Source organism: Vicia villosa, linkage group LG4 (assembly GCF_029867415.1).
Source record: "Vicia villosa cultivar HV-30 ecotype Madison, WI linkage group LG4, Vvil1.0, whole genome shotgun sequence".
Classification (NCBI taxonomy): Eukaryota; Viridiplantae; Streptophyta; class Magnoliopsida; order Fabales; family Fabaceae; genus Vicia; species Vicia villosa.
In genome coordinates this window covers 98,350,808-98,422,896 of record NC_081183.1, presented here as the reverse complement: position 1 = coordinate 98,422,896, position 72,089 = coordinate 98,350,808, and the positions used below count along the sequence as shown (strand labels likewise).

Sequence of the window (72,089 nt, the reverse complement as noted above, 5' to 3'; positions counted from 1 at the left end):
ATCTCCAGAAACGCGATTCGTCTGAAAAAGTCAACTGTACAAGATCACCATTGACTTTTGGGGAATTTTGGTCAACCATGACTTTTGAAGTTTTGAATCATCAATATATGATATATGAAGTCATTTGATCAAGAAAAATCAAGAAAATCAATCAAGAATCAAAAAGTCAAAGTTTGACTTTCATACTTAGAAAATTTTTCTAAGTGTTTTTCATGGTTTTTTCCAAACTTTGAAAGGGAATTTCTCAAAATTTCACCTACAAACTGAAAAAAACTTCCAACATGAAAGTTGTAGATTTTGATCCAATAAACAACTTTGACACATATAAATTTTTTCCATAAGATCAACCATTTAAGAGATATGGTGCTTCAAAGTTGGTACTTTTTGAAAGTTTCACTTAAAACTTCATTTTTCTCAAAGTTCATGGATCTTTTTCACCCACTTCCTTAAGGATCTTGAAGAAACTTCCAACTAGGGTTTTGAAGTATGTAATATGAGCTTTCCAAAATGTCCAAGAGCATGAAAAAATATGGAGTGTAGCTATGGTTTTGAATTTTGCCATTAGTGAACTTTTCACTTGAAATTTCAAGTCATTTTGCCAAAGTTTTGAACCAAATTGTCAAATGATCCAAATAATGATGCATAGATGCAATGATTGAAGATATTTTCTGATTTAAAGATCAGAATGGAAGAGGATAGGAAGCTTGGAATTTAACCATGGTTTAGTCACTTTTAACCATTTGCATTTAATGTAAAAGATTCCATTTTATCTCTTAAGCCAAATCATCATTCTTGATCAACTTGCAAAAGCTTGGAGTTCAGAATCCTTGGCCTATAAATAGAGGTCCAAACTCCATTCAAAAACACACCAAAACCTCACAATTATAGGTTTTCTCTCTTCTTTCTTGAATTGCAAGTTTCATAGTTTTCAAAGAGGTAGAAAACTCAACCTCCAAACCCTTTGAGTTATGGCCAAAGTGATGGTTCTAACATCTCATAAACATCAAATATGATGTGTTTGATCCACTCACACACCCCAAATCACCCTAAATCTCAGAATCACTCTTCAACCACCATATTTGCATAAAATGAGCCTTAACATATCAATTCTCATACCAGGCCATATCTGTCCAATCTAACCATCCAAACACACTCCATATACTTCATATGAACTGTTCCAACCATTATCCATGATCTGAAACACCTCCATCATCAGATTCGATTCTCACTCCAAGCAACTGCAGTTCAGGTTCCATGGCCTTGCTCAAGTGAATTCAAACTGTTCCAAGCATTCAAACATGTTCCATAGGGTCCATTGATGCTGTCCAGATCAAGAAACAACATCTGTAACACCTCCAGGCACGATTTCAATTTCCAGTTTGGCCGTTTTTGAGGTAAGTGCTCATGAACTTCAAACTCTATCATACATGCATCATAAATGAAATATGAGCATACCATCTTGTTTCTGCACCTATGAGGATCATTAACCCTCAATCAATTGCATCATATCATGATCATACACGATTTCACATTGAATTTCAGTTTTAGGGTTCTTCGTGTTCATCACAAAATTGACCCCTTTAGAGTAAAAATAAATGAATTATAAGACCACCATCATGTTCCTCGTGAAAAACCGAGTGAGATGGACCCTTTGATTGATCAAAACAACACAGTTTTGAAGAATTTTGAAAATCAGTTAGGGTTGTGTTCTTGGCGCGTTTTTTTGGTTCAGAAAATTCAAATTGTTGTTTTAAAATATATTGAACTGGAAGCGTATGTTTAACAAGCCACAAGCGTGGCTCAGTTGGTCCAGGTTTTGGCATGTGAGAGAGAGGGCGTGGGTTCAAGCCCTATTGGAGACAAAACCATTTTTTTTGCAACCTATTTTCTTTCATTTTTTAACAAACTTTAACCACTCATTTAACCAATCAAAATTCATTATTTTCACTTCATTTTTTTTTACACTCTTTATTTAATATACATATTTTGACAATGTTAAAAAAAATCATCAAAAAATATTTATTTGATACATTTTTAATTGGTTTTAAAATGACTTGTTTTTAAGTAATTTTAATACTTTTAAATATTGTTTTTTCATTTGATTTTCAAATTTAATCACTTGTAAATATTTTTTGAAGCAAACCCTAATCATCTAAGTGTTAATTGAAGACAATCTTCTTGTTTATCTTGATTAAATTGATTTCTTCCAAAATTCAAATTGTTTAAAAACGCGCGATCACGATTCTTTTCAAAAACGGTAAACCATTTCTTTTTGATTTTCAAAGGAAACTATTGATTAAATCTTTTTAATTGATCAATTGATTTTCAAAACGATGTGAGGCCTCTCGAATATTAGAGAGTATAAGTCCCTTTCGTCTTTCTTTGTACAGTTTTTGTTTTAACAGAAAACTTTTTCCAAATAAACTTCCAAACAGTTTTTTTACAAACAAATCTCTCAACTCTTTTTTTTAAACCATCCACCATGTTTTATGAAAATAAAACATGGGCCTCTCGAATATTAGAGAGTATAAGTCCCTTTCCTTTTCTTTATACAGTTTTTCTTTGTACAGAAAACTCTTTCAAAACAAATCTTCAAACCGTTTTTTTTAAAACAACGTGTCTGTAAATAAACAGTCAACCATGTTTTGTAAATAAAACACGGGCCTCCACGTAGGTATAAGTCCCAAGCCCCTTTTGTACATACCCATTCCAGTACATGAAATTAGGTATTTCATTGTACGCCTTTTGTACATATCTCGATCAGTTTGATTTTTAACTTTAATAACAAACCAAAAACGAAGGTTTCTTTAAATCTTCCCAAAAATATACCATGGGCCTCCATGTAGGTATAAGTCCCGAGCCCCTTTGTGAATACCTGTTTACATAGCTTTGAATAAACTCAAATGGACCTCTCCCCGAGTGTGAGTCCCGAGCCCTGTGTATACAAATGGATCATGCCTACAGGTATATTTCCTTCATAAACTCCATTATATACACGCACTTTGGTAATTGTTCATGTTTGTTCATATTTGTTCATACTTGTTCATGTTTGTTCATATGTGTGATATGTGTGCTTGTTCAACTTAGTACAACACTAGGTTCCCCATAGCCTCCTATTGGGCTTCGTGCAAAGAATCTCCACTAGTTTAGGTTAGGACATAGAGTATGGTTTCCCGGTGAAATCGCTCTAAGAGCTCAAACCAACTATACCACGCCTCCCCTTGGGCTTTGTACAAACGAGTGTCCCTCCCATAGCCTCCTCTTGGGCTTACAATGCAAGGACCCTGGATTGTCCCTCCCATAGCCTCCTCTTGGGCTTACAATGCAAGGACCCTCGGATAGCCTCCTCTTGGGCTTCGTACAAGGACCCACGGGCTTCTTATAAGCATCCCCAATATCCAAAACAAATACCCTAGGAGATTAGACATTTTTCATCTCTATGCTAGGAGTATCTCTTATATATCATCACAAACAATCAATCAATCAATCAATCAAACTTCTTTGCCACAAGGCTGGCTAATCAATCAAACTGTTTTACCACCGTACTGGATGATTAATCAAAGTTTTTGTCACAAGGCTGACTTCATTGAAACTTTTGCCACAAGGCTGGCTGATTAATCAAAGTTTTTGTCACAAGGCTGACTTCATTGAAACTTTTGCCACAAGGCTGGTTAAACAAACAAAAACATCTTTATCATTCTAAGCACCCTAAGTGGCATGGCCCCGGGCTTATAATGAAAAGATTTTTAAACAAAAACAAACAGATGTATGTGATGATATAGATTAGATACATCTAGCATTTAGACGACATTTGTCTATTTTCCTTTGCTTCCACTAGCATAAGTGGGAACTACGATTGCTCTGACTTTCTCAACATCCCTTTGAGAATACGTAGGCACAAGGTCGATCCTTGGCGAGCAAAACAAAACAAAAAAACCATTCAAACCTTAGCACCCGTAGACCCCGAGCTACAGATGCTCTGATTCCCTCTAGGGGATATGTATGCAGAGGATCGCGATGATCTTTGCGAGCATAATCAAACAAACACCTTAGGTCCCACCTCTTTTTCACAAGAACCTCCACCACAACAAGAATGGAATAAACATAACAAAGAAACCTATAGAGTACTATAGATACGTTGGGTGCTAATACCTTCCCTTCGTATAACCAACCCTCTTACCCAAAGATCTCTCCCCCCACTTTTAGGTTATTGCAGCTTTTTTCCTTTTCCTCTTTTGGAAACAATAAAAAGTTTGGTCGGTACAAAAGAAAAATCATTTTTTTGAGCACTCGAGCCCAAAGAAGGCATCAGGTGTCTCATCCACAAAAAAGAGGAACACAAAAACGATTTTTCGCCCGCGACAGAAAAATGGCGACTTCACTGGGGACCATCTTTTTATTGTTTCCAAAGAAAGGGTTATTTCTATTTGTTATGTTTTTCTTACATGTGTGGTTCCTTGGTTCCGTTACTGGTATGATTCTGTTACAAGTGATACATTATGGACAAATCCTAACCCGGATTAAGTACACATAAGAATTAGGTGGAGGGTATAGTCATGTATGGCATACAAGGAGTTCAGTCCTTAAAAAGTCAGCATGAGAATCCTTCCGCTCAGTGGAGGTTCCTTGTTTGTAGTATATGTTTAGCAAGTTCAGTTGCGAAGACATTATTGCTTTCATTGAACTGTAGAAGCTGAGTTGGCTGTAGAACCCCAACCCATCCTGGCCTTATTAGGACGTGGTGCAGAAACGATCCAGGTGAAGACTTGGATAGTTGTCATGCGGAGAACCACACTCAGACGAGTTTTTCTTGAGAATATTTCTAGCTCACAAGTTCAGTTGTGCAAGCCGGTAATATCCGAAAGAAGAATGTAGACTCTGACGTATCAGTAGAACATGTTTTGCAGGTGATAAACCCTAGTACTATCCCATGTTTGGTTCTCTGACCTCATGCTCGTGACGCTGGACCTTTGAACCTATGTGTACTATGTTTGAATTACCATGTTTGTAGTACCATGTTTGCGTTACCATGTTTGAACTACCATGTTTGCTTTACCATGTTTGAATATGTGGCATCCACGCATCCATGCATTCATACATTCATTAAAAAACCCATCTTTTTCCATAAAAAACATGATTTTTCCAAAAATTTAGAGAGTTTTCTTTGCAAACATTATAGGATTAAGTTATGGAGTGGGTAAAAAGGCATACCAAAAAGTATGATTTCAAAATGCCTAATGTGGAAAGGCTGAAAGAGTTAGCATCTTCTGTACAAAATCCTTCTGATTTTAGGAAAAGCCATGGAAAGCTTTTGCCTATCTTGAACACTCACGTTGATGAAGGACTTCTCAAAACTCTGGTTCAGTTTTATGATCCCGTCTACCGGTGTTTTACCTTTCCAGACTATCAGTTGGTACCAACCTTGGAAGAATACGCCGATCTTTTGGGTATTCCTGTGTCTGACAAAATACCTTTCAATGGTTTGGAAGCCATTCCTAAATCACCAGTCATTGCAGCAAGTATCCACTTGAAGAAATCTGAAATAGAAAGTAATTGGACTACCAAAGGAAATTTTCCGGGTTTGACTTCGCAGTTTCTAATAAAGAAAGCCTTTGATTTCATTGACACTGGTAGCATGATAGCTTTTGAAGCTGTATTAGCCTTGCTCATTTATGGGTTGGTTCTGTTTCCCAACGTCAACGACTTTGTTGATATCAACGCCATAAAGATCTTTCTGATTGGAAATCCTGTTCCGACTTTGCTTGGTGACACGTATTTCTCTATCCATCATAGGAATCGCCAAGGTGGTGGAATCATTGTATGTTGTGCACCTCTTTTGTACAAATGGATTGTTTCACACTTACCTAAGTCCCCTATTTTCACGGAAAACCGAGAAGGCTTACGTTGGCCTCGAAGACTTATGTCTCTTACTAATAATGATATTCATTGGTATACCTTGGCTCGCTGTGGTACAGAAACCTTTGATAGTTGTGGGGAGTTCGCCAACGTACCTCTCATTGGCACACAAGGAGGAATTAACTACAATCCGGTCCTAGCCCGACGACAACTCGGGTATGCAAATTCAGTTAAACCAATTGGTCTCGCAGTGGAATGCTACTTTTACCGAGAAGGGGAGGATCCTCAAAGGTTGAAGACAAGAATGGTGAGAGCTTGGTACGACGTCCGAAGAAAAGAAAAAGGTGGGGAAAGAAATTGCATTGCTACAAACGCCTATACCTGCTGGGTAAAGAAAAGAGCAAAGGAGTTTCAAATGCCTTATGATTATGAAAAACCCATGTTCCCTGTGGTGTCTCAACTACCCAACATTCCCATTGACACTACGGAAGAATACCAAGAGATTTTAGCCAAGATGAGGTTAGAAAAAGATGCTTGGGAAGAAAAGTTTCGTAAAACTGATGAGGAAAATAGAAAGTTGAAGAAAAGAGTGAAAGATCACGAAGAAACTCTCTATTATCAAGATGGATGGCTCATGAGCAAAGATGAGAAGATTCGTCGGAAAGATGCCGCAATCAGAAGATACATCAAAGAAAGCAAGAAGAATCTTGAAGCCTCGACAAGCAACGCTCCGACTCCTGATGATTGGAAGAATGTTGTCGACAAACTGAGAGCTGAAAAGGCCGAGTTGAAAGCTTACTATGGGAAAGAAATCATGAAGCTCAAGCTGCACAATGCATTTGGTTCTTCATCTGATGAAGATGTTTAGGATTTGTTTAGCTTTTTTATTTATCATTTGCTTTTGTAAGGAGCTACGCTCCAATGTTGTAACATTTCCCATTATTGCAAAAAAAAAATAATATAATGAATGAATAAAAGATTTGTTTATGTTCCAATGTTTGCAAGGAAATAATCTTAAAAAATGTTTGGAAAAATCATAAATTTCTTTTTGCATACATCATTCTGCATATCGAGTCTGTTGTATAGAGTCTCATCTTTTGGATCTTTCTCCATTAGATCGTCAAGCTGTCGCGTCTCAAAGTTTCTCGACCGCGCTCGCAATCAGATCACAGATACAATACTCGTTCGAACAGAAGAAGAGTAATGGAACACTCTGAACAAGAGAATATTGAGCTCCGTGGTACAGTGACCACCCTTCAGGAAAAGTTGGAAAGTCTCACTACTCTGGTTGACTCTTTAATGGCCGCACAGAATCAGCCGCCACCACCCAACAGTCAAGCAGCGGTAACATCTGAAGTCACTACTCCAGTTTCTACAGTTGCGTTCGGCATTCCCTCTTTCTCCATGCCAGAAGGTTGGGGCACGCCTTTCAGCTTTGGTACAGGTTTCCGCCATAATTTCTCTGGGGTTCAAACAGCTACAACTGAAGCGCCTGCTGCACAAGGTTCACAGTTCACTCCAAATCAGGGGGTAACTTTTTCTCAAGTCACTATGGCACTTTCTCAACCCACTATGACAGTTCCGACTCCTACGGTTCATACTGTTCCTTATGATGGCAATGAGATTTATCATGATCAAGGTGATAGCACAAATCAGCGTAATCTTGTAGGAGATCTTCAAGAGCAGTTTAACAAGATTCAACTGGAAGTTAAAGCTATCCGTGGCAAAGATTTGTTTGGAAAGAATGCCCAGGAGCTATGTTTGGTTCCCAGTGTACAAATACCAGCCAAGTTCAAGGTCCCAGACTTTGAGAAATACAAAGGTAGTTCTTGTCCACAAAGTCATCTTGTGATGTATGCCAGGAAGATGTCTACTTATGCAGATAATCATCAGTTGCTTATCCATTACTTTCAAGACAGTTTGACTGGTGCCGCACTGAAGTGGTACACAGGCTTGGATAGCACTAATATTCGGACTTTCAATGACCTAGGTGAGGCCTTTGTCCGACAATACAAGTATAACTCGGATATGGCTCCAGACAGAGATCAGCTCCGGTCCATGGCTCAGAAAGATCATGAAGCTTTCAAAGAGTATGCCCAACGATGGAGAGAAACTGCTGCTCAGATTAATCCACCGTTAAAAGAAAAAGAAATGACAAAGATCTTTTTAAATACTCTCAGTCCGTTTTATTATGAACGCATGATCGCTAGTGCTCCAAGTGATTTCACCGAAATGGTAAACATGGGGATGCGTCTAGAAGAAGGAGTCCGAACCGGACGTCTGACTAAAGAAAGTGGATCTCCGAGTGGAACCAAAAAGTTCGGAAGTGGTTTCCCAAAGAAGAAAGAACAAAGTGTTGACATGGTATCCCAAGGGAAGCCAAGAGGAAATATCAATCGTCGACAACAGATTGCTGCTATTGCGCCAGTCGTTAATTCAGCACCGAATCCGGGATTTACCCCACAGTTTCAGCAACAACAGCCTCGACAACAGGCTCAACAACTTAACAACAATCAGAATCGTGTGCAAAGAGCTCCACAGTTTGATCCGATTCCAATGACCTATACAGAATTGTACCCTGCTTTGATTGAAAAAGGTCTCGTTCAAACTAGAGCACCACCACCAGTACCTGAGAGACTCCCATGGTGGTACAAAGCTGAGGTCTCATGCCCTTATCATCAAGGAGCACCTGGCCATGATCTTGAGCATTGCATAGCTTTGAAATATGAAGTTCAGAGGTTGGTTAGATCTAATCTTCTCTCTTTCAGAAATTTGAATCCAAATGTGCAAGCAAATCCGCTGCCCAATCATGGAGGGCACGTTGTAAACATGGTGTATGGATGTCCTGGTCCATACCGGGTCTATAATATCAATTACTCAAGAGCCAATTTGGTACAAATGCACGCCACTCTTTGTCGGGGGCAGAATTTTCGCCAGCATCAATACGGTTCCTGTAGAATATGTTGTGTAGATCCTCACGGATGTTCAATTGTGAGAAGAGATCTCCAAGTTCTGTTGGATAATGGTACTCTTCAGATCTACCGAAATAGGGATGAAAATGAAGTTAACATGATAGTGTAGCGCTAAAAATTACTCGAGGTGTCTACACACTCTAAAAAGAACAGAGTCGCCACCGATCTTTATTTAATCCAATAGGAAAGGGAAAATGTCGAATAAAACCCATGAATAAAAACAAATGAATAAGACGGTCATCGCAACCAAATTAGGGTTCGGGAGTCGGTTAAGCAAGGGGAAGGTATTAGCACCCCTCACCTCCATCGTACTCGATGGGACCCATTTAGTTAGTTTTATGAATGAGTGTTTGCGTGATGTTTGTGTTCTTTAATTTATTAATCAAGAAAAGAAAAGGGGTTTTTATTTTTTATTATTGTGAAGAAAAAGAAATGATTTTTTATTATTATGAAGAAAAAGAAAAGATTTTTTTATTATTATGCTCGCCAAGACGTTTGTATCTTGTGCCTACGTATTCCCTAGTGCAATGGGAAAGTCAGAGCAATCGTAGTTCGGATAAAAAACTACGAGTTTGTTGGTTAATTTTATGAAGGATGTTTAGTGTTTGGTTCAAAGGATCAAAGGTATTCAAGAGGTGTGCACCCCTTGTCACTTAATCCCTTTGATTTAATTAAGAAAGATTTTTATTTAAAGGATCAAAGGTATTCAAGAGGTGTGCACCCCTTGTCACTTAATCACTTTGATTTAATTAAGAAAGATTTTTTTGATCGTTTGATTTCAAAGGATCAAAGGTATTCAAGAGGTGTGCACCCCTTGTCACTTAATCACTTTGATTTAATTAAGAAACTTTTAATATTTGATTCAAAGGATCAAAGGTATTCAAGAGGTGTGCACCCCTTGTCACTTAATCACTTTGATTTAATTAAGAAAGATTTTATTAATATTTTATTCAAAGGATAAAAGGCATTCAAGAGGTGTGCACCCCTTGTCACTTAATCACTTTGATTTGATTAAGAGAGATTTTTAATATTGATTCAAAGGATCAAAGGTATTCAAGAGGTGTGCACCCCTTGTCACTTAATCACTTTGATTTAATTAAGAAAGATTTGTTAATCGTTTGATTCAAAGGATCAAAGGTATTCAAGAGGTGTGCACCCCTTGTCACTTAATCACTTTGATTTAATTAAGAAAGATATTTTTAAGTTTGATTCAAAGGATCAAAGGTATTCAAGAGGTGTGCACTTCTTGTCACTCGATCACTTCGATTTGATTAAGGAAAAAACTTCTTATTTTATGCTTTAATCCAAAAGAATCGAGGTATTCAAGAGGTGTACACTTCTTGTCACTCGATCTTTCGGTATGGTTTACAGAATTTTTGTAAAAAAGAAACTCGACGTTGGATCGAGAAATTATTTGTAACGACTTGGCGTTGGACCAAGGTTTATTGACTTTGAATTGAATGAATATAGAATTTTTGGTATTTTTAATAAGATAAGAAATAAAATTGAATCTAAAAAAACGTGTTTTTGGTAATTTTATATCAACTATCAATTAGAAATTAAAAGCAAACATTAATAAGAAAATAAAAACAATTAAGAGAAACTAATAATAAAAAGGGAGGAACAAAATGGGCTTAAACAAGTCAAAATGGAGGTGTAAACAAATATTGGGCGCTGGCCCATGATGTAGACCCGAGAAATTGGTTCAAGAAAATCCAAGACAAGGGGGGTGTGTTATTGTAACAGGGGTGTAGCAAAAGTAAATCGGATTGGGCTATGTAAGACCCGACCCATGTTAACAAAACTAAACTAGTAACCCTAAACAAATGAAAAAAGGTGCGGCCTACCTCTCCGTTAATCTCTCTGCTATTACACTGAACATCTCTTTCTCTCAGTGTAAATGACAACAACAGAGATCTTCTCCATCTTGCATCTCTCGCTCTCGCACAAACAACAAAGACATCTCTTCACCTCTCTCGCGATTCTCGGTTTCACACTCAAGAGTAACACTTACGCAGAGAACAAAAGCATATTATTAAGAACAAGCACACATCAAACATTCAAAATGTAAACAGAGATTCAAATCATTTTGCAACTACATCTAGATACACAGTTCACAAAGTTAAAAAAAAGTACCAACTCTGATTGTTCTCAGAGGTGAAGATCCACGGTGAGCTCGATTCCTCTCTTGAGCTTCTGTGTGTTTAATTGTTGCTGTTGTTCGATGATGAATGATATGAAGATGATGAAGGTTCGATGATGGACTTGATGACGAACGTGAACGGAGTTTGTTGTTTGATGCTGAGTTCGTGATGTTGAATCGAAAACGAAATGGGTGAGACCTTTCTGAGTTTTGTTTATCGTTCTTTAATCTCTCTTCTTCTTCTACATTCTGAAGGGTTATGAGTTTAGGAAAATGATGATGATTTTGTTTTGGGTTTCAATGAATTCATGTCTGGCTGTGTTTGACAAATGATTTTGGTGATTGATGAACTATGGTTTTCAGTTTTGTTCTTGCGGCTGTGTATTATGATTGAGAAATGATGAACAAAATCTTTTGGTTAGCTTTTGCGGCTAGGGTTTTTTATGTGGCTCTGCCGTCGGGTTTCTTGCAGCCTCCTCTTCTTTTATTCTCTCTGCTCTGTTATATAGTGCATAGGTTTGGAGCAATTCTAGGGTTGGATAGAATTCAAATTTGGTCTGGAATTATATGTGGGAAGTTTGCAGTGAACTTTTATGTAACAGTTTTGGTTTTTTCCAATTCCTTGCAAGCTTTCACTTTTCTGTTATTTGTCATCTTTTGAAGTTCATGCTCTTGCCCTTGTGTGAAAAATGCTGATTTACTGCAGTAACTTCTGTTTTGTCTTCTACTGTGAACCGAAATTTTTGTGATTTGTAGTAGAAAATGAACTTTGGCCTATGATTGATCTTTGAATGATGTATGAGGCTTTGTTATTGCTTATGAGCATGATTGAAAAGCAAATCTCCTTTGAAACGATTCTGATTCCTTACACAACCCTAATGATGAACTTGTAAACTCTTCTTGAAAATGTCTTATATGTTCACATACTTTGAATCACGCATTCTAAACATCTCTTTCTCTTGTTTCATGTGCAGCGGCATTGGGCATTGATGGTAGAGCAAGAAGAAATTTGAATGAAGTTTGAGCGAAGTTTGAAGATTGGAGACATTTAAAAGAAGAGGATTGAAGACAAAAAGAGAATTTAACTTTGTGTAACTTTTTATGTAAAGAACTTTGTAAACTTTGAAACTTGTAATGAATTTTTGCAAATGAATCTCTATCTTGAATATTGCACACAAATAAAACTTGAATTGTGATGTACAAATTTTAATTGAATGTAATACAAATATGGCCTTGAAATAAGATTTGAATGAAATCTTGTGTAAGAACAAAGATTAATCACCGAGAAGTATAACCTGTAAATAATAATGACAATCTTGCCTTCTCAAAGAAGTCTAAATTTTCAATTCAATTTCTTTTTAAACCAAACTTGCATAGTGAGCAAATAATTAATAACAATGCCTTGATCATAATACACACCCCCAAACATTATCTTTGTACCATGACCCAAACTTGTAACTCAATTAATCAAAATACATCATGATTAAGAATTCCAAATTCTTGCATATGACGCTCAATGAAGAAGAAATGAACCGAGAAACTAAGAGGCACAGTAAAACCCATCAATGATTCTTTAAACCAAAGACTTCTTCTATGGACAGTTCTCATCATATAAATCACCGTCTTTGAAAGAACGACTATGGCATGAATTGAAATTAGAATTTAAGAACAATTTAAGTCAAGAGACCTGACCTATAATAATTCAATAACTTCTATTAACTTTTAAGCATAATTAGCTTTTGATCCTTGAAGATAACTTGTAGACAAACATCATTTATGATAGTGTGCAAAAAGAAACGTCACAAAGTGTTCAACGTTGAAGGAGATCTTTGAAATCTGACTCGAGAATCGGTGAAACGTTCAAAACAAAAGGTGAACCCTTGCTATGCAAATGATGCGGATGGAACGCGAGATTTTAGGTCAAAAATTGGGGTGCGACAGATGCCCCTATTTAAGTTTCCTCTGTCGAAGACATGAAGAGACTTAAATACAAAGTACACAATTTTTGTCCTAAGATCGCCGCAACGATGCTTATGACATGAATGCAATGGAAACCTTTTTTAATGCAACATGACGCGAAAGGGACTTTGAACACCACAGGAGACATAGTGTCTCAAGAGACAAACTAATGTTGGAGAAACAAAGGAATCACCGACTTTTACTGAAGGTGAACTACCAACTTTTACTGAAGGTAGAGAAACAAAAGAATCACCGACGTTTACTGAAGGTGAACTACCAACTTTTACTGAAGGTAGAGAAACAAAGGATACACCGACGTTTACTGAAGGTGAACTACCGACTTTTACTGAAGGTAGGGAAACAAAAGAATCACCGACATTTACTGAAGGTGAACTACCGACTTTTACTGAAGGTAGAGAAATGAAAGAATCACCGACGTTTACTGAAGGTGAACTACCGACTTTTACTGAAGGTAGAGAAATGAAAGAATCACCGACGTTTACTGAAGGTGAACTACCGACTTTTACTGAAGGTAGAGAAATGAAAGAATCACCGACGTTTACTGAAGGTGAACTACCGACTTTTACTGAAGGTAGGGAAACAAAAGAATCACCGACGTTTACTGAAGGTGAACTACCGACTTTTACTGAAGGTAGGGAAACAAAAGAATCACCGACGTTTACTGAAGGTACATGAATCTTCATCTGGACATCAACTTTTTACTTGAAGATGCAGGAATCTGGTCATCTGGATACCAACTTTTACTGAAGGTATAGGAATCTTCATCTGGACATCGACCTTTTACTTGAAGATGCAGGAATCTTGTCATCTGGATACCAACTTTTACTGAAGGTACAAGAATCTTCATCTGGACATCAACTTTTTACTTGAAGATGCAGGAATCTTGTCATCTGGATACCAACTTTTACTGAAGGTACAGGAATCTTCATCTGGACATCGACTTTTTACTTGAAGATGCAGGAATCTTGTCATATGGATACCAACTTTTACTGAAGGTACAGGAATCTTCATCTGGACATCGACTTTTTACTTGAAGATGCAGGGATCTTGTCATCTGGATACCAACTTTCACTGAAGGTACAGGAATCTTCATCTGGACATCGACTTTTTACTTGAAGATGCAGGAATCTGGTCATCTGGATACCAACTTTTACTGAAGGTATAGGAATCTTCATCTGGACATCGACCTTTTACTTGAAGATGCAGGAATCTTGTCATCTGGATACCAACTTTTACTGAAGGTACAAGAATCTTCATCTGGACATCAACTTTTTACTTGAAGATGCAGGAATCTTGTCATCTGGATACCAACTTTTACTGAAGGTACAGGAATCTTCATCTGGACATCGACTTTTTACTTGAAGATGCAGGAATCTTGTCATATGGATACCAACTTTTACTGAAGGTACAGGAATCTTCATCTGGACATCGACTTTTTACTTGAAGATGCAGGGATCTTGTCATCTGGATACCAACTTTCACTGAAGGTACAGGAATCTTCATCTGGACATCGACTTTTTACTTGAAGATGCAGGAATCTTGTCATCTGAATACCAACTTTCACTGAAGGTACAGGAATCTTCATCTGGACATCGACTTTTTACTTGAAGATGCAGGAATCTTGTCATCTGAATACCAACTTTCACAGAAGGTACAGGAATCTTCATCTGGACATCGACTTTTTACTTGAAGATGCAGGAATCTTGTCATCTGGATACCAACTTTCACAGAAGGTACAGGAATCTTCATCTGGACATCGACTTTTTACTTGAAGATGCAGGAATCTGGTCATCTGGATACCAACTTTTACTGAAGGTACAGGAATCTTCATCTGGACATCGACTTTTTACTTGAAGATGCAGGAATCTTGTCATCTGAATACCAACTTTCACAGAAGGTACAGGAATCTTCATCTGGACATCGACTTTTTACTTGAAGATGCAGGAATCTTGTCATCTGGATACCAACTTTCACAGAAGGTACAGGAATCTTCATCTGGACATCGACTTTTTACTTGAAGATGCAGGAATCTGGTCATCTGGATACCAACTTTTACTGAAGGTACAGGAATCTTCATCTGGACATCGACTTTTTACTTGAAGATGCAGGAATCTTGTCATATGGATACCAACTTTTACTGAAGGTACAGGAATCTTCATCTGGACATCGACTTTTTACTTGAAGATGCAGGGATCTTGTCATCTGGATACCAACTTTCACTGAAGGTACAGGAATCTTCATCTGGACATCGACTTTTTACTTGAAGATGCAGGGATCTCTTCATCAAAGGTGTAAAATAAATACACTCTTGATCCAAATTTCATGAGAGGTCTAAATGATCAGAGACAAAAATCAATCCAAGAATGAGTTGGAGAGAAACGGTCAACAAGGACTCTTCCTCACGAGGAATAAGATCATGTAAGGATTTATCCTATCCGAAATGGAAAGGAAAGCTAAAGCAAACACTCCCACGAGGGATAAACTCAGTGGGGAATTCAGAAAGGATACACACTTTTCTGCTTAGGGCTGACACTCTATTGGAGAGAGAGAATACACTACTTGGTGATAAACACAACCAAAATAGATTTAGGATTATTAGGAGATGCAAATGTGCATGAATGATATAAGTATGAATGTATGAATGCCATGCATATGCTGACAAAACAGATAAACTGGGGATCTTCAACGCATCATAGTGTAACGGGATACTCGACTAATCTCGAATAGATGGAGACTTCTACTGGAGATGAAATAAACTTATGCTGGAGATGAGAGAAATCCGATGGGAATTACATCCATTGGGGAAATAAACCTTAGAGGGATACCACACTTGTCGGAGAAACTTGCTAGCAGCAGAACCACGCCTACTGGGGTAACCCAAAGCGAAATCTATTGGGAAAATCAATGATCAACTGGAAAAAACCCCAAAACTCTCAAGGTTTCAAACACTCTCAATATTGCAACAAATAAACCGGCCGGAGGAGAATCACCATCAATCAAACAAATCATGATTTACAAATCATTGAAGAATCTTATGCACTGTTGTAAATGAGGATATGAGATTTTATGCCCCTATGCCTGGCACTCGGAAGGAGATTGCCCCTAAATGATGAACCCTTTAAGTAACTGGCTACACTATTTCAGTAATGTAACATGCCCCAGTGTGAGCCTTTGAGAGACCTTGTCTCGAGGTAACTGCCCCAGATCAACTGGATCTTGAAATAAATTGCCCCAAGATGACCATGCTTGGTAAGAATGTGCCCATGGTTGAATCACTTGCCGATAATTAATTTCACACAAATTCAACTCCTTTAGTGCTAAGTGTTGACTTGCAAATAAAACAGTTAATTCAAAAATGGTAATTTTAATGCAACGCATATGGAAATTTTGAAAACAAATCATTTATTGGATGATAAAAGTATAACAAAAGGTGAATCCTTATGAGGAAAATTTTTTTGAAATTCAATTTGTGAAAGATAATGTGACAACATGATGTCAACACAAATGATTAGCAAATAAATTAGGAGTCAAGTTAACGCAACCTTGCAATAGTATGCTTTCAAAAGAAATCTTGCTTCAATTAGGTCTTTTTAGGGTTGTAACGTGGCCAGGTTCACGGTTTAAGAAATAAAGGATATAGGCTCAAAATTTGATTTAAACCCACCCATTCTTCGTGATGTACTTCAGTCCTAAGTTCAGTTAACTGACACATGTATTCAACTTCCAAGAGGAGTTACGAATGATGCTTGAGAACCAATAGATTCTAAGATAGGAGTCACCTATTCTTCTTTGGAAGTCACACAAGCTTATTCTTGCTTTTCTTTTGACAATGATCTTTTATGACATTTCAATCCAGCGGGACGCCCTAATTTTTGCCTAAGTCTCCTTTTTAGGTTTTGACTTAGCGGGCCTTTCTATTCTTTTAATTCTCTTTTTTTGGAACAACTTGTGTGACGTATGTCCATTTGAGTTGAGAATTTACAGATGGTGACTGCCATGTTGATGGTTCAAGAGAGTACAACCATTGTAAGCTTTGGATTTTCGCTATTCTTCGACATTGTGTACGAAGAAGAGGACACAATTAAACCTCTTTTGGGATGGTTACTTCAAAAATGCATGATTCTCTTGGAAATGAATTAGTCATTGTAACTGAATAACTACCCTGCCCCAGGTTCAACATTAAGGTTTTTAATTTCTTGTAGAAATAAACTCCAACTCCTAGGCTCAAAGGGGTTAACGAGGGATTATCTTCCTTATAACTCCAGTGTTTGGGGATTTGAAACAATGCCTGTACATCGTCAGCAAAGTTTTATTTAAAAGCATACTATTTCAATTCGGGTATTTTGTTTTCATCATTCTCCCTCCAATACTTGCCTAACAAAAACATTTTTTGTTGTTTTTTTTTTTTGTAAAGAAGAAAGAAAAAATATAGAGTGAAACGAATGGATTAATTCAAAACTTGCATTCATTTCATTAATATTACCATTAAGTTTAACAACATTTTTATAAGCAAATAAACACTTAACAAGAGAAAAAACTCAAATGCAAATGATAAAAAATGGCTCAATGATCTGCTTTGATCCACTGGCTTTGGGGATGTTATTGGTGTCTCAGCACTGATTATGGCATAGGACCAATATCCTTGAAAGAGAGTATCTTGTTGTCAACCAGATCTTGAACTATTTCCTTCAGGACATTGCAATCTTCAATGGAGTGACCTGATATCCCACTATGAAAATCACACTTGATATTTGGATCGTATTCCTTGGGAAATGGAAACTTTGCAGGCTGGGTTGGTCTGGGAGCTACCAATGAGTTCTGAATCAACACAAGATACAACTCGGTATAAGACATAGGAATGGTATCAAAGCGACGAGGCATCTTTTGTTGTTTCCTCGATGTCTTATTCAGCTTCTCGCCTTGCCACTGATATCCTTGGCTTTGTCGAGGGATAGACAAAGATTGTTGATCAGGAATTTTCGAGAAGGAGGGTTGAGAAGGATCTATAGGAGACAGGCCATGGGTTTCCACTTGAGCAACCACTGGATAATACTGCCTTTGGGCTATAGGAGCTTGCACTTCTGATGCAATGATCGGTGGAGAGATTTTTCCCCCTTTCAGTAAGACTTCCAGAATTCCCATGATATGATTCATCTGCTCCCTCAACTGGCCAACTTCCGCTCTCAACAACTTTTGGTCTTGTTGAAGTTCTTCCATAGTCTTGAGGAATCAGCTTCTAGTCAATGTTTCGAGGAATCAACTTGACGATTGAGGGTGACTGAATGAAAGAGACAGTTGGAATGAGGTATAAGGACAACATGGATGTATGCATGATGCAAATGATATGCAATGGCATGCAATATTGGATGTAAAGCGTGATAACAAAACAACCTATAGGAAGGCTCCTTGAGTTAGGATAGTTCTAAGTTCTTTACCCAAAAAAATCCCCTCACAAGGTTAGCTCTAAAGTTTTTGGATATAACGGTTCCTAGAGGCACCCAAGCATGATCAGAATTTCATCATGCGACAGGTGAACCGTCTTATAATGAACTTCATGAATATGCAACCTCTAGGCGAGGTTATTGTATCAATCAGACAAGGAGTGCACCTTGGGGATCGATACATAACTTCTTTAGATGGAACAGGTTCTAAAAGGTCCTTGGAGTTAACGACGAAATCAGATTTCGGCCATGCGATGGGCGAACCATCTTATGACAAATCTCATGACTAAGTCTCCTCCAAGTGGGGTTTTCGTATTAGCCATTCAAGGTGTTCACCTTGGGGACTAGCACTACACAACCACCTCCTAACTTATGTTTTTCTCTTGTTTTTCAAAAGCTCGGGTTAAGAGCTTCACTCAAGCATCGTTCCCATTCCCACAGATGAATATATATAGCAACATAAATACAAACAATAAAGCAAGAGTAAAGAAACATAATATAAGAGTAAACATAAATAACACAAGAGCAAAAGTATAAGCATAAAGAACATAGGAACAAACAAACAAAGGCAAACACTTAAACATAAAACAAACTAAACTAGGGTTGACTCTCTTAAGATTTCTAACGTCCCCAGCAGAGTCGCCATTGCTGTAGCGCTAAAAATTACTCGAGGTGTCTACACACTCTAAAAAGAACAGAGTCGCCACCGATCTTTATTTAATCCAATAGGAAAGGGAAAATGTCGAATAAAACCCATGAATAAAAACAAATGAATAAGACGGTCATCGCAACCAAATTAGGGTTCGGGAGTCGGTTAAGCAAGGGGAAGGTATTAGCACCCCTCACCTCCATCGTACTCGATGGGACCCATTTAGTTAGTTTTATGAATGAGTGTTTGCGTGATGTTTGTGTTCTTTAATTTATTAATCAAGAAAAGAAAAGGGGTTTTTATTTTTTATTATTGTGAAGAAAAAGAAATGATTTTTTATTATTATGAAGAAAAAGAAAAGATTTTTTTTATTATTATGCTCGCCAAGACGTTTGTATCTTGTGCCTACGTATTCCCTAGTGCAATGGGAAAGTCAGAGCAATCGTAGTTCGGATAAAAAACTACGAGTTTGTTGGTTAATTTTATGAAGGATGTTTAGTGTTTGGTTCAAAGGATCAAAGGTATTCAAGAGGTGTGCACCCCTTGTCACTTAATCCCTTTGATTTAATTAAGAAAGATTTTTATTTAAAGGATCAAAGGTATTCAAGAGGTGTGCACCCCTTGTCACTTAATCACTTTGATTTAATTAAGAAAGATTTTTTTGATCGTTTGATTTCAAAGGATCAAAGGTATTCAAGAGGTGTGCACCCCTTGTCACTTAATCACTTTGATTTAATTAAGAAACTTTTAATATTTGATTCAAAGGATCAAAGGTATTCAAGAGGTGTGCACCCCTTGTCACTTAATCACTTTGATTTAATTAAGAAAGATTTTATTAATATTTTATTCAAAGGATAAAAGGCATTCAAGAGGTGTGCACCCCTTGTCACTTAATCACTTTGATTTGATTAAGAGAGATTTTTAATATTGATTCAAAGGATCAAAGGTATTCAAGAGGTGTGCACCCCTTGTCACTTAATCACTTTGATTTAATTAAGAAAGATTTGTTAATCGTTTGATTCAAAGGATCAAAGGTATTCAAGAGGTGTGCACCCCTTGTCACTTAATCACTTTGATTTAATTAAGAAAGATATTTTTAAGTTTGATTCAAAGGATCAAAGGTATTCAAGAGGTGTGCACTTCTTGTCACTCGATCACTTCGATTTGATTAAGGAAAAAACTTCTTATTTTATGCTTTAATCCAAAAGAATCGAGGTATTCAAGAGGTGTACACTTCTTGTCACTCGATCTTTCGGTATGGTTTACAGAATTTTTGTAAAAAAGAAACTCGACGTTGGATCGAGAAATTATTTGTAACGACTTGGCGTTGGACCAAGGTTTATTGACTTTGAATTGAATGAATATAGAATTTTTGGTATTTTTAATAAGATAAGAAATAAAATTGAATCTAAAAAAACGTGTTTTTGGTAATTTTATATCAACTATCAATTAGAAATTAAAAGCAAACATTAATAAGAAAATAAAAACAATTAAGAGAAACTAATAATAAAAAGGGAGGAACAAAATGGGCTTAAACAAGTCAAAATGGAGGTGTAAACAAATATTGGGCGCTGGCCCATGATGTAGACCCGAGAAATTGGTTCAAGAAAATCCAAGACAAGGGGGGTGTGTTATTGTAACAGGGGTGTAGCAAAAGTAAATCGGATTGGGCTATGTAAGACCCGACCCATGTTAACAAAACTAAACTAGTAACCCTAAACAAATGAAAAAAGGTGCGGCCTACCTCTCCGTTAATCTCTCTGCTATTACACTGAACATCTCTTTCTCTCAGTGTAAATGACAACAACAGAGATCTTCTCCATCTTGCATCTCTCGCTCTCGCACAAACAACAAAGACATCTCTTCACCTCTCTCGCGATTCTCGGTTTCACACTCAAGAGTAACACTTACGCAGAGAACAAAAGCATATTATTAAGAACAAGCACACATCAAACATTCAAAATGTAAACAGAGATTCAAATCATTTTGCAACTACATCTAGATACACAGTTCACAAAGTTAAAAAAAAGTACCAACTCTGATTGTTCTCAGAGGTGAAGATCCACGGTGAGCTCGATTCCTCTCTTGAGCTTCTGTGTGTTTAATTGTTGCTGTTGTTCGATGATGAATGATATGAAGATGATGAAGGTTCGATGATGGACTTGATGACGAACGTGAACGGAGTTTGTTGTTTGATGCTGAGTTCGTGATGTTGAATCGAAAACGAAATGGGTGAGACCTTTCTGAGTTTTGTTTATCGTTCTTTAATCTCTCTTCTTCTTCTACATTCTGAAGGGTTATGAGTTTAGGAAAATGATGATGATTTTGTTTTGGGTTTCAATGAATTCATGTCTGGCTGTGTTTGACAAATGATTTTGGTGATTGATGAACTATGGTTTTCAGTTTTGTTCTTGCGGCTGTGTATTATGATTGAGAAATGATGAACAAAATCTTTTGGTTAGCTTTTGCGGCTAGGGTTTTTTATGTGGCTCTGCCGTCGGGTTTCTTGCAGCCTCCTCTTCTTTTATTCTCTCTGCTCTGTTATATAGTGCATAGGTTTGGAGCAATTCTAGGGTTGGATAGAATTCAAATTTGGTCTGGAATTATATGTGGGAAGTTTGCAGTGAACTTTTATGTAACAGTTTTGGTTTTTTCCAATTCCTTGCAAGCTTTCACTTTTCTGTTATTTGTCATCTTTTGAAGTTCATGCTCTTGCCCTTGTGTGAAAAATGCTGATTTACTGCAGTAACTTCTGTTTTGTCTTCTACTGTGAACCGAAATTTTTGTGATTTGTAGTAGAAAATGAACTTTGGCCTATGATTGATCTTTGAATGATGTATGAGGCTTTGTTATTGCTTATGAGCATGATTGAAAAGCAAATCTCCTTTGAAACGATTCTGATTCCTTACACAACCCTAATGATGAACTTGTAAACTCTTCTTGAAAATGTCTTATATGTTCACATACTTTGAATCACGCATTCTAAACATCTCTTTCTCTTGTTTCATGTGCAGCGGCATTGGGCATTGATGGTAGAGCAAGAAGAAATTTGAATGAAGTTTGAGCGAAGTTTGAAGATTGGAGACATTTAAAAGAAGAGGATTGAAGACAAAAAGAGAATTTAACTTTGTGTAACTTTTTATGTAAAGAACTTTGTAAACTTTGAAACTTGTAATGAATTTTTGCAAATGAATCTCTATCTTGAATATTGCACACAAATAAAACTTGAATTGTGATGTACAAATTTTAATTGAATGTAATACAAATATGGCCTTGAAATAAGATTTGAATGAAATCTTGTGTAAGAACAAAGATTAATCACCGAGAAGTATAACCTGTAAATAATAATGACAATCTTGCCTTCTCAAAGAAGTCTAAATTTTCAATTCAATTTCTTTTTAAACCAAACTTGCATAGTGAGCAAATAATTAATAACAATGCCTTGATCATAATACACACCCCCAAACATTATCTTTGTACCATGACCCAAACTTGTAACTCAATTAATCAAAATACATCATGATTAAGAATTCCAAATTCTTGCATATGACGCTCAATGAAGAAGAAATGAACCGAGAAACTAAGAGGCACAGTAAAACCCATCAATGATTCTTTAAACCAAAGACTTCTTCTATGGACAGTTCTCATCATATAAATCACCGTCTTTGAAAGAACGACTATGGCACGAATTGAAATTAGAATTTAAGAACAATTTAAGTCAAGAGACCTGACCTATAATAATTCAATAACTTCTATTAACTTTTAAGCATAATTAGCTTTTGATCCTTGAAGATAACTTGTAGACAAACATCATTTATGATAGTGTGCAAAAAGAAACGTCACAAAGTGTTCAACGTTGAAGGAGATCTTTGAAATCTGACTCGAGAATCGGTGAAACGTTCAAAACAAAAGGTGAACCCTTGCTATGCAAATGATGCGGATGGAACGCGAGATTTTAGGTCAAAAATTGGGGTGCGACAGATAGGATGTTATCCGCATGAGCTTTTAGTCTCAGATATCAACTCGGAAATGCCTACAGTTAACGTCATCGTTCCTCATTTCAACATGCCTGAACGCATTGAAGTTACTTACAACAAGCCGAAGGTTCCTATTGCTCCTTTGATCATTTGTTTACCTGGACCTGTTCCTTATGACTCTGACAAGGCAGTTCCATACAACTACAATGCCACAATGATAAAGGACGGACAAGAAGTTCCTTTACCAACTCTTTCATCTGTCGTAAACATCGCTGATGTAAGTCGTGTAACAAGAAGTGGGCGTGTGTATACTCCACTACCTCCAAAGCAGCCTGTTGTTCCTGCAACCAGGCAAAATCCTGTCAATACGCCAGTAGGGAATCCTGAGGAAACTCCTGTCAGTAATACAAACATTGATATTGGCCAATCCAGTGGAACCAATGTCAATCCAGACTTTGATGAAATTTTGAAGCTTATCAAAAGAAGTGAATACAAGATTGTGGATCAGCTCATGCAGACTCCTTCAAAAATCTCAATACTTTCATTGCTGTTAAACTCTGAAGCCCACAGGGAAGCCCTGATGAAGGTCTTAGATCAAGCTTTTGTAGATCATGTTGTGACTGTTGATCACTTTGATGGGATAATAGCCAACATAACTGCTTGCAACAATTTAAGCTTCTGTGATGAAGAACTCCCCGAGGAGGGCAGAAATCACAATCTTGCTTTACACATTTCTATGAACTGTCAGTCAGACTCTTTGTCCAATGTGTTAGTAGACACCGGATCTTCCTTGAATGTGATGCCAAAGACGACTCTTGCTCGCTTGTCTTACCAAGGAATGCCTATGAAGTTCAGTGGTGTAGTTGTCAAAGCATTTGATGGATCGCGAAAATCTGTTATTGGTGAAGTCAACCTTCCCATGACAATTGGTCCACATACATTTCAAATCACCTTCCAGGTCATGGACATTCAAGCTGCTTATAGCTGTCTGTTAGGACGACCATGGATCCACGAAGCAGGGGCAGTGACTTCTACGCTCCATCAAAAGTTAAAGTTTGTAACAAATGGAAAATTGGTAACAATAAGTGGAGAACAAGCCTTGATGGTGAGTCATTTATCCAATTTCTCTTTCATAAGTGCCGATAATGAGGAAGGAACTCAGTTCCAAGGTCTCTCTTTAGAAGACGAATCTTCCAAGAAGAAAGCATCGATCTCTTCATACAAAGAGGCGGTAAAAGTAGTGAAAGATGGAACTACCACTGGCTGGGGGCAAGTTGTGATCCCGACCAAGAATGAAACTAGAGCAGGACTCGGATGTTCACCGACATTCTCAAACTGCACTAAGAAGGATGAAACCCTTCGTCCGATCAAAGAAACGTTCCATAGTGGAGGGTTCCTTAACCCAATTCCTCAAGAGGTCAATGTCCTTATTGAGGAATGCATCGAAGAAGGTCTACCTGATCCTGAAGAAGAATGGAAATGTTATCTTAATGACTCGGGATACATATCTCAGGAAGAACCACATCCTCCTTCAGAGAAATCCAAAGGCGATGAAACTGAACCTGTTCCTGCAGAAATCTGGGACACTTTGGGACAACCAAGTGGAAAATTTGATTATATGGTGAAATATACTGCACCTGAAAGTTACAAGATTGCGATTGAGGATATCCAACCAACTGGATGGGGAGATTCCTTTGAATATAATAGTCAACCAGAAGAGGCTTATCAGCCCTGTCAATTTTCTCAGCAGCCTGAAGTTACTGAAGATTTCGGATTCGATGTATCTGCCAAGGTTCATAATCCTGAAGATGGTTATTATCACATAAATGCCATTTTTGAAGATGAAGGGGAAGATGGTCCCGCAACTGACTCAGAAAGTGTCGCTGACAATGAGTCTCTTCATCCTGAAGACTGGGAAACACATCCTGAAAATTCTGAAGATTGTGACTCGTCTTATGCTCTTCAAGAAGTAGAAGAAGACCGTTTCAACTCTACAAAGAACAAGGGTGATAAACCAGGACCTTCAAATCCTGCTCGACCAGCGGTCAATGTCAATACTGAAGATAATTCTGGGGAGAATTTTCCTGAATACATAATACACAGAGGAGTTCGTTGCTACTGGAAAGCTGTCGACGTTCCAGATGTTGTTCGCCGCTCAAAGTAATCACCTCGCTGTTATTTTGACCTCTTGCCTTGCCCAAAGCAGAGAGATGTTTTATAGGGCTTTGCTTTTAAATGTTCCGCCCAAATAACTTTGTGTATAGGGCTTTGTTTTAAAAGTTTCCCTCTTTGTCCTGCCCAAGACAAATGAGTTTGTGTTTAGGGCTTTGTTTCAAAAATGAATCATAAATAAAGCGTCATTTTGAATTCCCTACATTATATGTTTTATTTTTGCTTTTTCTGGAAATGGTAATCCTAAAAAACCCAAAAATAAAAAAAAACTTTTCCAAAAAAAATCTGCATACACTCTTGCATTCATAAAATTTTCTAAAGTAGATATAAATCACATGTGCAGATTTACTATTGATAAACCCATTGAATGCAATAACCCTATGCCCTCTCCCAACTTTGAGTTTCCTGTGTTCGAAGCCGAAGAAGAGGAAGAAGAAGAGATCCCGAACGAGATCTCTCGGTTACTTAAGCACGAGGAAAGAGCCATTCTGCCTCACAAAGAGCCTTTAGAAAAGATCAACTTGGGTTCTGAAGAAGACAAAAAAGAAGTGACCATTGGATCGCTGCTTGATGCTGATATCAAGAGTAAGTTGACAGACCTTCTCAAAGAATATGTTGACGTGTTTGCCTGGTCCTACCAAGACATGCCTGGGTTGGATACCAATATTGTTCAGCATTACTTGCCATTGAAGCCAGAATGTCCGCCGGTTAAGCAGAAATTGCGAAGGACTCACCCTGATATGGCTAACAAGATCAAAGTGGAAGTTCAAAAGCAACTCGACGCAGGTTTTCTTGTCACCTCAGAGTATCCTCAATGGTTAGCCAACATAGTGCCAGTTCCGAAGAAAGATGGCAAAGTCAGAATGTGTGTTGACTACCGTGACCTGAATAAGGCCAGTCCAAAAGATGACTTTCCATTACCGCATATCGACATGCTGGTTGATAACACCGCTAAGTTCAACGTCTTTTCCTTCATGGACGGTTTCTCCGGTTATAATCAGATCAAGATGGCTCCCGAAGACATGGAGAAGACATCTTTCATCACCCCATGGGGTACCTTTTGCTACAAAGTGATGCCGTTTGGATTAAAGAACGCAGGTGCAACTTACCAAAGGGCAATGACTACTCTCTTTCATGACATGATGCATAAAGAAATTGAAGTTTATGTGGACGACATGATAGCCAAGTCCAGCACAGAAGAAGAACATATTGAATACCTTTTGAAGTTGTTTCAACGACTAAGGAAATATCAGCTTCGCTTGAATCCTAACAAATGTACTTTTGGGGTTAGATCTGGAAAACTCTTGGGTTTCATTGTCAGCCAAAGAGGTATTGAAGTAGATCCCGACAAAGTCAGAGCTATTCAAGAGATGCCTGCACCAAAAACTGAAAAACAAGTAAGAGGATTTCTCGGACGATTGAACTATATCTCCAGATTTATCTCTCAAATGACTGCTACATGTGGGCCAATTTTCAAGCTTCTCCGCAAAGATCAAGGGGTTGTATGGACTGAAGATTGCCAAAAAGCGTTCGACAGTATCAAAGAGTACCTGTTAGAACCACCAATATTGATTCCTCCAGTTGAAGGAAGACCGTTAATCATGTACCTTACTGTGTTAGAAGAATCCATGGGTTGTATGCTTGGGCAGCAGGATGAAACTGGTAAGAAGGAGCATGCCATCTATTACCTGAGTAAGAAATTCACAGACTGTGAGTCTCGTTACTCCATGCTCGAAAAAACGTGTTGTGCTTTGGCTTGGGCTTCAAAACGTCTCCGCCAATACATGATCAACAATACTACTTGGTTAATCTCCAAAATGGATCCGATCAAGTACGTCTTTGAAAAGCCTGCCTTAACAGGAAGGATTGCCCGATGGCAAATGCTGTTATCTGAGTATGACATTGAGCACCGTGCTCAAAAAGCGGTCAAAGGAAGCATTCTCGCCGATCACTTGGCGCATCAACCAATTAATGAATATCAATCTCTCAAGTTTGACTTTCCTGACGAAGATGTCTTGTACTTGAAGATGAAAGATTGTGACGAACCGTTACCTGAAGAAGGTCCTGAGCCTGGATCAAGATGGGGCCTAATTTTTGATGGAGCAGTAAACGCTTTTGGCAATGGAATTGGGGCAATCATCATCCCTCCCAAGGGTACTCATATCCCATTCTCTGCCAGATTGTTATTTGAGTGCACCAACAACATCGCAGAATATGAAGCTTGTATCATGGGTCTCGAAGAAGCCATTGACTTAAGGATCAAGATCCTAGACATATATGGAGATTCAGCTCTCGTGATCAACCAAATCAAAGACAAGTGGGAAACTTACCACCCTGGCTTAATTCCTTACAGAGATTATGCAAGACGTCTGTTGACTTTCTTCAACAAGGTTGAATTGCATCATATACCTCGAGATCAGAATCGAATGGCAGACGCCTTGGCTACTCTATCTTCCATGTTCAAAGTCAGTCACTGGAATGATGTGCCTAAAGTCAGAATTACGCGCCTTGAAAGGCCCGCCTATGTGTTTGCAACTGAAGCAGTCATCGATGATAAACCGTGGTTTCACGACATCAAACGTTTCCTTCAAACTCAAGAGTACCCGCTTGGGGCATCAAACAAAGATAAGAAAACTCTAAGGAGACTTTCTGGCAGTTTCTTCCTGAACGGAGATGTGCTATACAAAAGAAATTTCGACATGGTTTTGCTCAGATGCGTGGATAGACACGAAGCAGACATGTTAATGCATGAAGTGCATGAAGGGTCCTTTGGAACTCATTCAAATGGGCATGCAATGTCCAAAAAGATCTTAAGAGCAGGATACTATTGGTTGACAATGGAATCTGATTGTTGCAAACACGTGAAGAGATGTCACAAGTGCCAGATCTACGCAGATAAGATCCATGTACCACCGACTCTACTCAACGTTCTCTCATCTCCGTGGCCTTTCTCCATGTGGGGTATCGACATGATTGGAATGATCGAACCGAAAGCTTCAAACGGTCATCGTTTCATCTTAGTAGCAATTGATTACTTCACCAAATGGGTCGAAGCAGCATCTTACGCCAATGTTACAAGACAAGTGGTTGTGAGGTTTATCAAGAATAACATCATTTGTCGATATGGTATTCCCAGCAAGATCATTACTGACAATGGTTCAAACCTGAATAACAAGATGATGAAAGAATTGTGTGAGGAATTCAAGATTGAGCATCATAACTCTTCTCCTTACAGACCAAAAATGAACGGCGCCGTTGAAGCTGCCAACAAGAACATTAAGAAGATCGTCCAGAAAATGGTCGTCACTTACAAAGACTGGCACGAAATGCTGCCATTTGCTTTACATGGGTACCGCACTTCAGTGCGTACTTCAACAGGGGCAACTCCCTTTTCTCTAGTATACGGCATGGAAGCTGTGCTCCCCGTAGAAGTTGAAATACCATCAATGAGAGTCCTCATGGAGACTAAGTTATCAGAGGCTGAATGGTGTCAAAGCAGATACGATCAGTTGAATTTAATCGAAGAAAAACGTATGACTGCTCTATGCCATGGACAGTTATACCAAGCAAGGATGAAACAAGCTTTCAACAAAAAGGTTCGACCTCGTGAATTTCAAGAAGGCGACCTCGTGCTTAAAAAGATCTTGTCTTTTCAACCAGATTCTAGGGGCAAATGGTCTCCTAATTACGAAGGCCCGTATGTTGTCAAAAGAACATTTTCTGGCGGCGCCATGATTCTTGCAACCATGGATGGTGATGAACTCCCACATCCTGTGAATGCTGATGCAGTCAAGAGATACTTTGTCTAAAAAATACAAAAAGAACAGCTCGGTAAGTCGAAAACCCGCAAAGGGCGACTTAGGCAAAAATGAGCGTCTCGGTGGACTGAAAACCCGAAAGGGCGGTCCAGGCAAAAATTAGAGACAATAAACAGAAAAAATTCATCCTGGTAGATTGAAAACCTGAAAGGGCAATCTAGGCAAAAATTAGGGATTTATGACAAAGTAACTGCATTAGTCTATACTTCGTCACCTGAAGAGTCTGTACTTCATCAAAGGATCTTCAATCAAATCATTGTCAATCTGAAGCAACAAGCACAGTTGGAACTCAAAGTTGTTAGGGGGAATAGTGGTTATTGCTTTCAATGTAGCCTTTTCCGCATAATTACCGTTTCCAACTTTTGTAAATACTCTATGGAATCACGCCTTTAGCTGATTACCATCTTATTAAAAAAATTTGAGCCTTGTGCCCATTTTGTTTGCAATCTTTAATTTCTTTCAGCTTGCAAAATGACGCTTTAATTGTGTTATTCACTTTTGAAACAAAAAAAAGAAAAATAAGTTTTAAATGAATTTACTTCACTTTTCTTTTTCAAAATAAAAGCGAAATTTTCCTTTGAGTTGTGAACAACGGAGGGAACATCAGCAGTCGTCTCCATAGGATGAACAAAAAGGATTCTCCCAGAAAATTGTTGAGACAACGGTATTCTTGTCCCAGAAAAGAATTCTTGAAGCAATTACCCCTCGAGGTAAAGAAGCTCTTCTATCCCCAGTGAAGAAGGTCTTTTATCCCCGGTAACGAAGATTTCCAATCTCCAGTAAAGAAGCTCTTCCATCTCAGTAAAGATGCTTATCTTCCCCAGAGAAGTTTAAAGCACGCAACACCATTCATCACCCGTGTTATCTACACCATGTTGAAAAACATTTGCCAAGTATCTGGTTGTATTGCGACGTCGGTCTCTCTCCAGTATATACTTCTTTGTCTGTCAGTATTGTTAGCATGCATGCGACATTCATGACATTCATCATTCATACATATTTGCATCATTTATGCATTCTTGCATTTTTCAATGTTTGATTTAGAATCACTTGTTTAGGATATATCTATCCTCAAAAAGAAAAAAAGAAAAAAGAAGAAACAAATATGGGCGTGTCATCTCTCCAAGTAGGTTGTCACCCATAAGCAGAAAAGAACATATTCTTTCTCCAGTTCTCCACTGAGATCATTCCTCGTGGAAGAAGGTTGCTTTAGTTTTCTCCTCTCTAAAACGAAGGAGAAAATACCCATTCGAGTTCATTCCTCATGGGTACAAAGTCTTGTTTGACTGTTTCTTTCCAATTCATTCTTGGTTAGAACCCTGTCTTTACCAAAGATTCAAATTCCGATTCCTCAAATAGAGTCGTGAAAAAAACAGACAATAAGCAATAGCCTTATCATCTGAGCGGCTTATGTCTCTTTCAAAAGCTTTTTCCTCTCAAGGAAATCAATCATGAAGACCATTTGACAATCAGGGCCTTATTACTGTTCACAAGGCTGAATAACCAGTAATTTCCCTAGCAAAGTCTCCAGAATCATTTTATCACTCGGCTGATAATGGATCATGTCTTCAAAACCACTATCACAAGGCTGGTAGTCGGTAACCTTTTGTTCTGGTTATATTATTAAACATGTCTATCACAAGGCTGATAGTCGGTAATATTAACCAAACATTGAAACTCTTTTATCTTGTCAAGTCTATCACCATGCTGATAGTCGGTAACACAGTTTCATACCTTTCACCTTCGCATTATTAAACAAGTCTATCCCCATGCAGATAGTCGGTAATGTCGATAGGTAAGCTTTTCTTACAAAGCTATCATTCCCAGGTGAAGCATACGCTTGCTTTCCCAAAAAGACAAAACGGATTCTCTTCCTAAAACGGATTGGGACATCCTTCCCTAATCTCTTTTCCCCAGTGGAGTCAGTTTTGATATTCCCTCGGTAAAAGATATCCTTGCATCATTCGCAATTTTGGTATCTTAGGTCCAAAATTTGCGTCTTCTGATATTTAAGTCTCTTCCACCCTATCAAAACGAAGATTTTCAATCTTCATGTCTCAGGTTGAAGAAACTTAAATAGGGGCATCTGTCATACCCCAATTTTTGACCTAAGATACCACCTCATATCATCTGCATATGCATCATTTGCATCTCTAACAAACTGCATAGCTTGTGTTTGTTACTTGTGACTCAGCAGGATTTAATCAGGAAATCGCTCATCAGTACAAGTAACAATCAAATAGGGTTTTGTTCTCCCTTCATCTCAAAAGAACTATCTTCATCAACAATCAACATTTGGTCCTCAGAGATTCACCTCAACAAGCTCAAAGGCTCTGAATCGACTAAATTAGGGTTTTGACTGAAGATAGCATACTCCTGACTTTTGCTCAGAATTTGACCTAATGGCTTGGGACATGACCTCAAGACCCCAAGTGCATCACTTTGACCTAATCCATTGGCTCAGAACATCTCCTACACAAAGATTGATCAGACAAATCCTCAGATCAGGGTTTTGAACTATCAGGGACTGAAATCAGGGATCACATTTGGGAAACCATAAAAACCCCCAGGAAGTCAATCAAAGGTTTCAATCATCCTCAAATAATCCCTATGACAATATCCCATGGAAATTGCATCTCAATTCAAGACCTACAGTCATCAATTTCATCAGGTCGACAATTAGGGTTTTTTGACCTAATTCACTGAACAACTGACTTTTTAATCAGGACATGGTGCCACAACTCAAACCATGGCTCAATATCCTCTAATGCCTCAATGTGATCCATTCATACCATTCATTTGATGAGGATAGCCTGTTTCATTTGAAATCTCCAGAAACGCGATTCGTCTGAAAAAGTCAACTGTACAAGATCACCATTGACTTTTGGGGAATTTTGGTCAACCATGACTTTTGAAGTTTTGAATCATCAATATATGATATATGAAGTCATTTGATCAAGAAAAATCAAGAAAATCAATCAAGAATCAAAAAGTCAAAGTTTGACTTTCATACTTAGAAAATTTTTCTAAGTGTTTTTCATGGTTTTTTCCAAACTTTGAAAGGGAATTTCTCAAAATTTCACCTACAAACTGAAAAAAACTTCCAACATGAAAGTTGTAGATTTTGATCCAATCAACAACTTTGACACATATAAATTTTTTCCATAAGATCAACCATTTAAGAGATATGGTGCTTCAAAGTTGGTACTTTTTGAAAGTTTCACTTAAAACTTCATTTTTCTCAAAGTTCATGGATCTTTTTCACCCACTTCCTTAAGGATCTTGAAGAAACTTCCAACTAGGGTTTTGAAGTATGTAATATGAGCTTTCCAAAATGTCCAAGAGCATGAAAAAATATGGAGTGTAGCTATGGTTTTGAATTTTGCCATTAGTGAACTTTTCACTTGAAATTTCAAGTCATTTTGCCAAAGTTTTGAACCAAATTGCCAAATGATCCAAATAATGATGCATAGATGCAATGATTGAAGATATTTTCTGATTTAAAGATCAGAATGGAAGAGGATAGGAAGCTTGGAATTTAACCATGGTTTAGTCACTTTTAACCATTTGCATTTAATGTAAAAGATTCCATTTTATCTCTTAAGCCAAATCATCATTCTTGATCAACTTGCAAAAGCTTGGAGTTCAGAATCCTTGGCCTATAAATAGAGGTCCAAACTCCATTCAAAAACACACCAAAACCTCACAATTATAGGTTTTCTCTCTTCTTTCTTGAATTGCAAGTTTCATAGTTTTCAAAGAGGTAGAAAACTCAACCTCCAAACCCTTTGAGTTATGGCCAAAGTGATGGTTCTAACATCTCATAAACATCAAATATGATGTGTTTGATCAACTCACACACCCCAAATCACCCTAAATCTCAGAATCACTCTTCAACCACCATATTTGCATAAAATGAGCCTTAACATATCAATTCTCATACCAGGCCATATCTGTCCAATCTAACCATCCAAACACACTCCATATACTTCATATGAACTGTTCCAACCATTATCCATGATCTGAAACACCTCCATCATCAGATTCGATTCTCACTCCAAGCAACTGCAGTTCAGGTTCCATGGCCTTGCTCAACTGAATTCAAACTGTTCCAAGCATTCAAACATGTTCCATAGGGTCCATTGATGCTGTCCAGATCAAGAAACAACATCTGTAACACCTCCAGGCACGATTTCAATTTCCAGTTTGGCCGTTTTTGAGGTAAGTGCTCATGAACTTCAAACTCTATCATACATGCATCATAAATGAAATATGAGCATACCATCTTGTTTCTGCACCTATGAGGATCATTAACCCTCAATCAATTGCATCATATCATGATCATACACGATTTCACATTGAATTTCAGTTTTAGGGTTCTTCGTGTTCATCACAAAATTGACCCCTTTAGAGTAAAAATAAATGAATTATAAGACCACCATCATGTTCCTCGTGAAAAACCGAGTGAGATGGACCCTTTGATTGATCAAAACAACACAGTTTTGAAGAATTTTGAAAATCAGTTAGGGTTGTGTTCTTGGCGCGTTTTTTTGGTTCAGAAAATTCAAATTGTTGTTTTAAAATATATTGAACTGGAAGCGTATGTATAACAAGCCACAAGCGTGGCTCAGTTGGTCCAGGTTTTGGCATGTGAGAGAGAGGGCGTGGGTTCAAGCCCTATTGGAGACAAAACCATTTTTTTTGCAACCTATTTTCTTTCATTTTTTAACAAACTTTAACCACTCATTTAACCAATCAAAATTCATTATTTTCACTTCATTTTTTTTTTACACTCTTTATTTAATATACATATTTTGACAATGTTAAAAAAAATCATCAAAAAATATTTATTTGATACATTTTTAATTGGTTTTAAAATGACTTGTTTTTAAGTAATTTTAATACTTTTAAATATTGTTTTTTCATTTGATTTTCAAATTTAATCACTTGTAAATATTTTTTGAAGCAAACCCTAATCATCTAAGTGTTAATTGAAGACAATCTTCTTGTTTATCTTGATTAAATTGATTTCTTCCAAAATTCAAATTGTTTAAAAACGCGCGATCACGATTCTTTTCAAAAACGGTAAACCATTTCTTTTTGATTTTCAAAGGAAACTATTGATTAAATCTTTTTAATTGATCAATTGATTTTCAAAACGATGTGGGGCCTCTCGAATATTAGAGAGTATAAGTCCCTTTCGTCTTTCTTTGTACAGTTTTTGTTTTAACAGAAAACTTTTTCCAAATAAACTTCCAAACAGTTTTTTTACAAACAAATCTCTCAACTCTTTTTTTTAAACCATCCACCATGTTTTATGAAAATAAAACATGGGCCTCTCGAATATTAGAGAGTATAAGTCCCTTTCCTTTTCTTTATACAGTTTTTCTTTGTACAGAAAACTCTTTCAAAACAAATCTTCAAACCGTTTTTTTTAAAACAACGTGTCTGTAAATAAACAGTCAACCATGTTTTGTAAATAAAACACGGGCCTCCACGTAGGTATAAGTCCCAAGCCCCTTTTGTACATACCCATTCCAGTACATGAAATTAGGTATTTCATTGTACGCCTTTTGTACATATCTCGATCAGTTTGATTTTTAACTTTAATAACAAACCAAAAACGAAGGTTTCTTTAAATCTTCCCAAAAATATACCATGGGCCTCCATGTAGGTATAAGTCCCGAGCCCCTTTGTGAATACCTGTTTACATAGCTTTGAATAAACTCAAATGGACCTCTCCCCGAGTGTGAGTCCCGAGCCCTGTGTATACAAATGGATCATGCCTACAGGTATATTTCCTTCATAAACTCCATTATATACACGCACTTTGGTAATTGTTCATGTTTGTTCATATTTGTTCATACTTGTTCATGTTTGTTCATATGTGTGATATGTGTGCTTGTTCAACTTAGTACAACACTAGGTTCCCCATAGCCTCCTATTGGGCTTCGTGCAAAGAATCTCCACTAGTTTAGGTTAGGACATAGAGTATGGTTTCCCGGTGAAATCGCTCTAAGAGCTCAAACCAACTATACCACGCCTCCCCTTGGGCTTTGTACAAACGAGTGTCCCTCCCATAGCCTCCTCTTGGGCTTACAATGCAAGGACCCTGGATTGTCCCTCCCATAGCCTCCTCTTGGGCTTACAATGCAAGGACCCTCGGATAGCCTCCTCTTGGGCTTCGTACAAGGACCCACGGGCTTCTTATAAGCATCCCCAATATCCAAAACAAATACCCTAGGAGATTAGACATTTTTCATCTCTATGCTAGGAGTATCTCTTATATATCATCACAAACAATCAATCAATCAATCAATCAAACTTCTTTGCCACAAGGCTGGCTAATCAATCAAACTGTTTTACCACCGTACTGGATGATTAATCAAAGTTTTTGTCACAAGGCTGACTTCATTGAAACTTTTGCCACAAGGCTGGCTGATTAATCAAAGTTTTTGTCACAAGGCTGACTTCATTGAAACTTTTGCCACAAGGCTGGTTAAACAAACAAAAACATCTTTATCATTCTAAGCACCCTAAGTGGCATGGCCCCGGGCTTATAATGAAAAGATTTTTAAACAAAAACAAACAGATGTATGTGATGATATAGATTAGATACATCTAGCATTTAGACGACATTTGTCTATTTTCCTTTGCTTCCACTAGCATAAGTGGGAACTACGATTGCTCTGACTTTCTCAACATCCCTTTGAGAATACGTAGGCACAAGGTCGATCCTTGGCGAGCAAAACAAAACAAAAAAACCATTCAAACCTTAGCACCCGTAGACCCCGAGCTACAGATGCTCTGATTCCCTCTAGGGGATATGTATGCAGAGGATCGCGATGATCTTTGCGAGCATAATCAAACAAACACCTTAGGTCCCACCTCTTTTTCACAAGAACCTCCACCACAACAAGAATGGAATAAACATAACAAAGAAACCTATAGAGTACTATAGATACGTTGGGTGCTAATACCTTCCCTTCGTATAACCAACCCTCTTACCCAAAGATCTCTCCCCCCACTTTTAGGTTATTGCAGCTTTTTTCCTTTTCCTCTTTTGAAACAATAAAAAGTTTGGTCGGTACAAAAGAAAAATCATTTTTTTGAGCACTCGAGCCCAAAGAAGGCATCAGGTGTCTCATCCACAAAAAAGAGGAACACAAAAACGATTTTTCGCCCGCGACATCTCCCCAATCATAGGAGTTCATTTCTCCTGAGAGTTTGTTCCGTCCCTCAAGCATAGGAGTTTATTTCTCCTAGGAGTTGCTCTACTTCCCCCATCTAGGCTTCTTATATGGATCTCTCATCCCCAACATGGTGAATCGAGGGAATCTCCTCAAGCTGAAAATCCTCCAAGCAGTGGCACATGGTGAGAAGTCAGGATTTTTTCTTCAAGTCGAAGAAGGAGCATCTTACAAATCAAAGTCCAATATCTATTGGCACCTCCACATGGTCCTTAACACTAAGGGGATTCTCCCTGGTGTTTACCTCACTAACGCCTTTATTTGGCACTCTGCATATAGTATCCATTGCATATAACATTGCATCCTCAAAAGCGTAGTATATCCATCAAAATGGAGCATTACGCCATACAAAAATTCCAAACATGCATCAATGCATAAGCCAGTTTGTATGTGCCTAGAAGGTATGAAATAATATATATCCCCGGAAGAAGCCTCATCTTCTCTCTATAATATGGATCGGATACAATGTCTTTCTTCGTCAGAATCGTTGTCTCCGAGGTTATTTCCCGTATGTTGCGTGCAGATTAGAGCGTGAATGAGGGTGGGCATTCAACCCATCTCATTTTTCAATCGTTTGAATAACCATACTTAGTGTGTGGCAATTCGAACGATTGCCGCTCTTGAAGGGTTACACCCCGCCTTTTGGCCTGAGGGATTAATGTAATTCTTACGCTTCGTAAGCATCGATATCTCCGTAATCTCCAATGGTTACTATCATCTTCTTGTCGGGTCTAGTCGTTACTAGTCTTATCGTGGTTATTTCCCGTGTGCTGCGTGCAAATTAGAGTGCGAATGAGGGTGGGCATTCAACCCATCTTATTTTTTAATCGTTTGAATAACCATACTCGATGTGTGGCAATTCGAACGATTGTCGCTCTTGAAGAGTTACACCCCGCCTTTGGCCTGAGGGATTAATGTAATTCTTATGCTTCGCAAGCATCAACATCTTCGTGATTCTTCAATGTTTACCGATGTCTTTTGATCGAGTCTAGTCGTCACTAGTCTCTGTGGTCCCCTTCCCTCATGCGGACAAAATTTCAGGTCCAACCCCCGTGTTGTGAATCCTTTGCCTTCCGACCTTCGAACCATTTCAAAGCCCAGTTCCCAACCTGGCAAACCCTTTCAAAGCCCAGTTCCCAACCTGGCAAACCCCTTCAAAGCCCAATTCCCGTCCTGGCAAACCATTTCAAACCCAATTCCCAATCCCCAGCCTCAGTAATATCGATAATCTTCTCCTTCTCCAACCTCATTGTTGATGTTTATCCTTCTTCAATTCTTGTGAGTCGTGAGTTTGTTATTCTCACCCCGATGTTGAGTCACAGATCGCACGAGATCTTTTCTTTTCAGTCCTGAAGATCGTACGAGATCTTCTCCTAATGTCGAGTTGTTGTTGAGTCATAGATCACACGAGATCTCTTCCCTTTCAGTCTTGAAGATCGTACGAGGTCTTCTCATGATGTTGAGTCTTATATCGCACGAGATCTTTTTCCTTTCAGTCCTGAAGATCGTACGAGGTCTTCTCATGATGTTGAGTCTTAGATCGCACGAGATCTTTTTCCTTTCAGTCCTGAAGATCGTACGAGATCTTCTCCCGATGTTGAGTCATAGATCGCACGAGATCTTTTTCCTTTCAGTCCTGAAGATTGTACGAGATCTTTTCCCGATGTTGAGTCATAGATCGCACGAGATCTTTTTCCTTTCAGTCTTGAAGATCGTACGAGATCTTCTCCCGATGTTGAGTCATAGATCGCACGAGATCTTTTTCCTTTCAGTCTTGAAGATCGTACGAGATCTTCTCCCGATGTTGAGTCATAGATCGCACGAGATCTCTTTCCTTTCAGTCTTGAAGATCGTACGAGATCTTCTCCCAATGTTGAGTCGTAGATCGCACGAGATATTTTCCTTTCAGTCATTGTCTCATACAACCATTCTCTTTGAAAACCTTTATTGGCACCGTTACCACGTTACAAGCTATCCCATTTCAACCACTCACCATAAACTTTTCCACCAGAAAAAACAAAAAAAATATCTTTCCCCAGCAGATATCAAAACAAAATAAGGATAACACTTACATCATCTTCTCTTTAGGACAAATTTCTGGTACTTTGATATTTAATCTTCTTCTACCTCGAATGTTCGAAAGGCTAGCGCCAATCTCACCTTCAAGTTTAAGACGATTAAATAGGGGCAGCTGTCATACCCCAAATTTGTCCTACCCTTTCACCTTCACCTGGCTTAGGCTTTGCATTCATGTACATACCTCCCATTAAGTCATCTAACACAGCATGCATCATTAATCAATAAATTTGACATGGGATAAAGGATCTTGGAAATTAGAGCTTCTACTCCACTCAAGCTTGATTCCGTTGGTTCTTTTTTGAGTAGTGGACTGTGGAGTCAAGATTTTGAAATATGGGTACTGTGGACTTCTTTCTCATCAAGTTACAAAGGCTACTTCTTCATCCGATTTCATCAAGAACAAAGATAGGGGCTTATTTCCCTATGCGTGATGATCTTTATGGTGTGATGATCTTCATGGTATTATGGTTGAGAGCAGTGATTATTTTGGACAAATTAATTATGCTAACAAGCATTGGTTCATTCAAAGTGTTTCCATTAAAAGTCATCAACTTGGTGCATCTAAGCGGATAGTGCTACGAGTCGTGATTAAAAGGTCTGATCTCTGTTGCAAGTTATGGGTTTGATGTTGTTTGGGTATTAAAGCGCAGAGTGTGGAAAATAGAATCTTAGAACAACATGAATCATTTTCAAAGAGGCAAATTGAAGAAGGATTGAAAATTCAAATAAAGGCATTGGAGAGAAAAGAAAAATTCATATTTACTTGAAAGAGTACATTACATTTCTCAAAGGTCAATTACAAAAGTCCAATTTCCGTTACAAAATCCAAATAAAATACATCATTACGAGAATTTACATTTTTTGACCTATGGTTGACTTTAGTCAACTATTGACTTTTTGGTCAAATAGTTGACCAAAGTCAAAACCCACCCTTTAACCATTTGACCTCTGACCAAAAATGTCCTAAAACCCGCTCCCCATGTTAATCTTCAATTTCTCTTCATCTTTGAGACTTTGTTCCCATTTGTCTCATGCTGCCATTATTCCAAACCTGCATCATCATAAATAAAAACCAGCATAAACCAGTGCACATGTTTATAAATCCATTACAACACCTACTACTCATAAAATTACAAATGCATAGAAATCATATTTCCTTCTAAAAATCCAAGCTCCATCATTCAAACCTTATACTGTCAGCCCTGCAACTTTAAACCAAAAGGAAAAATACAAAACCATTCTGTCAGCCCCACACGGTTAAAACTTATGCCCTGCACATATAAAACCACATCATAATCCATACCAATTCAAAACAAAAGGAGAAAGTTAGCAAACAAAATTACATCTGCCTATACATGACTCAAAACAGTTCAATTAACAAACCAAATCTTTCCCTAACAGTCGCCATAGAACTCAAATATTCCAACCAGTCTTAATCCATTACAGCTGCCCTGTATCATCGCATTCACATGAAACATAACACAATTCAAAAATTCAGCCCATTATACATACAACCATCACACATTTACCCATCACAAAATCAGTCCCGTCACAAAATAATCTATGGCATCAGTTTGCAGTACATTCCATACCTCATTCAAATCCAAAATAACATACCATACTTCAAATAAACCAAAACGAGCCCTGCAAATGGAAAAAGGGAAGAAAATTGAGAACAAAAATGTATAACAGAGTTATAACCCTTAACTGAACTTGTAACCAGAACCTAACAGTCTTTAACCAACTAATTCCCTAACAGAAACCGTTAACTAGCAGTTAACATTCCTAACCCCTAACCGATTCAAAATGCATAACAACACCCATAACTAACTTTCACAAACAGAGTTAACTCAAATCAAACAATCTCCTAACTGCCATATAACTAACTATGCCATCTCACATAACCAACCTAACAGAAAATCGGTTTCAAGCAACCTCCAAACCAAACTCCAAACCTGAATAACTAACTCCCAACCTCTTATTAACAGAAACCGATCCTAATCACCACCCAAACCTCACTCCAAGCCTCACAATCACCCGAACCTGTGCTCTATATATACACATCATCACCTTCACGCCTCATCCACCATCACCTTCATTCCCTTCTCGATTCTCTCTCTCTCTCCCTCACCTTCACCAAAGCTCATCACCACCGTTGTTGGAGTTTCAACCTCTGAAACTCCTTCAACCGAGCTCAACCTTCATCCCTTAACAACTATCTCCATGCTCTCTAAATAACTCTGTATAAAGCTTCACAATCTCACTCGCTCACGCTCTCATTCTCAGAACTCGAAAACAACGACGCAAACGCCGCCACTGAACTCAGGGAAAATTAACAAAGAAGAAGAAGAAGGAAATAGAAGAAGGTGAAGAACGATGAGTGAAATCAAGATTACCTGAAGAAGCTCTTCTTTCAATGAGCTTATTTCGTATCCAAATCTTCAGAACCAAATCTCTCTTCCCTCTTCTCTTCGACATCAATCTTCATCGCAACTCAAAGCTCCATCACCAATCTTCGACTCCAATTCATGAACTCTGCAGAAATTAATGTCATCTCTATAGCGTCATCATCATCACGCAAGATTTGACCACTGCATCACAACATGACGTGAATCATCATCGACCTTCACCGCGGGCTGAGAAGAGATAACCGAGAGAGTTGATCGGAGTTGAACTCGGAAATTTGCCGCCGCGCTGTCGTGGTCGTAAGAAGGAGGGAGAAAGAACCATGAGTAATTTCAATCGTCTCAATTCTCAGAGGTAAACCTAAATCCCTTTCTGATTTTCCCTTTTTCATTTTTATTTAATTGTCTTTGTATTATTGTTTTTTTGTAATGAAAATAAAACAAAATCTGAATATACAGACATCGGGCCATGCACGAAACTGATTACTACACCCCCATTGTAAGCCCATTCCACACTTTTTTGGCATGAAGAGAAAATTGAACAACAAAAATAATCTTTGGGCCAACTTTCTAGGCCCTGCGCCTCATTGCTTTTCACACTACCACTTCAATTCACACCCCCTGGATCCCTATTATTTCCATGCTAGATTTTAGGTTTTTAATTAGTTTTTACAATACTTTTTTTAGATAATAAAAGAGACAATAAAATCAATAGAAAATTTCTTGGTTAGTTTTTAGATCATTTTTAGGAATTAATCTTGGTTCCTTTAATTGATAATTTTTCACCTAAAAACTCATAAAAATAGTAGTTAGTTTAGTTTAATTTTGACATAATCGGTAAAATCTCCCACATAAAATGTTCATAAAAATATTAGTTTTAGGCTTATGGTTTTAATCTCTTTTTGCTTGATTTAGAAGCTCATTTTTCCTTCATAAAAAACTCATAAAAAATAGTAGTATTTAAGTCTAATTTTGCACTAATACTTGAATCATTTCCTTTATGTTTTGTACCATTTCAATGCTTTTTTTGTATAATTGTTGTGTGGTTGTGTTACTTGTTTTAGGCCATATTTTTGGCCTACCTTGCTAATATCATTAGTATGCTCCTTTTAGGACCCCATTACCATGTTAACAACAACTTAGATTAGAATAACTCTAGGCTTAGAAATTAGGCTAGTCCCCCTTTTTCATTCTTTTTCTTTTACAACATCAAAACATCTAATAAATATCAAAATAAAATCCCTTTAAAAAATACAAAGAAAACACTTAAAAAACATTAATAAAAAAGTGAAAATCATTAAAAAGGGAATGGAAGCTTGAATCTCCCTTGCCTAAGGGAATCATTCGAGTGCTTGGATCTCCCTTGCTTTAGGGAACCATTCGAGCGTAAGTTCCTAATTTCTAAAAAACACCAACCAAAGAGTAACTCGAGTTTCCCTTGCTTAAGGGATTTCCTCGAAACGCTCAAAGTCTCTCTCTCATCTCTTTTTCTTAAGGGCAATGTTATTTCCGCTCAAATGCATCGTAGGCGATCCCTTATGCAAGAGTGCGAACGTTAACTCCGCCCAACTAAAAAACACAAAAACAAAACAAAAACATGTGAGCCGAACTAAGACGCTCTAATTCCTGAAAAGGATACGTAGGCATCAAGTCGCGGGGCTTGAACGAGCACAATTGTAAATAATTCCTTCTTTTCCCCATATTTCTTTTTGCATGCATTCACATATAGGTAGGCATAGTACACACCCTTTAGATAGAAACAAACATAGGTGGATACCATCGAGTACGATGGGCGTGAGGGGTGCTAATACCTTCCCCTCGCGTAACCGACTCCCGTACCTAGATTCTCTGGTCGCAAGACTTTGTTCCTTCCTTTGTTAGGTTTTCTGATATTCCTTTTCCTTATGGGATAAATATATTAGTGGCGACTCTGTTCCTTTTTCGCGAGCGTGCGACAAGGATCGCTTAGAGAATTATTTCCCAACTTAAGAATGTCCTTCCACCACCAAGAAAAAGAAGAAAGAATTCTACCACTTTTACCTTCATGGAAAATTAACGTCGAAATGTCCCCGTAACGAGCTTTTGAAACTTCATACCAAAAACTCTCGGAACCTTGTAAAATCCTCCATCTCCACTTGTTAAGAAGAGCAAAATTGAAATCCGAAATATTTTTAATTCCCAAACCTCCTAAAGATCGAGGTAAACACACTTTCTTCCAAACCATCCAATGTATTCTCCTCTTTTCGTCCACACCCCCCATAAAGAATTACTTTGAACAGAATTTATCTCTTTGGCAACTCTCAAAGGCATCAGATAAAAAGACATAGTAAATATGGATAAAGAACAAAGAATTGATTTCAAGAGAGTAATCCTACCTCCTAGATGTAAGAAGTGATTTCTCCACCCCGAAAGACTTTTCTTCATTTTATCCACAAGCGGAACCCAAGAAGCATGATTCCTCGGATTAGCACCAATCGGAATACCGAGAAAAGTGAATTTATAAAATTTCCATCTATTTCCTCCACACCAAGCCAAAACCCATATTCACCAATATAAATCTCAAGTAATCCCAATCAACATTATCATACGCTTTTTCGAAATCTGCTTTAAAAAGAAAACAACTCTGCCCTTCCTTTCTAGAAAAATCTACCACCTCATTTGACACCAAAACCCCATCAAGTAATTGTCTCCCCGGTACAAAGGCACTTTGACACGGAGAAACAAGAGAAGAAATTATCTTTTTTAAACTTCCCGCCAATAGTTTGGCAACTACCTTGTACAAGCAACCCACTAAACATATAGGCCTATATTCATCCAAAGAAATCGGATTTTGAGTTTTTGGAACAAGCGTCAAGAAGGATGATGTTACTGCCTTAGATAGAACCTCGCAAGAATGGAAGCAATTGAAAAAAATAAGGAAATCTTCTTTAAGAAAATACCAATATTTTTTTATGAACATAAAGGTGTAACCATCCGGCCCCGGGCTTTTAGTGCTACCACAACCCCACACCGCCTCTTTAATTTCCTCCTCTAAGAAAGGTTCTTCAAGAGCCACCTTCTCCGCCTAACTAATACGATCAAACTCAATCCCTTCTAAACCCCACCTCTCCCTCTCGGCTCCATACTTATTTGAAAAATGCCTCAAAACTTCCTCCTTTACCTCTTCTACCCTTTCTAGAATAATTCCCGAAGAGGAAATAGAACCAATATGATTAATCCTTCTTTTTTCCTTTAACACTTTGTGGAAAAAAGAACTATTACAATCACTCTCATTAAGCCACTTCACCTTGGATTTTTGAGCAAGCATATTCTCTTTAATTCTCAACTTCATCCAAAATTCCCTAGTCGCCTCCTTCCGGTTAAGAACGATGTTGAAATTAAAAAATTCAATATCTTGTTCCAAGTGTTCATCGGCCAAATTGATATCTCTCACCTTTTCCTCCACCTCCAAGTTAACCCGCCCAAAGACAACTTTGTTCCACCATCTAAGTCTTTCTTTTAGAATCCAGAGTTTCTCTTTCAAAATAAAGTCTCCTCTCCCTTCCACTATAATCTCCCTCCACTCCTTTTCAACAAACGGAATGAAATTTTTGTTCGAAAACCATTTGTTGTTGAACTTGAAAGGTTTAGGGCCCCAGTTTTCCTCATCCAAAACAAGACAAATTGGAAAATGGTCCGATATGTCTCTTTCCCCTATCAATTGTCCTACCACATTCCACCTATTCATAATAATGTCCAACATTATTATCCGATCATTCCAGCTCATAGACCTCCCATCTTCACTATACCAATAATATCTCTTCCCTTTACAAGTAATGTCCATCAAACCACTTTCCCATATAAAATCCACAAAAAGGTTGCATTCATTATTGTTCTCTTGCATTCTCCTCCTCTTCCTTTCACTTCGATGTTTAATAGCATTAAAATCCCCCTATCAACCACTCCCCATTCGTAAACTTCTCCTTTAATTCCAACAAAGTATTCCAAAGATATTTATTCTTTCTCAAGCAACAAGAAGAATACACATTCACAATATAATATAAGGCATTCTTCCATTGAGCTTTAATTCCCAAAAAACCTTCTCCATTAAAACTAGAAATCACCTCCACCGTCTCTTCTTTTCATAGAGTAATAATTCCTCCCGACATTCCATTGGAATTAGAGAAGGAATATCCTATATTAGAATTTCTCAAAACACTTTTTACCCACTCCTCTTGCATAGATGTCATTTTTGTTTCTTGTATCAAAAATACGTCTGCTCTACCTTTTACTATCAAAGAGCTAATTCTTCTTCTTTTCAAGGCATTGCCTCCCCCCTAATATTCAGTGAACCATCAATCATGGTGAACCATTAAACTTCTCCTTCCCACCTCCCCTACATTTATTTTCTTCCTTCATCAAACTCTCTATTTTGTTGAATAAATAAGTTTTTTCTTCTACACTTTGAACCACTCCCAATGCCCTTACAGCTTCCCTCAATTTTCCTCCCTTTTCACCTTGTAAGAATTCCCATTGATCATGATTATTCATACAAATATCCGAATATTCCAGTTGATCACCATGGCCACAAGAAACAATCCCCTTTTGAGAAAAAATCTCACTGTTAACTTCCACCAACTCGCCTGGATAATCCATATTTTCTCCTAAAACCGCCTCTGAAGAAGCATTTACATTAGGAGCAGAATATTGTCTTATAGGTACCAGTTTCCTCTTCTTTTTCACCTTCTTGTTCATTCCCTTTATGAGACCTCTACTCCACTTTCCTGCAAAATCGGCTATATTCCTGTACTTTATCTTTTTGACACGGTTTGAAGATTTGCTAGTAACAAACTGCTCCCTTATTCCTCCCTGATTAACCTTGTGTGTTGTACCTACTGGTGCCGAAATCAGAGCTTCTTTACCTAGAGAACTATTATTTGTTGCTAGAAGATTACGATCAAACATCCCATCCACTTCTTCCTTCCCACCATTACTACATACACCTTCCCTACTGCAAACCGCTACCTTTGCCATATTTATTCCTCCCACCTTGTCCAAGTCATTCGAGTTTTCAGAAAAATTCTCAATGGAATCTTCAGCAAGACCGAACATAGAACAAGCCACTACTTCCTCCACAGACCCCTTGTTAGACCTACTATTAAGAGATAAAATCGGGCTAGCTTGTTGTGATAGATTTAGTTTTTGGTTCAGTTTAGGGGCTACCATTTTGATATTCACTAACTCTACTCTATCTTCCTTTGAAGTGAAATAATGAATTCCTCTTCCCCTCAGAAAAATTTTCCCTATACCTCTGTTGATTTTATCTACAGACTTCTCCCTTTGCCCTGAATCCTGCCTGCCATACTTAAAATGACCACTATGGTACTCTTCTACATCTTCTTCCACTTCATACACACCCCGAGAACCACCTATAAACACCCCCTCCCTACCAGATTCATACGACCATACTTCGTCTGAATTAATAGACTCATAGGAAGTTGTTCCAGAGAAAAGAGAAATAGGGGTACCTGGAAAAGGCTGCTAGCACATGACTTCCTCACGCAATTGAAGAACCTTACGCTTTACGTTAATCTCCGCTAGAAGCGTTTGTTCAAATCTGAAATCATTATCCACCATGATTATGAATGTTGCAACATCTAAATCCAAGCCAATAGAGGTTTTATCATCCAGGGAAACAAAAGAACCTATTGAATTCGCCACTGTAACAAGAAATTCTTCACACCAAACTGAAGAAGGCACTCCATATAAGTTAACTCGCATCAACTGCTTGTCATCCACAACGTCCGCTTTCCACCCCTTGATCACCTTGAACCACCTCTGCCAATTATCCTCCATAAAGATCTTCAAAGCTCTAAAAAAGTATTCTTCTAAAATAACAAGATTTAGCCCTAACACTGAGATACGAATGTTATAGAAGCCCTCCATCTCCAGAGCCGCTTGAATCTTGTATCTTAAGCCTGGTATCACAACTTCACCGATCATCGCCTTAGAAAAACGAATTCTTTGTTGCTCCTTCGATAGGGATACCACTGCCGGCTTCATACCAGAACCCTCACCCACCTTCTTTTCTGCTAATACCTCCGCAAAAGTCCGACCATCCCTCCTAACACCTTGCCCCTGAAAACGATGCTCCATACCTTCCTTCCTAATAACATAGTTTCTAGTGCCATAAGGACCAGCAAACATTCTCCCCTTTGTCCCCATCCCTACTTCCTCCTTACCGTGTCTATCAAATCTTAGGAGATTCGCATGAATCTTCTTCCCTTCGACCTGAACGTTATCTAACTTCACCGCCAAGAGCCTCGCTTCCTCCACCCGTATGAACCTTGAAAATCCAAATTTTTTCCAATCCTATTCTTCCTCGGAGCAATAGACACCTCCACTACCTCACCTATACACCCAAAGAGCTCATAGAAATCCTTTGCTCGACATTTTTCAGGAAACTCTGAAAAATAAACCGAAACGATTTTCTCCTCTCCCCCCAACTTATTACTCTTGCCCATCGGAAAAGTGTCCCAAAAAGGAACCCATCCTCTGAAGTGTTTCCTCGTTGCCTCTTTCCTCCCTTCAGCACGGCGGTTGACGTCGCCGGACATAGGACTGGTGACTTAAAGCCCCAAATCGATTTTGTTCTTCAGACCCTCTCTCACGTCTCTCTCTCTCCTAAAATATTTTAACGTGAGAAGAATTTTTTTTACAAATACTATCTTTAAATCTTTTTTATAATAATTATTATTATTAAATAATTGTGAATTATTTTTGGAAACAATGGGTTAGTGGAGTTAATTCCTCAAAATTTTTTTTATTATTATTATTATCATTATTATTATTATTATTAATTTTAGACATTTATTAAGAGAATTTGTAGAATTATCATATAGTATTATATTATAGTATTATTATAATATAATATGATGATATCATTTAACAAAACAGTTTTGATAAAAGAAATTAAAGATTTGACAAAGATATAAAATGTAAACTTGAAAAAGATGATATACCTGAATTTTATGTGCAATTCTTTCCTCCATAACATAAAAAATTAAAAATAAAATTAAAAAATAATAAAATATTAAAACATAAGATTAAAGAATATTTTAATATCATCCATTAAATATTTATACATGCAAACATATGACATATGTATACCTGCAACAAATACAACAAAATGAAATAAAATAAAGAAAAAATAAATAATATAATAAATTGATATGATAAAAATATTGAAGGATATTTTAGTTTTATTTGCACAAATAACAACAACAAAATTAAGCAAAATGAAAAATAAATAAAAAACATAAATAAGAAATATTTTTAAAAATTAAATAGTATGATAAATTATTAAAATAAAAAATTGAAGGACATAATTGAGTTCCTCATTTATGACATGTTTATAATGGATCGATATCATCATGTATATTTGCGCAGCAAAGACATGCAATACAGAAAATAAGTACCGATTATGGTATTACCAGATTATTTTCATAGGGAATTTAGAAATAACTCTTATATGTTTTATGTTGTAAAAGTTTAATCCTTAAACCAAAAAAATATATCTCACTTGCATGATAGGTGGTGGTTGTTCTCTTATTTATGGTAGCGTCATGTAGTTTAACATGCATGAGCGGTTTCAAGGTCCGACCAGGCTAGACACATGCCCAGGCTTTGGCCCAATTTTTTTTTATTTAAGGTAAAAAATGGAAAAATAAAGGTAAAAAAAGGAAAGGGAAAAACTGAAAGGGAAAAAAGGGACCTTCACCTTCGTTTCGAGCAACTTTGCCGACAACCCATTTCTTGTCGCCGCGATACTGTTGGATAACTTGGATTGACACAGCGGAAAAGAAGGTAACTTTCTTCTTATAAATTCTTTTAATCATTACCATACACTCTCTATTGAACTTTATCAATGAATGTTGTTGTGGAATTTTATTATTTTGTTTTTGAAATTCAATCAAGTTAAGGAATTCATTTCCATAGTTTAGGTTTACCCTGGTCTTGATTCGTTCCGAGAGTTTTAAATGTATATCCCAGAAAATTGGTATAAAAAAAAGGCATGAAGGGTAAACTGGGAGTCTGGAAAGAATTCATGAACATTCGTGATAAAAAATTGGGGGCAGCTAAGAGTGATTCATCCAAGAGGTCCCATGAGGATTTGGATGAATTTCTAAAGACATTCTCAACTGATGAGGATTTAAAGGTAATCATTTTTATATATATTTATATCTTTTACTATAGATAAAGTTAATAGCCTATATAATGAGTCTTATCCATTTTCTTATTTTGCAGTATTTTGATGACATCATGCGGCAACTCTCTATTTTGTTGCCCATTTGTTTAACTTTCTTACTGAGCAACTCTTTATTTTGTTGCACATTTGTTGAAATCATAATTTTCTTATCTCTCAACAGCAAATTCTATCATATTCTTGACATGATTCTCAATTGATTGTGATTGTTAAATTGGATTTTGCTATGTTTTTATATGGGGACAGATTTGGAGTTAAAATTTGCATCACTTTAGACTGAGTACAAAAAATATTCTTAAACCCCATCTAGGCTAGAGTGAAACTTGGAAGCCAAGACCTAGAGGTAATTATCCTTCATCATTATTCATCACTGATTTAATAATAATTTGTCAATTTGTCTCATACTTATGACTAACTAATTAAACATGATCAGTTGCTGAAGGACTTACCTCATGAAGAAATTCAGATAGGGACGAAGTTTGGAATAGTGAAAATGGAACCAAACAATATCACAGTAAATAGTTCACCTGAATATGTTCAATCATGTTATGATGCTAGTCTCCAATGCCTTGGAATGGATTACATTGATCTCTATTATCAGCATCGTATTGGCACCACAATACCGATTGATGATACAGTAAGTAGTGTTTGTTGCCTCCTGATTTTATTTAACGCGCTATTGTAATGTTATGTTTCATTTCTTTTATTTTAAACCATATTTTTGTTGACAAAATGATAAGTCTCTTTTATTTTGATTGATGAATATTTATATGTTGTATACAATGTGAATTTGCGGTCTTTAAATTTTTTTCCAGGCTTCATAATTTTTCTGACTCCGTCACTGTTAACATGTATGAAAGTAAATTCATGAGGGATATACAATGAAAGTGATATATATATATATATATATATATATATATATATATATATATATATATATATATATATATATATATATATATATTTGTTTACTCGTGCGATGCATGGCCATGTGATATTGAATTATTAATAACGATAAAAATTTCATAAGTTTATTTAATTTATAAGTTTAATAAATAAATTACATATAATATTTATCATCATTTCAATTGTAAAGTAAATTATTTAAAATTTAGATAAATAATATAAAATCAAAAATAAAAATACTATGTCACACACTTGTGATATCTGTTACATGTAAATAATTATAATAGACCGCTAACACCTATTAACATATATAAGACGTATCATATGAGAATGTCACTTTTATATGAGAATATAAGAATGAATATGAACCATTAATTTTAAAATAAATGGTGAAAATTATTTGTCAATCTTTTTTTCTCTCTCTTCCATCATTTATTTTAATAATAGAGAAGAGAAAAAATTATTTTAAAATCTAATGGTTCAGATTTATTCTCATGTTCTTATATAACAATGTCATTCTCATATGATACGTGATATATATATATATATATATATATATATATATATATATATATATATATATATATATATATATATATATATATATATATATATATATATATATATATATATATATATATATTCTTCTAATGTGAAGTATGGGAAGTGGGAAGTTAATGGGTGAGTGGGGAGTTAATGAAAAAGTGTAGGTTAATTTTTATGCACTTTGAAATCTGGAGAGTTAGTTTTTCCTTTTATTACGTGGGGTTAAACAGTGCTGTTTTTTTTCTAATGGGAAGTTATTGACTTCACTTTTATTAGTTTTTTTAGATATTTTTATTAAATTAATTAATATAATATAAATGTTGTATGTCTATAAAATTTTTGTTTTCTATTTCTTAGCCAAACGCATGGTTAATTTTATTATATAAAAAGCAATGAATTTATTTAATTAGTTTTTATAATAATATTTTACTTTCTATTTTTAGCTTTTTGGAAATGGAGGGAGTTAATAATAGTGGGAGATTGGATGACCATGATTGATTTTATTTTATTAATAATTGAGAGAAAAAAATTAATAAATATGTGAGTGGATGTTTTTATTAATTGATTATTAATTTTAATTAACTAACTATTATTTAGTAATTAATAATATATGTTTTAGGGAAAAAAGGAAATGCACTGACAGTGTAAAGTATTTTTACACTGTCAACCAATGAGAGACATGCATCAGAATAAAGCCCATTTTTAATTTTAAAAAACTGTAATTACATGGCAAATTAAAGCATTTTAATTGGTTGTATGTGTAAAACTGATTTACACTGACAGTGCACTATCTTTAAACTCTATGTTTTAATTATTTTATTTATTATTAATTAAAAATTTTGATGGGAAATTTTAGTGGGAAGAACATTTAGGATTATAATTTAATATGATTATAATTGTGTAAAAATATTTTTTAAAAATAAAATATTATGATAATTAATATTTAATTATCACTTTATTATATGATTCTATTGTCAATTATATAAAAAACATATTTAAAGAAAAATGCTAAAATAAAAAGTTTTAAATAATTTTTGTTAAAAAATTCAAAAAAAATATAACTGTTCAATTCACGTTCTTTTTAAAAAGAAGTTGTTCAGTAATGGTTTGATACGGTTTTGAAATACAAAAAACAGTGTATCGAACCAATAATTTGGTTCAGTTCAGTTCTGAACAAATTAAAACGGCTCAGTTCAATTTGAGTGAACTTCAGTTATGGTTTAGTTTAGTTTGGTTTGATTTTTTGACAAAACTGTTCTATGAACAACCCTACTAACATTACTTATAAATGATGAAGTTCATATTGTGCATAATATTACTTATAAATGCTTTTTATATGTGTCAAATAAATTGATCACTACAGGTACACGGTATATTTTACACTCTATCAAATAAATCGGTTTATAACCAACAATTTATCCTAATGAATGTTTTTGGAGGCACAGATCGACTGGTAGATGTGAAACATATCTATGGGATACCAGTTGTAGACTGTTTATCGTAATGAAGGTTCTTGGAGGCATAAACTGCAGGTAGATGTGAAGTGTATCTATGGGATAACATTTGTAGATTATTTATCGTAATGAAGATTCTCGCAGGCGTACATCGACGGGTATATTTGAAGCGCATTTATGGGATAACAGTTGTAGATTATTCACCGTACTTACCAATGTTGTGTTCAAACAGGTTTTCAGATTGTGTTAGTTGGTAAACAACATTTCCTTTATCTTTTATGCTACTGTCGTCCTCGGTTTTTCTCGTGAGATACGAACTGGCTCTTCTTTTATTTTTTTGAGTTTTGAAAATCAGAGAGTCGCCACCGACTTTTATTTTAGCTCACTTGTTTGAATCATTTGTCTTGCTTTGAAATGCTTGTATGTGGTTTTAAAATACCTTTGTAAATTAACTTTGTAATGATCCTTGTGCGGATGTATACAAAGTGTTTTATCTTTCGAAAGATGTTTTGAAAAAAGATCTTTAACTTCGTAATGATCCTTGTTAGGATATATACAAAATGTTGTCTTTTTTTGAAAGTTTTGTTTTGGAAAAATAGTGGTATGTGAAACATTTGTTGTTTTGTTTGATTTGAGCAAGCAATTAGGAGATCTACCCTAAATTTATAAGGTCCTTTCCTATTTTCTTTTAGAAAATTTTCTTTGACGTGATACAGAAAGAAATTGTTTGAATTGTATTTGAAACAGTAGAATTATTTTTTTTGAAAAGAGTAACAGAGGGATTACCCTAAGAGGTGCAAGTGTGATTGTGTTTTATTTTCAAGTATTTTTTGTCTTTTGAAATTAGTGATCTAACGCTTCAGTTATTATCTTTGACATACACGCAATTTTATATGTACAGAAATTAAAGTGCGGGAATGTAAAATGCGGAAAATAAATCTACGCTATTACATCGATTGTGCGAGAAATGTAAACTACGCTATTTACATGATTTTGACAACCTATACACTTATCTATGAATTTAAATTGCAATAAATAAAGGGAAGTATTTTTTTGATTTTTTGAATGGTTGATTTTAATTAGAATTAATGCATAATTAATTTAATTAAATGAGAAAAAGGTAGAAATAAAATTTAAACCTAAAAAAAAATTAAGTCTAAAATATGTTCAAATTGTTTGTTAATTAATTTTAAAACAAAATTAATTTTTTGTGATTTTTGAAATTGTTTTTTGAGGTTATTAAGTTAATTAACTAATTATTTAAACAAATAATTAAACCTAATAAACAAAAATAATTTTTATGTCCCAAAATTAGATGATAAAACCTAAATTAAAAGGAAAATATTTTTTGGGTGTTTTTGATTGGTTGAATTAATTTAAAAGTAAAAATTAAAATGATTTAATTAACTTAAACAGGGGGTGTATCAAGTAAATTTGGAAAAGAACTGATTTTAGTTCAAAAGATGCGTTTGGGCCAGAAACCAAGGGTGTGGAAATCAGTTCGTGCAAGGCCCAGTTCAATTGTTTCTACTTTTTTTTTTGAATTTAAGTATGGTGGGTCCCATGACTTAAACCAGAGCCAATCAGGTTATTTGATTTTGCCACGCATGCTGTCAACATTTGACCAGCCAATGAGAGAAGGAGGAAACACCATGCGAGCCAGTCAATCCCCCCTTGGACTTGTTGACCGCCGGAACAGTGTTTCCGGTCTTCTTCTCCGGCGAGGTGACTTTTGAAACCTGCAAAATTGTTAGTTTTAAAGCGCAAGGAACACCCTATCCACCTAATTCGAACCTCCTGAACACGATGGTGGCCTTGGTTTTTTCTAAAAGTGTTCGTATCAAGAGATTCGAAGCAAAGAGTTTAAACACGGTTGAACATGGCCAAGCTTGTTTCAGGGACCTATGCTTCCATGTTGTACGTCAAAGCTACTCTAAATCACTTCACAAACTCAAACAAAATGTTAGATATAATTTATATATGCTTATGAATGAGATATGGATCACGAAAATTTAAGCCAACCAGAGAGCATGAGTATGATCGTTTCAAGTACTTTCAGCCATGGATTTTGATCCCAACTTACTATACTATGTCTCAGAAGATGATTAGGACAATTAGTTTGTATTGATAATGGCTGGAAACCAAAAAATGAAAATTACAAAGTTTTGATATTTTTTTGAGAATTTTGTGAGTTTCTTGGCTATTCCTTGGTGTATTTTCGTGTGTGTGTTGTTGATGAAGTATTCTAGCCCATTTATAGGCCATGGAAGTGCTGCAACCTTAAGCTATCAAGCATTGATTGCTTTTGAACTTTTGAATTTTTAAATAATAAAAACTTTGAATTTCTTGGCCATGGCTTGATTTTCTTCATCCCTCTTGCTCTAGGCCTGCCATGTACTTCTATGCTGCAGAGTTTGGATCAATTTTGATGGCTTTTGCTTAAGAACAAAGCATTGTATCATTATCTTACACCATTTCTTTTTTAATTTAACTTTAAATGTAATAAAACTAAACTAAAAAAGAAATAAAAATGTTATGGGCCTTAGGTTGGTCGTGGGAGGCCCTTAGCATCATTAGAAACATGTTTGGATCATGAATACTTGGCCTCTTTTGGAAAAAAAACATTTTTGATCAATGTTGGTTTCATGCATTTTCCCAAAAAATAGCCAACTTCAACAAGGCATAAATCCCTCAATTTTGATCATATGAAGGAGTTCTTGTACTTTTTAGAAACCTCAAGATGTCCTCTACAAGCTACTTTGGAAACTTTTTTTCATTTGGAGAAGTTATCTTGATGTTATGGCCTTTGACAAAAAACCACTTTTTGTTGACTTTGAAAATGACCTGTAATGTCTGAGCTCATATTTTTCAAATGGTAAATCCAATGACCATGGGATCAATTGCATTTGAAAGATAATTGAATTTCCTTCAAAACAAGCTTTGGTTGAAATTTTTTGAATGAACGAGAAGAGAGTTATGGCCGGTCAAAGTTCAGTTGACTTTTTAGGAGAAAACCCTAATTTTGAAACTTAGGGTTTTGTTGATTTCTGATCTTTTCTTGATGAATTATCATCAACCATTGATCCAATGATGAATCTTTTGACAAAATATGGATGTTGACAAAAAACTTCATTTTTGACTGTCTGTTGATTTTTCGGTCAAACTGGTCGTCTGTAATGTTGACTGTTTGAGCTGCTGACTGTGCGTCTGAGTGAATTGAAGTTTGAAAATTTGTCTGGTGGTACTTTGAGACATATGGAGGTCCATGAAATCCATTTGAGGTCTCAAAAAACTTGTTCTCCTGAAAAAAAAACAAAAACCCTAGTTAGGGACTGTTTGTGTAGGAGACAGTTAAGCGTACCTGATTTTTGTGCAGTGTTGAGTCTCTGCTGATCATGTGATTATCAGAAGACTTCTAGAACAAAAATCTTGGAATTTTGAAATGCAAAAGATTGATCTGAATGATGATACAAAACACGGAGAATCATGTTGTCAGCGGGTTTGACTGTCAACTGGCTGTCCGGGCATTAACGTAACAGTTAAAGTGAAAACTTAACAGTTAAAGTTAATTTTTTTCTTTTTTTGTTTTTGTTGTGTTAATGGTGAAAATTTATTTACATGAGTTGTTAGAAAAACACAAACATAATAAATAAATAAAATATACTGTACGCGAACGAAATTAACGATAATAACCTTGAAAAATATTCAATGCACAGAAAAAATAAATATTTAACTAGCAAAAAGCAAAAATACACATAATATTATCTTGATAATTAAACGACAGTACGACAGATAGTACGATATTTAATACTGACAGTACAAATATTACATAATATAATGAACAGTACGACAAATAAAATAAACGGTACATTATTTGAAAGCGAAAGATACGACAAACTTTAAAAATGACGATTAAAAACCCATGCTATAAATAACAACATATAGATGAACGGGAGTGTAAGCAACCCAGGTCCACATTTTTCAGGACTATGCAGACAGAAAAAGGACATGATCACCACCAAAATAGTGATGACCATAAGAAAACACGTTGTCATACCCCAATTTTTGACCTAAGATACCACCTCATATCATTTGCATATGCATCATTTGCATCTCTAACAAATTGCATAGTTTGTGTTTGCTACTTGTGACTCAGCAGGGTTTAATCTGGAAATCACTCATCAGTACAAGTAACAATCAATTAGGGTTTTGTTCTCCCTTCATCTCAAATGAATCATCTTCATCAATAATCAACATTTGGTCCTCAGAGATTCATTTCAACAAGCTCAACAGCTTTGAATCGACTGAACTAGGGTTTTGACTGAAGACAGCACACTCCTGACTTTTGCTCAGAATTTGACCTAATGGCTTGGGACATGATATCAAGACCTCAAGTGCATCATTTTGACCTAATCCATTGGCTCATAACATCTCCTACACAAAGATTGATCAGACAAATCCTCAGATCAGGGTTTTGAACTATCAGGGACTGAAATCAGGGATCACATTTGGGAAACCCTAAAAATCCCCAGGGAGTCAATCAAAGGTTTTAATCATCTTCAAATAATCCCTATGACAATATCCAATGAAGATTACATCTCAATTCAAGGTCCACAGTCATCAATTTCATCAGATCGACAATTAGGGTTTTTTGACCTAATTCACTGAACAACTGACTTTTTAATCAGGACATGGTGCCACAACTCAAACCATGGCTCAATATCCTCTAATGCTTCAATATGATCCATTCATACCATTCATTTGGTGAGGGTAGCCTGCTTCATTTGAAATCTCCAGAAACGCGATTCGTCTGAAAAAGTCAACTGTACAAGAACACCTTTGACTTTTGGGGAATTTTGGTCAACCATGACTTTTGAAGTTTTAAATCATCAATATATGATATATGAAGTCATTTGATCAAGAAAAATCAAGAAAATCAATCAAGAATCAAAAAGTCAAAAGTTTGACTTTTCATACTTAGAAAAATTTCTAAGTGTTTTTCATGGTTTTTTCCAAACTTTGAAAGGGGATTTCTCAAAATTTCACCTACAAACTGAAAAAAACTTCCAACATGAAAGTTGTAGATTTTGATCCAATAAACAACTTTGACACATATAAATTTTTTCCAAAAGATCAACCATTTAAGAGATATGGAGCTTCAAAGTTGGTACTTTTTGAAAACTTCACTTAAAATCTCACTTTCTTCAAAGTTCATGGAACTTTTTCACCCATTTCCTTAAGAGACTTGAGGAAGCTTTCAACTAGGCTTTTGAAGTATGTAACATGAGCTTTCCAAAATTTCAAAGAGCATGAAAAAATATGGAGTGTAGCTATGGTTTTGAATTATGCATTTAGTGATCATTTTCACTTGAATTTTCACCATTTTTCACTAAGTTTCAAGACTACATGACCTATAATCCAAGCAATGATGCAAAGAGGCAATAATTGAAGATATTTTCTCTGATTTGAGATCAGAATGGAAGAGGATAAGAAGCTTGAGTTTTAACCATGGTTTGGTCACTTTAACCATTTTGCATTAAATGTAAAAGATTCCTTTTTATCTCTTAAGCCAAATCATCAAACTTTGATCAAGTTGCAAAGCTCTGAGTTCAGACTCTTTGGCCTATAAATAGAGGTCCAAACTCCATTCAAAATCACACCAAAGTCACACAAATTATAGGCTTTCTCTTTCTTTCTTAGAATGCAAGTTTCTTAAGTTTCAAAGAGGTAAAATGCTCAACCTCTAAACCTTTGAATTTCTGACCAAAGTGATGCTTCCCACAAACCACAAACATCATATGGGATGTGTTTGATCCACTCACACACTCCAAAAACATCTCAAACTCAAAATCACTACCTCACTTCTCAAATATGCATAATCTAAGCCTTATCATGCCAAAATCCATTCAAGATCATTTCTGTCCAAAATAACACTTCTAACACCTCACATATATCACATATGAACTATCCAAACACTCACATATGATCTGTAACCTCATAATCTTCAGATTCGATTCACACTCCAAGGTTATGCAGATCGGGTACCACAGCTTAGCACAGATGAATTCATATGGTTCCAAGCATCCAGACACCTTCCATAATCATCATTGAAGCTATTCAGATTGATACAAAGCATCTGTAACATCTCCAGATCAAAATCCAATTCTCAGTTTGGCCGTTTTTGAGGTAAGTGCACTTGAACTTCAAACTCATACTTGCACGCATCATAAATGAAATATGAGCATACCATCTTGTTTCTGCACCTATGAGGATCATTAACCCTCAATCAATTGCATCATAACATGATCATACACGATTTCACATTGAATTTCAGTTCTAGGGTTCTTCGTGTTCATCAGAAAATTGATAGTCTTAGGGTGAAAATAAATGAAATTAAATGCTATCATCATGTTTCTCGTCCAAAACCGAGCAAGATAGACCCTTCACTTGATCAATTTGGTTCAGTTTCAAGAATTTTCAAAATCAAATGGGGATGGTGTTCTTGGCGCCATTTTCTGTTCATAAATTTCAAATATCAGTTTTCAAATATAATTAAACGAAGTTGTTATAATAACAAGCTGCGCGCGCAGCTGGGTTGGCAAGTGTTTTGGCTGGTAAACACAAGGGCGTGGGTTCAACACCTCTAGGGACCAAAACCATTTTTTTTTACAACTATTTTTCTTTCATTTTTTAACAAACTTCATTTAATTAATTAACCATTCAATTTAACTTATTTTTTCTTCATTTTTTACACACTTATTATTTTATATATGTATTTTATGAATATCAAAAAAAATCACAAAAATATATTTGTTTAATACATTTTTAATTAAGTTTAAAATAACATATTTTTAAGTGTTTTTTAATACTTTTAAATATTGTTTTTCACTTGATCTTTAAACTTAAATCACTTGTAAATATTTTTTGAACAAACCCTAATCATCTAAGTGTTAATTGAGGATGATCTTTTGATTAAATTGACTTCTTTCAAAATTCAAATCGTTTTAAAATGAGCGATCGCGATTCTTTTCAAAAACAATAAACCATTTCTTTTTGAAACTTTTGATTAAATCTTTTAATTGATCAATTGGTTTTCAAAATGATGTGGGGCCTCTCGAATATTAGAGAGTATAAGACCCACTCTTCTTCTTTTTACAGTTTTTCTTTGTACAGAAAACTTTTTTCAAAAAAACAATACTTTTCAAACTGTTTTTAAAACAATAAATCTCACATCTTTTTTCAAAACCATCCACCCTGTTTTATGAAAATAAAACAGGGGCCTCTCGAATATTAGAGAGTGTAAGTCCCATTTCTTTTCTTTTTGTACAGTTTTCAAAACAATAAAACTTCTTCAAAATAAACCTTTTTTAAAACAATTTTCAAATCATTTCCAAAACAACAAAACTCCAAACTTCAAAGCTTTTCAATATACCATGGGCCTCCATGTAGGTATAAGTCCCGAGCCCTTTCGTACATACCCATTCCAGTACATGAAATTAGGTATTTCATTGTACGCCTTTTGTACATATCTCGATCAGTTTGGTTTTTAACTTTGAATAACAAACCAAAAATGAAGGTTTCCTTTAAATCTTCCCAAAAATATCATGGGCCTCCATGTAGGTATAAGTCCCAAGCCTTTGTAAATACCTGTTTACATAGCTTTGAATAAATTCAAGTGGACCTCTCCCCGAGTATGAGTCCCGAGCCCCATGTATACAAATGGATCATGCTTACAGGTATATTTCCTTCATAAACTCCATTATATACACACACTTTGCCATATATAACTGTTCATATAACTGTTCATATTTGTTCATGTACTTGTGCATATTTGTTTGTACTTGTTCATATGTGTGATTGTGTTATATACTTGTTCAACTTAGTACAACACTAGGTTCCCCATAGCCTCCTATTGGGCTTCGTGCAAAGAATCTCCCTAGTTTAGGTTAGGACATAGAGTATGGTTTCCCGGTGAAATCGCTCTAAGAGCTCAAACCAACTATACCATGCCTCCCCTTGGGCTTTGTACAAACGAGTGACCCTCCCATAGCCTCCTCTTGGGCTTACAATGCAAGGACCCTGGATTGTCCCTCCCATAGCCTCCTCTTGGGCTTACAATGCAAGGACCCTCGGATAGCCTCCTCTTGGGCTTCGTACAAGGACCCACGGGCTTCTTATAAGCATCCCCAATATCCAAATCAAATACCCTAGGAGATTAGACATTTTTCATCTCTATGCTAGGAGTATCTCTTCTATATCATCACAAACAATCAATCAATCAAAATCAAACTTTTTTGCCACAAGGCTGGCTAATCAATCAAACTGTTTTACCACCGTACTGGATGATTAATCAAAGTTTTTGTCACAAGGCTGACTTCTTTGAAACTTTTGCCACAAGGCTGGTTAAACAAAAACATCTTTATCATTCTAAGCACCCTAAGTGGCATGGCCCCGGGCTTATAATGAAAAGATTTTCAAACAAAATTAAATAGATGTATGTGATGATATAGATTAGATACATCTAGCATTTAGACGACATTTGTCTATTTTCCTTTGCTTCCACTAGCATAAGTGGGAACTACGATTGCTCTGACTTTCTCAACATCCCTTTGAGAATACGTAGGCACAAGGTTGATCCTTGGCGAGCAAAATAAAAAACCATTCAAACCTTAGCACCCGTAGACCCCGAGCTACAGATGCTCTGATTCCCTCTAGGGGATATGTATGCAGAGGATCGCGATGATCTTTGCGAGCATAATCAAACAAACACCTTAGGTCCCACCTATTTCACAAGAACCTCTCAATAACATGGAATGAAAAACAAAGCAAAGAAACCTATAGAGTACTATAGATACGTTGGGTGCTAATACCTTCCCTTCGTATAACCAACCCTCTTACCCAAGATCTCTCCCCCCACTTTTTAGGTTATTGCAGCTTTTTTCCTTTTCCTCCTTTGGAAATAATAAAAAGTTTGGTCGGTACAAAAGAAAAATCATTTTTATGAGCACTCGAGCCCAAAGAAGGCATCAGGTGTCTCATCCCACAAAAAGAGGAACAAAACGATTTTTCGCCCGCGACAGAAAAATGGCGACTTCACTGGGGACCATCTTTTTATTGTTTCCAAAGGAAGGGTTAATTCTATTTACTTTATTTTTCATTTCATTTTTTGTTATATGTGTGGTTTTGGTTTTGTTACTTGTGTGGTTCTGTTACAAGTGATACATTATGGACAAATCCTAACCCGGATTAAGTACACATAAGAAATTAGGTGGAGGGTATAGTCATGTGCAGGCGCACGTGAGAATCCTTCCGCTCAGTGGAGGTTCCTTGTTTGTAATATATGTTTAGCGAGTTAATTGCGAAGACATTGTTGCTTTCATTGAACTGTAGAAGCTGAGAGACCGTAGAACCCCAACCCATCCTGGCCTTATTAGGTTGTGGTGCAGAAACTATTCAGGTGAAGACTTGGATTAGTTGTCATGCGGAGAACCACACTCAGACGAGTTTTTCTTGAGAATATTGCTGGCTCATGAGTTTAATTGTGGAAAGCCGGTAATATCCGAAAGAAAAATGTAGACTCTGACGTATCAGTAGAACATGTCATGCAGGTGATTAACTAGAACTATCCCATATTTGGTTCTCTGACCTCATGCTCGTGACGCTGGACCTTTAAACCTGTGTGTACCATGTTACCATGTTTGTGTTACCATGTTTGTGTTGCCATGTTTACAGTACCATGTTTGCGTTACCATGTTCGCTTTACCATGTTTGAATATGTGGCATCCACGCATCCATGCATTCATACATTCATTAGAAAACCCATCTTTTTCCATAAAAACATGATTTTTCCAAACAATTAGAGAATTTTCTTTGCAAACGTTATAGGATTAAGTTATGGAAAAAAGGTATACCAAAAAGTACGGATTCAAAGCGCCTGATGTAGAAAGACTGATAGAGTTAGCATCTTTTGTACAAGATCGTTGTAATTTTAGGAAAAGCCATGGAAAGCTTTTGCCTATCTTGAACACTCATGTTGATGAAGGACTTCTCAAAACTCTGGTTCAGTTCTATGATCCCGTCTACCGTTGTTTTACCTTTCCAGACTATCAGTTGGTACCAACCTTGGAAGAATACGCCAATCTTTTGGGTATTCCTGTGTCTGACAAAATACCCTTCAATGGTTTGGAAGCCATTCCTAAGTCACCAGTCATTGCAACAGGAACCCACTTGAAGAAATCTGAAATAGAGAGTAATTGGACTACCAAAGGAAACCTTCCAGGTTTGCCTTCACAATTTCTAATAAAGAGAGCCTTTGATTTCATCGAGACTGGTAGCATGATTGCTTTTGAAGCTGTACTAGCCTTGCTCATCTATGGGTTGGTTCTGTTTCCCAATATCGACGACTTTGTTGATATCAATGCCATAAAGGTCTTTTTGAATGGAAATCCCGTTCCGACTCTGCTTGGTGACATGTATTTCTCTGTCCATCATAGGAATCACCAAGGTGGTGGAATTATTGTATGTTGTGCACCTCTGTTGTTTAAATGGATTGTTTCACACTTACCTAAGTCTCCCGTTTTCACGGAAAACCAAGAAGGTTTACGTTGGTCTCAAAGACTTATGTCTCTTACTAATAATGACATTCAGTGGTATACCTTGGCTCGCTGCGGTACAGAAACCATTGAAAGTTGTGGAGAATTCGCCAACGTACCCCTCATTGGTACACAAGGAGGAATTAACTACAATCCGGTCCTAGCCCGACGACAACTCGGGTATGCAAATTCAACTAAACCCATTGGCCCTACAGTGGAAAGCTACTTCTATCAGGAAGGAAATGATCCTCAAGGGTTGAAGACAAAAATGGTGAAAGCCTGGTACGACATCCGATGGAAAGAAAAGGGTGAGATAAAGAACTGTATTGCTACGAACGCCTATACCTGTTGGGTGAAGAAAAGAGCAAGGGAGTTTCAAATGCCTTATGATTATGAAAAACCCATGTTCCCTGTGGTACCTCAACGACCCAACATTCTTGCTATGGAGGAATACCAAAACACTTTGACCAAGATGAGGATAGAAAAAGACGCTTGGGAAGAAAAGTTTCGAAGAACTGATGTGGAAAACAGAAAGTTGAAGAAACAAGTGAAAGAACACGAAGAAACTCTTTACCGTCAAGATGGATGGCTCATGAACAAAGATGAGAAGATCCGTCGGAAAGATGCCGCAATCAGAAGATACATCAAAGAAAGCAAGAAAAAGCTTGAAGGCTCAACAAGCAACGCTCCGATGCCTGACAATTGGAAGAATGTGGTTGACAAACTGAGAGCTGAAAAGGCCAAGTTGAAGGCTCACTATGGGAAAGAAATCATGAAGCTCAAGCTGCACAATGCATTTGGTTCTTCGTCCGATGAGGATGTTTAGGATTTGTTTAGATTTTCATTTATCATTTGCTTTTGTAAGGAGCTACGCTCCAATGTTGTAACATTTCCCATTATTTCAATAAAAGAATTGTTTGTGTTCAAATGTTTGCAAGGAAATAATCTTTAAAATGTTTGGAAAAATCATAAATTTCTTTTTGCATACATCATTCTGCATATCGAGTCTATTGTATAGAGTCTTATCTTTTGGATCTTTCTCCAATAGATCGTCAAGCTGTCGCGTCTCAAAGTTTCTCGACCGCGCTCGCAATCAGATCACAGATACAATACTCGTTCAAACAGAAGAAGAGTAATGGAACACTCTGAACAAGAGAATATTGAGCTTCGTGGTACGGTGACCACCCTTCAGGAAAAGTTGGAAAGTCTCACTACTCTGGTTGACTCCTTAATGGCCGCACAAAATCAGCCGCCGCCACCCAACAGTCAAGCAACGGTAACATGTGAAGTCACTACTCCAGTTTCTACAGTTGCATTCAACATTCTATCTTTCTCCATGCCAGAAGGTTGGGGCACGCCTTTCAGTTTTGGTACAGGATTCCGCCATAATTTCTCTGGGGTTCAAACAACTACAACTGAAGCACCTGCTGCACAAGGTTCGGCATTTATTCCACATTCAGGGGTAACTTTTTCCCAAATCACTATGGCACTTTCCCAACCCACTATGACGGTTCCGACTCCTATGGTTCACACTGTTCCTTACGGAGATAATGAGATTTATCATGATCAGGGTGATAGCACAAATCAGCGTAATCTTGTAGGAGATCTCCAAGAGCAGTTTAACAAGATTCAGCTGGAAGTTAAAGCTATTCGGGGAAAAGATTTGTTTGGAAAAAATGCCCAGGAGCTATGTTTGGTTCCCAGTGTACAAATACCTGCTAAATTCAAGGTCCCAGACTTTGAGAAGTACAAAGGTAGTTCTTGTCCACAAAGTCATCTTGTGATGTATGCCAGGAAGATGTCTACCTATGCAGATAATCATCAGTTGCTCATCCATTACTTTCAAGACAGTTTGACTGGTGCCGCACTGAAGTGGTACACAGGTTTGGATAGCACCAATATTCGGACTTTCAATGACCTAGGTGAGGCTTTTGTCCGACAATACAAGTATAACTCGGATATGGCTCCAGACAGAGATCAGCTTCGATCCATGGCTCAGAAAGACCATGAAGCTTTCAAAGAGTATGCCCAACGATGGAGAGAAACTGCTGCTCAAATTAATCCACCGTTAAAAGAGAAAGAGATGACAAAGATCTTTTTGAATACTCTCAGTCCGTTTTATTATGAACGCATGATTGCTAGTGCTCCAAGTGATTTCACCGAAATGGTAAACATGGGTATGCGTCTAGAAGAAGGAGTCCGAACAGGACGTTTGACTAAAGAAGGTGGATCTTCAAGTGGAACCAAAAAGTTCGGAAGTGGTTTCCCAAAGAAGAAAGAACAAAGTGTTGACATGGTATCCCAAGGGAGGCCAAGAGGAAACGTCAATCGTCAGCGACAGGTTGCTTCTATCACACCAGTCGTTAATACCGCACCGAATCCGGGGTTTACTCCGCAGTTTCAACAACAACAGCCTCGACCACAGGCTCAGCAGTTAAACAATAATCAGAACCGTGTACAAAGAGCTCCACAGTTTGATCCGATTCCAATGACCTACACAGAGTTGTACCCTGCTTTGATTGAAAAAGGTCTCGTTCAAACTAGAGCACCACCACCAGTACCTGAGAGACTCCCATGGTGGTACAAAGCTGAGGTCTCATGCCCTTATCATCAAGGAGCACCTGGCCATGATCTAGAGCATTGCATAGCTTTGAAATATGAAGTTCAGAGGTTGGTTAGATCTAATCTTCTCTCCTTCAGAAATTTGAACCCTAATGTGCAAGCAAATCCGCTGCCCAATCATGGAGGGCATGTTGTAAACATGGTATATGGATGTCCTGGCCAATACCGAGTCTATAATATCAACTTCTCAAGAGCAGATTTGGTACAAATGCACGCCACTCTTTGTCGGGGGCAGAATTTTCGCCAACATCAATACGGTTCCTGTAGAATATGTTGTGTGGATCCTCACGGGTGTTCGATTGTGAGAAGAGATCTCCAAGTTTTGCTAGATAATGGTACTATTGAGATCTACAGAAATAGGGATGAAAATGAAGTTAACATGATAGGATGTTATCCGCATGAGCTTTTAGTCTCAGATATCAACTCGGAAATGCCTACAGTTAACGTCATCGTTCCTCATTTTAACATGCCTGAGCGCATGGAAGTTACTTACAACAAGCCGAAGGTTCTTATTGCTCCTTTGATCATTTGTCTACCTGGACATGTTCCTTATGACTCTGACAAGGCAGTTCCATACAACTACAATGCTACAATGATAAAGAATGGACAAGAAGTTCCTTTGCCTACTCTCTCATCTGTTGAAAACATCGCTGATGTGAGTCGAGTAACAAGAAGTGGACGTGTGTATACTCCGCTACCTCCGAAGCAGCCTGTTGCTCCTGTTACCGGGCAAAATCCTGTCAATACACCAGTAGATAATCTTGTGGAAACTCCTGTCAGTAATACAAACACTGATGTTGGTCAATCCAGTGGAACCAATGTCAATCCCGATTTTGATGAAATTTTGAAGCTTATCAAAAGAAGTGAATACAAGATTGTGGATCAGCTTATGCAGACTCCTTCAAAAATCTCAATACTTTCATTGCTGTTGAATTCAGAAGCCCACAGGGAAGCCCTGATGAAAGTCTTAGATCAAGCTTTTGTAGATCATGATGTGACTGTTGACCACTTTGATGGGATAATAGCCAACATAACAGCCTGTAACAATTTAAGCTTCTGTGATGAAGAACTCCCCGAGGAGGGTAGAAATCACAATCTTGCTTTGCACATTTCTATGAACTGTCAGTCAGACTCTTTGTCCAATGTGTTGGTAGACACCGGATCTTCCTTGAATGTTATGCCAAAGACGACTCTTGCTCGTTTGTCTTACCAAGGAATGCCTATGAAGTTCAGTGGTGTGGTAGTCAAAGCATTTGATGGATCGCGAAAATCTGTTATCGGCGAAGTCAATCTTCCCATGACAATTGGTCCACATACATTTCAAATCACTTTCCAGGTCATGGACATTCAAGCTGCTTATAGCTGTCTATTAGGACGACCACGGATCCACGAAGCAGGGGCAGTAACTTCTACGCTCCACCAAAAGTTAAAGTTTGTAACAAATGGAAAATTGGTAACAATAAGTGGAGAACAAGCCTTGATGGTGAGTCATTTATCCAATTTCTCTTTCATAAGTGCCGATAATGAGGAAGGAACTCAGTTCCAAGGTCTCTCTTTAGAAGACGAATCTTCCAAGAAGAAAGCATCGATCTCTTCATACAAAGAGGCGGTAAAAGTAGTGAAAGATGGAACTACCACTGGCTGGGGGCAAGTTGTGATCCCTACTAAGAATGAAACCAGAGCAGGTCTCGGATGTTCACCAACATTCTCAAACTGCACCAAGAAGGATGAAACCCTTCGTCCGATCAAAGAAACGTTCCATAGTGGAGGGTTCCTTAACCCAGTTCCTCAAGAGGTTAATGTCCTTATCGAAGAATGTATCGAAGAAGGTCTACCTGATCCTGAAGAAGAATGGAAATGTTATCTCAATGACTCGGGATACATATCTCAGGAAGAACCACATCCTCCTTCAGAGAAATCCAAAGGCAAAGAAATTGAGCCTATTCCTACAGAAATATGGGACACTTTGGGACAACCAAGTGGAAAATTTGATTATATGGTGAAATATACTGCACCTGAAAGTTACAAGATTGCGATTGAGGATATCCAACCAACTGGATGGGGAGATTCCTTTGAATATAATAGTCAACCAGAAGAGGCTTATCAGCCCTGCCAATTTTCTCAGCAGCCTGAAATTACCGAAAATTTCAACTACAATGTATCTGCCAAGGTTCATAATCTTGAAGATGGTTATTATCACATAAATGCCATTTTTGAAGATGAAGGGGAAGATGATCCCACAGCTGACTTAGAAAGTGTCGCTGACAATGAGTCTCTTCATCCTGAAGACTGGGAAATACATCCTGAAAATTCTGAAGATTGTGACTCATCTTATGCTCTTCAAGAAGTAGAAGAAGACCGTTTCAACTCTACAAAGAACAAGGTTGACAAACCAGGACCTTCAAATCCTGCTCGACCAGCGGTCAATGTCAATACTGAAGATAATTCTGGGGAGAATTTTCCTGAATACATAATACACAGAGGAGTTCGTTGCTACTGGAAAGCTGTCGACGTTCCGAATGTTGTTCGCCGCTCAAAGTAATCACCTCGCTGTTATTTTGACCTCCTGCCTTGCCCAAAGCAGAGAGATGTTTTATAGGGCTTTTCTTTTAAATGTTCCGCCCAAATAACTTTGTGTATAGGGCTTTGTTTTAAAAGTTTCCCTCTTTGTCCTGCCCAAGACAAATGAGTTTGTGTTTAGGGCTTTGTTTCAAAAATGAATCATAAATAAAGTGTCATTTTGAATTCCCTACATTATATGTTTTATTTTTGCTTTTTTTGGAAATGGTAATCCTAAAAAACCAAAATAAAAAAAAAAAAACAAAAACTTTTCAAAAAAAAATCTGCATACACTCTTGCATTCATAAATTTTCTGAAATAAATATAAATCACATGTGCAGATTAACTATGGATAAACCCATTGAATGCAATAACCCTATGCCCTCTCCCAACTTTGAGTTTCCTGTGTTCGAAGCCGAAGAAGAGGAAGAAGAGGAGATCCCGGACGAGATCTCTCGATTACTTAAGCACGAGGAAAGAGCCATTCTGCCTCACAAAGAGCCTTTAGAAAAGATCAACTTGGGTTCTGAAGAAGACAAAAAAGAAGTGACCATTGGATCGCTGCTTGATGCTGATATCAAGAGTAAGTTGACAGACCTTCTCAAAGAATATGTTGACGTGTTTGCCTGGTCCTACCAAGACATGCCTGGGTTGGATACCAATATTGTTCAGCATTACTTGCCATTAAAGCCAGAATGTCCGCCGGTTAAGCAGAAATTGCGAAGGACTCACCCTGATATGGCTAACAAGATCAAAGTGGAAGTTCAAAAGCAACTCGACGCAGGTTTTCTTGTCACCTCTGAGTATCCTCAATGGTTGGCTAACATAGTGCCAGTTCCGAAGAAAGATGGTAAAGTTAGAATGTGTGTTGACTACCGTGACTTGAACAAGGCCAGTCCCAAAGATGACTTTCCATTACCACGTATCGACATGCTGGTCGATAACACCGCTAAGTTCAACGTCTTTTCCTTCATGGACGGGTTCTCTGGTTATAATCAGATTAAGATGGCTCCTGAAGACATGGAGAAGACATCTTTCATCACCCCATGGGGTACCTTTTGCTACAAAGTGATGCCATTTGGATTAAAGAATGCAGGCGCAACTTACCAAAGGGCAATGACTACTCTCTTTCATGACATGATGCATAAAGAAATTGAAGTTTATGTGGACGACATGATAGCCAAGTCCAGCACAGAAGAAGAACATATTGAATACCTTCTTAAGTTGTTTCAACGATTAAGGAAATATCAGCTTCGCTTGAATCCTAATAAATGTACTTTCGGGGTTAGATCTGGAAAACTCTTGGGTTTCATTGTCAGCCAAAGAGGAATTGAAGTAGATCCCGACAAAGTCAGAGCTATTCAAGAGATGCCTGCACCAAAGACTGAAAAGCAAGTTAGAGGATTTCTCGGACGATTGAACTATATCTCCAGATTTATCTCTCAAATGACTGCTACTTGTGGGCCGATTTTCAAGCTTCTCCGCAAAGATCAAGGGGTTGTATGGACTGAAGATTTCCAGAAAGCGTTCGACAGTATCAAGGAGTACCTGTTAGAACCACCAATATTGATTCCTCCAGTTGAAGGAAGACCACTAATCATGTACCTTACCGTGTTGGAAGAATCCATGGGCTGTATGCTTGGGCAGCAAGATGAAACCGGTAAGAAGGAGCATGCCATCTATTACCTGAGTAAGAAATTCACAGACTGTGAGTCTCGTTACTCCATGCTCGAAAAAACGTGTTGTGCTTTGGCTTGGGCTTCAAAACGTCTCCGCCAATACATGATTAACAATACTACTTGGTTAATCTCCAAAATGGATCCGATCAAGTACGTCTTTGAAAAGCCTGCCTTAACAGGAAGGATTGCCCGATGGCAAATGCTATTATCCGAATATGACATTGAATACCGTGCTCAAAAAGCCGTCAAAGGAAGCATTCTCGCCGATCATTTGGCGCATCAACCAATTAATGAATATCAATCTCTCAAGTTTGACTTTCCTGACGAAGATGTCTTGTACTTGAAGATGAAAGATTGTGACGAACCGTTACCTGAAGAAGGTCCTGAGCCTGGATCAAGTTGGGGCCTAATTTTTGATGGAGCAGTAAACGCTTTTGGCAATGGAATTGGGGCAATCATCATCACTCCCAAGGGTACTCATATCCCATTCTCCGCCAGATTGCTATTTGAGTGCACCAACAACATCGCAGAATATGAAGCTTGTATCATGGGTCTCGAAGAAGCCATTGACTTAAGGATCAAGATCCTCGACATATATGGAGATTCAGCTCTCGTGATCAACCAAATCAAAGACAAGTGGGAAACTTACCACCCTGGTTTGATTCCTTACAGAGATTATGCAAGACGTCTGTTGACTTTCTTCAACAAGGTTGAATTGCATCATATACCTCGAGATCAGAATCAAATGGCAGACGCCTTGGCTACTCTATCTTCCATGTTCAAAGTCAATCATTGGAACGATATGCCTACAGTCAGAATTACGCGCCTTGAAAGGCCCGCCTATGTGTTTGCAACTGAAGCAGTCATCGATGATAAACCGTGGTTCCACGACATCAAACGCTTCCTTCAAACTCAAGAGTACCCACTTGGGGCATCAAACAAAGATAAGAAAACTCTAAGGAGACTTTCTGGCAGTTTCTTCCTGAACGGAGATGTGCTATACAAAAGAAACTTCGACATGGTTTTGCTCAGATGCGTGGACAGACACGAAGCAGACATGTTAATGCATGAAGTGCATGAAGGGTCCTTTGGAACTCATTCAAATGGGCATGCAATGTCCAAAAAGATCTTAAGAGCAGGATACTATTGGTTGACAATGGAATCAGACTGTTACAAACACGTGAAGAGATGTCACAAGTGCCAGATCTACGCAGATAAGATCCATGTGCCACCGACTCTACTCAATGTTCTATCATCTCCGTGGCCTTTCTCCATGTGGGGTATCGACATGATTGGAATGATCGAACCAAAAGCTTCAAACGGTCATCGTTTCATCTAAGTGGCAATTGATTACTTCACTAAATGGGTCGAAGCAGCATCTTACGCCAGTGTTACAAGACAAGTGGTTGTGAGGTTTATCAAGAATAACATCATTTGCCGATATGGTATTCCCAGCAAGATCATTACTGACAATGGTTCAAACTTAAACAACAAGATGATGAAAGAATTGTGTGAGGAATTCAAGATTGAGCATCATAACTCTTCTCCTTACAGACCAAAAATGAACGGCGCAGTTGAAGCTGCTAACAAGAACATTAAGAAGATCGTCCAGAAAATGGTCGTCACTTACAAAGACTGGCATGAAATGCTACCATTTGCTTTACATGGGTACCGTACTTCAGTGCGTACTTCAACAGGGGCAACTCCCTTTTCTCTAGTATACGGCATGGAAGCTGTGCTCCCCGTAGAAGTTGAAATCCCATCAATAAGAGTCCTCATGGAAACTAAGTTATCAGAAGCTGAATGGTGTCAAAGCAGATAGGATCAGTTGAACTTAATCGAAGAAAAACGTATGACTGCTCTATGCCATGGACAGTTATACCAAGCAAGGATGAAACAAGCTTTCAACAAAAAGGTTCGACCTCGTGAATTTCGAGAAGGCGACCTCGTGCTTAAAAAGATCTTGTCTTTTCAACCAGATTCTAGGGGCAAATGGTCTCCTAATTACGAAGGCCCGTATGTTGTCAAAAGAACATTTTCTGGCGGCGCCATGACTCTTGCAACCATGGATGGTGATGAACTCCCACATCCTGTGAATGCTGATGCAGTCAAGAAATACTTTGTCTAAAAAATACAAAAGAACAGCTCGGTAAGTTGAAAACCCGCAAAGGGCGACTTAGGCAAAAATGAGCGTCTCGGTGGACTGAAAACCTGAAAGGGCGGTCCAGGCAAAAATTAGAGACAATAAACAGAAAAAATTCATCCTGGTAGATTGAAAACCTGAAAGGGCAATCTAGGCAAAAATTAGGGATTTATGACAAAGTAACTGCATCAGTCCGTACTTCGTCACCTGAATCGTCTTTTCCATCAAAGGATCTTCGATCAAATCATCGCCAATCTGAAGCGACAAGCACAGTTGGAACTCAAAGTTGTTAGGGGGAATAGTGGTTATTGCTTTCAATGTAGCCTTTTCCGCATAATTACCATTTCCAACTTTTGTAAATACTCTATGGAATCACGCCTTTAGCTGATTTCCATCCTATTAAATAAATTTGAGCCTTGTGCCCATTTGTTTGCAATCTTTAATTTCTTTCAGCTTGCAAAATGACGCTTTAATTGTGTTATTCACTTTTGAAACAAAAAAAAAAGAAAAAGAAAAAATAAGTTTTAAATGAATTTACTTCACTTTTCTTTTTCAAAATAAAAGCGAAACTTTCCTTTGAGTTGTGAACAACAGAAGGAAC

General features: G+C 37.2%; 1 protein-coding gene across 1 annotated transcript; it reads right to left on the bottom strand.

Annotated features, from left to right (window-relative positions):
* Positions 1 to 43,806: 43,806 nt before the first annotated feature.
* On the bottom strand, positions 43,807 to 44,625 carry LOC131597559 (uncharacterized). Its single transcript, XM_058870250.1, has one exon. It carries the CDS (start codon positions 44,623 to 44,625, stop codon positions 43,807 to 43,809), a length of 819 nt encoding a protein of 272 aa, XP_058726233.1.
* Between the last annotated feature and the right edge of the window lie 27,464 nt (positions 44,626 to 72,089).

Coding starts and splice junctions, on each gene's coding strand:
- LOC131597559 (XM_058870250.1), bottom strand. CDS start 44,625: ATGCAAGAGAACAATAATGAATGCAACCTTTTTGTGGATTTTATATGG.